Source organism: Cynocephalus volans, chromosome X (assembly GCF_027409185.1).
Source record: "Cynocephalus volans isolate mCynVol1 chromosome X, mCynVol1.pri, whole genome shotgun sequence".
Lineage (NCBI taxonomy): Eukaryota > Metazoa > Chordata > Mammalia > Dermoptera > Cynocephalidae > Cynocephalus > Cynocephalus volans.
Genome location: NC_084478.1, coordinates 148,219,434 through 148,291,522, shown reverse-complemented (window position 1 = coordinate 148,291,522; position 72,089 = coordinate 148,219,434). Strand labels below are relative to the sequence as shown.

Genomic DNA, 72,089 nt, shown 5'->3' with positions numbered 1-72,089 from the left:
AAGAATTTGAGGGGACACAAACTGAGACCACAGCAGGTACTTATTTTATAAAGAACTATAGTTTGTGCTAGAGGTAGAAAAATGGGTCAGTTATAGTCCAGGGGAGACTATTGAACTACACATAATTTACATTACTTTTAGCCTAAGTATTGAACCTTTTATTTTTTTTTAATTTTATTTTGTCGATATACATTGTGGCTGATTATTGCTCCCCATCACCAAAACCTCCCTCCCTTCTCCCTCCCCGCCTCCCCCCCAACAATGTCCTTTCTGTTTGCTTGTCGTATCAACTTCAAGTAATTGTGGTTGTTATATCTTCTTCCACCCCCCCGGTTTTGTGTGTGCGTGTGTTTGTGTGTGTGTGTGTGTTTGTGTGTGTGTGTGTGTTTGTGTGTGTGTGTGTGTGTGAAATTATATATTAATTTTTAGCTCCCACCAGTAAGTGAGAACATGTGGTATTTCTCTTTCTGTGCCTGACTTGTTTCACTTAATATAATTCTCTCAATGTCCATCCATGTTGTTGCAAATGGCAGTATTTCATTTGTTTTTATACCTGAGTAATATTCCATTGTGTAGATGTACCACATTTTCCGTATCCACTCATCTGATGATGGACATTTGGGCTGGTTCCAACTCTTGGCTCTTGTAAAGAGTGCTGCGATGAACATTGGGGAACAGGTATACCTTCGACTTGATGATTTCCATTCCTCTGGGTATATTCCCAACAGTGGGACAGCTGGGTCGTATGGTAGATCTATCTGCAATTGTTTGAGGAACCTCCATACCATTTTCCATAGAGGCTGCACCATTTTGCAGTCCCACCAACAATGTATGAAAGTTCCTTTTTCTCCGCAATCTCGCCAGCATTTATCGTTCACAGTCTTTTGGATTTTAGCCATCCTAACTGGGGTGAGATGGTATCTCAGTGTGGTTTTGATTTGCATTTCCCGGATGCTGAGTGATGTTGAGCATTTTTTCATATGTCTGTTGGCCATTTGTATATCTTCCAAAGAGAAATGCCTGCTTAGCTCTTTTGCCCATTTTTTAATTGGGTTGCTTGTTTTCTTCTTGTAAAGTTGTTTGAGTTCCTTATATATTCTGGATATTAATCCTTTGTCAGATGTATATTTTGCAAATATTTTCTCCCACTCTGTTGGTTGTCTTTTAACTCTGTTAATTGTTTCCTTTGCTGTGCAGAAGCTTTTTAGTTTGATATAATCCCATTTGTTTATTTTTCCTTTGGTTGCCCGTGCTTTTGGGGTCGTATTCATGAAGTCTGTGTCCAGTCCTAGTTCCTGAAGTGTTTCTCCTATGTTTTCTTTAAGAAGTTTTATTGTTTCAGGGTCTATATTTAAATCCTTAATCCATTTTGAGTTGATTTTAGTATACGGTGAGAGGTATGGATCTAGTTTCATTCTCCTGCATATGGATATGCAGTTATCCCAGCACCATTTGCTGAAGAGGCAGTCCCTTCCCAAGTGAATAGGCTTGGTGCCTTTGTCAAAGATCAGATGGCAGTAAGTGTGTGGGTTGATTTCTGGATTCTCTATTCTATTGCATTGGTCAGTGTGTCTGTTTTTATGCCAGTACCATACTGTTTTGGTTATTATAGCTTTGTAGTATAGCTTAAAGTCAGGTAGTGTTATGCCTCCAGCTTTATTTTTTTTTGCTCAGCATTGCTTTGGCTATGCGTGGTCTTTTATTGTTCCATATAAATGTCTGAATAGTTTTTTTCCATTTCTGAGAAAAATGTCTTTGGAATTTTGATGGGGATTGCATTGAATTTGTATATCACTTTGGGTAGTATGGACATTTTCACTATGTTGATTCTTCCAATCCAAGAGCATGGGATATCTTTCCATCTTCTTGTATCCTCTCTAATTTCTCTCAGCAGTGGTTTGTAGTTCTCATTATAGAGATTTTTCACCTCCTTGGTTAACTCAATTCCTAAGTATTTTATTTTTTTGGTGGCTATTGTAAATGGGCAGGCTTTCTTGATTTCTCGTTCTGCATGTTCACTATTGGAGAAAAGAAATGCTGCTGATTTTTGAGTGTTGATTTTATATCCTGCTACTGTGCTGAAATCATTTATCAATTCCAACAGTTTTTTTGTAGAGGTTTTAGGCTGTTCGATATATAGGATCATGTCATTTGCAAACAGGGACATTTTGACTTCATCTTTTCCAATCTGGATGCCCTTTATTTCCTTCTCTTCTGTGATTGCTCTGGCTAGTACTTCCAACACTATGTTGAATAGGAGAGGTGAGAGTGGGCATCCTTGTCTAGTTCCTGTTCTTAAAGGAAAAGCTTTCAGCTTTTCCCCATTCAGGATGATATTGGCAGTGGGTTTGGCATATATGGCTTTAATTATGTTGAGATACTTTCCCTCTATATTTAACTTATAGAGGGTCTTTGTCATGAATGAGTGCTGAACTTTATCAAATGCTTTTTCAGCATCTATAGATATGATCATATGGTCCTTGTGTTTGAGTTTATTAATATGGTGTATCACATTTATTGATTTGCATATGTTGAACCAACCTTGCATCCCTTGGATGAATCCCACTTGATCTTGATGAATAATTTTACGTATGTGTTGCTGTATTCTGTTTGCTAGTACTTCAGTGAGGATTTTTGCATCTATATTCATCAAGGATATTGGCCTGTAGTTTTCTTTTTTGGTTATATCTTTACCTGGTTTTGGTATCAGGATGATGTTTGTTTTACAGAATGAGTTTGGGAGATTTGTGTCCGTTTCAATCTTTTGTAATAGTTTGTAAAGAATCGGTGTCAATTCCTCTTTGAATGTTTGGTAAAATTCTGCTGTGAATCCATCTGGTCCTGGGCTTTTCTTTGTTGGGAGCCTTCTGATAACAGCTTCAATCTCCTTTATTGTTATTGGTCTGTTCAAATTTTCTACGTCTTCACGGTTCAGTTTTGGGAGCTTGTGTGTGTCCAGAAATTTATCCATTTCCTCCAGATTTTCAAATTTGTTGGCGTATAGTTGTATATAGTAGTCTCGAATGATTCCTTGTATTTCAGATGAATCAGTTGTAATATCGCCTTTTTCATTTCTAATTTTTGTTATTTGAGTCTTCTCTCTTCTTTTTTTTTGTTAGCCATGCTAATGGTTTGTCAATTTTATTTATCTTTTCAAAAAACCAACTTTTTGATTCGTTGATCTTTTGAATTGTTTTTTGGTTTTCAATTTCATTCAGTTCGGCTCTGATCTTAATGATTTCTTTCCGTCTGCTAACTTTAGGTTTGGATAGTTCTTGTTTTTCTAGTTCTTTAAGGTGAAGTGTTAGGTTGTTCAATTGCCATCTTTCTATTCTTTTGAAGTGAGCGTTTAATGCAATAAATTTTCCCCTCAATACTGCTTTTGCAGTATCCCACAGGTTTTGGTATGATGTATCATTGTTTTTATTAGTTTCAATAAGTTTTTTGATTTCCTGCTTGATTTCTTCTTGGACCCATATGTCATTAAGTAGAATGCTGTTTAATTTCCATGTGTTTGTATAGTTTCCTGAGTTTCGTTTGTTATTAATTTCTAGTTTTAATCCATTGTGGTCTGAGAAGATACATGGGATAATTCCAATTTTTTTGAATTTATTGAGACTTGATTTGTGACCTAATATGTGATCTATCCTGGAGAATGATCCATGTGCTGATGAGAAGAATGAATATTTTGAGGTTGTTGGGTGGAATGTTCTGTAGATATCTGCCAATTCCAATTGGTCTAGAGTCTTGTTTAGATCTTGTGTTTCTCTACTGATTCTTTGCCTAGATGATCTGTCTAATATTGACAGTGGGGTGTTCAGGTCCCCTGCTATTATGGTATTAGTGTCTATTTCCTTCTTTAGGTCTAATAGAGTTTGGTTTATAAATCTGGCTGCTCCAACATTGGGTGCAAACATATTTATGATTGTTATGTCTTCTTGATGGATCAGTCCTTTTATCATTAAGTAGTGTCCTTCTTTGTCTCTTTTTATGGTTTTTAGTTTAAAGTCTATTTTGTCAGATATAAGAATAGCTACTCCAGCTCGTTTTTCTTTTCTGTTTGCATGGTAAATCTTTTTCCATCCTTTCACTCTTAGTCTGTTTGAATCTTTATGGATGAGGTGGGTCTCTTGTAGGCAGCATATAGTTGGGTGCTGCTTTTTGATCCAGTCAGCCAGTCTGTGTGTTTTAATTGGGGAATTTAAGCCTTTTACATTAAGAGTTGCTATTGAAAGGTGTTGATTTATTCCTAGCATTTTATTGGTTGTTTGGTTGTCTTAGGTGTCTTTTGTTCCTTGCTTTCTGATTTGCTGTTTGGTTTCTGTGTTTGTTGGTGCTTTAGGTTGTAGATAGTGTTTTCATTTGCTTGTTTTCTCTTCATGAATGCCATTTTTATTATACTAGTGGGTATTGATTTTTCTTGGGTTTTTATGGCAGTGGTAGTTATTTTTCAGGAACCAAACCCAGTACTCCCTTGAGGATTTCTTTTAAGGGTGGTCATGTGGTAGTGAACTCCCGCAGTTTTTGTTTGTCTGAGAAGTATACTATTTGCCCCTCATTTCGGAAGGATAGCCTTGCAGGGTAGAGTATTCTTGGCTGGCAATCTTTGTCTTTTAGTATTTTGAAAATATCAACACATTCCTTTCTAGCTTTTAGGGTTTGTGATGAAAAGTCTGATGTTAACCTGATTGGGGCTCCCTTATAGGTGATTTGATGCTTCTCTCTTGCAGCTTTTAAGATTCTCTCTTTGTCTCTGAGTTTTGCCAATTTGACTATGACATGTCTTGGAGAAGGTCTTTTTGGGTTGAATACATTTGGAGATCGTTGAGCTTCCTCGATCTGAAGATCTGTGATTTTTCCTATGCCTGGGAAGTTTTCTGCCACTATTTTGTTGAATATGTTTTCAATGGAATCTCCATTTTCCTCCCCTTCTGGAATACCCATGACTCGGATGTTTGAGCGCTTAAGGTTCTCTGATATCTCTCTCAGATTTTCTTCAATGTCCTTGATTCTTTTTTCTTTCTTTTAGTCTGCTTGTGTTATTTCAAACAGCCCATCTTCAAGTTCAGAGGTTCTCTCTTCAACTTCGACAAGCCTGCTGGTTAAACTCTCCGTTGTGTTTTTTATTTCGCTGAATAACTTCTTCAGTTCAGCAAGTTCTGCTACATTTTTTTTCAGGACATTGATTTCCTTGTACATTTCCTCTTTCAGGTCCTGTATACTTTTCCTCATTTCATCATGATATCTAGCTGAGTTTTCTTGTATCTCATTCAGTTTCCTTAGAATTATCACTCGAAATTCCTTGTCAGTTATTTCAAGGGCTTCTTGTTCTATAGGATCTAGAGTTTGAGATTTATTAACTTTTGGTGGTGTACTTTCTTGATTTTTTGTATTTCTGGTATCTTTTTTTTTGGTGTTTATTCATTGTGGCAGGGGGTGTCACAGTCCACCGGTTTGAGACTAATGACTAACTAAGATGTTGCTGTGGTTGCCAATTTCGTATGGCTCCTTCCGTGACTGCTCAGTTGGCCTCTAGTGCCTTGTGTGTGTGGTTGCCTCGAGTCTTGGGATTATCTGGGGAGCCACCTTTCTGGTCAGCTTGGACTCTGCTGGGCTGGTGGATCACGTACCACAGGGTGTGTGATCTCTGTTGAGCTTTCACTTCCTGTGCAGGACTTCTCCCCGTTCCGTGTGCTCTGGCCCAGGCTGTTAGATCGTGCAGTGGCGACCCCACCGGGTGTGTGGTTTCTGTCGAGTCTCCGCCTCCCTGGGTGCACATCTCCCCACTCTGTGCACACTGTGCTGGGCTGGGGCGTGTCTTCTGCACCCTTCATCTATCAGCTGGGCCTTCAAGACCCTGCTCGGCACTGCCTCGCCCAGGAAGTCTACCAGCTTTCTGCTAGGCACAGACGACCGGTCTCTCTGGGTGCCTTTGTAGCACTATGTAGATCTTTCTTGGGTCTTGTTCACCTTTGTATCCCCCTGGTATAAACCGAGTCTAGCGCCCGCCTGCAGCCTGCTCTCCGGCAGGTTCAAGCAGACCTGGGAACTCTCCTACCACACTATTCCCAACCAGAAATTCATTAGGCTTTTTTCCAAACTGGTGGCCGCAGAGATGGTATCTGCCTCCCAGTAACAGGAAGTTTACCGGGGGCCGGAGTCCAGGGTGTGGTGGAGTGACAGTTGGCCCGCCCGTACTTCCTTGCCCTCCCGACACTGGCCAGAGATGCCCCCCGCCACCAGCCCCACCAGGAAACCGCGGAGGGAGTGGGAGGGGAGGCTGGCCTGCAGGCTCCGGAAAGCCCCGCGCCGGGCCAAGCAAGTGGGAAGGCTCAGTGTTGGAGGAGCCGGGCAGAGCTGCCTGCACCTGGGAAAATGGAGGCAGCACCAGGGCGGTGAGTGGCCTGGTGGTGCAGGTGGGAGCCGGGTGGGCATCCACCCCCGGAACAGAGCTGGACCAGGGGTCACTCACAGTGCTGTGCCAGGTCGGGTGCTCGCTCTCTGTCTCTGCTTTGTTGCCTTCCCCATTCTCGGCCGCTGCCGCTTCGGGCTGTTCAGTCGCGGCGTGGCTCGTTCGCTCCCAGGAATCTTCTTTAATGCCGGCCTGAAACCTAGAATCCTGAATAGGGCAGCGGGCCGCCTTCAGCGCAGCCCCAGCCTCCGGGATCCTTTCTGCATCCACAGCAGCCCTGGCGCCGTGTTCCCTGTTTAGAGACTCGCTTTTGCAGCTAAGAAACAGTTCTTTTCCTGCTCCACACTTCAAAGCTGTTGCCTGTAAGTGAGGCAGCCTCTCCTGCCAAGGGCAAAGTGGCGGTCATCCCCCATGACCGGCCAGCAGCTGCAGTCCTCCCTTAAGAGATGGTGAGAGGAAAGTCCACAAGTTTCCCGGCTGCCTGAGGCCCAGTGGCCGCCTTTCCACCTCAGCTACTCCGCGGCAGCCGCTGCAGCCACCGCCATCTTGAAAAAACCTATTGAACCTTTTTATAACTAATTTGGAAAGTCAGGCCAATATACAAATGCAAGAGTACTTCAGAAAATTCATGGAAGTATTTGTATTATCTTTTAATTCCATTTTTCCACGAACTTATCAAAGTACCCTTGTATTGCTTAGAACATTTGTGGTATTCAAGGTCTGGAATTGGCTTTTGAACCAATATATAGGCAGGACAAGAAAATTAGTTATTTTGTGGCAAGGTATTTGACATTTTTAAAGAAATGTGGTATTGCCACAATTGGTCACCCACATGTTAATTAAATGGGTTTTAAATGATATTTGGTTGATTCTAAAAATGAAATTCACTCTCAGAGGATGGAAATTGGACCTACTGTTGACATTCAAAAATCAAAAGTACTATAGTCATGGAGAGAAATACTCTAGACAAATTTTCCAAGTAATTTGAAAGTTAGGGGAGATATCTATGCTGTTTAACTTACAAAGCTGTAAAACTGTTAAGGCATCAACTTGCGTACAATATGCAATTTCTTACATATGCCTGTTTGTGGAAACACAGACAAAATGTAAATAAAATGAGTCCAAAAGTGGTAGGAAGAGGGATAGGTTTACAATTCAATTTTAAGTCTGAAGCACAAATGAGAATAAGACTTAGGAGCAAACAAGCAAACATTTAATGAGTGGCAGAATCAGGACAAGAAAACCCTTATCTGCTTGCGTTCTGTATAGAGTCTTTTCTACTATCTCATAAATCCTTAAGAAAATTTTTTTTTTCAATCGAATTTCATGAAGAATTTGGACAGTGAAAAGTTGGATTAAGTTACAAGAGTAAGACTCTACCCAGGTTATCCTCAGCTCCTTTCAGTAGGTGGGCCTGAGAATTTAGATTCCCCCCACCCCCATGTTTTCACTGGTCGTAATGACCAGTTCTAGACTTTTTTGCATTTGAAGAAAAAATTGCTTTTTCGATCTTAGTAGAGTCTTTAAAACAAATCTGGAAGAAACTTTATTTGGTAGCACTCCATATTATATTTATTACATTCACCCTAGGTCCTAAGATTTTATTCTTCTCCAATAGTTCAGATTAGTACACTTTTACTATACACTTCTAAGAATTTAGAGAGAGAGAACATTCTAACATGTGAGACTTTCTTTTGAGCATATCTTTCCGAGGAAGTGGTTGATATGGGCACTGATTTCAGAATCACACAGGTGCTACGTCTCTACATCTTTTAAACCTAAGTAAAACAAGTATGAATAGAAGGGTCATTTTCTTAGGAGTTCTGTTGACTTTTTTAAAAACTTTAAAAATTCCCCTTGTTATTTTCTGTTAGTGAGTCCAGGAAACCCCTGGAATTACTGTGTAGTTATTATAAGCCTTTGTCTCTGTATCACAATAATACTCTCTAGGGAAATAGTTCTCAACAGATGGCTCAGATTCTCCAAAAGGATTTGGTAATCTTGACATGACTCTTTCTGAAAGATTCTGAGATTTGGCAGTGACAAAGTAAACAGGATAAGTGGGGAACAAGAAATGAAAAATGGTCTGAAAAGTCTTAACATCCATTTTAAATAAAAGTTAGAGCACAATAAAAGTGCTATTGTGGCTTCCTTGCTATTTTGTTTCCATTTTTCTGTTAATTTATCCTGGAGATAATGGAGATGAACTGTGTATTAGTCCGTTTCTGTTGCTTGTAATGAAACACTTGAAACAGGGTGATTTATAAAGAAAAACGAAATTTATTGCTTACAGTTTCTGAGGCTGGCAATTCCAAAGTCCTTCTGGTGGTGGCGCCAGTGACCCAGGAGTCTCACGTGGCAAGATGGTGGAAGCAAAGAGAAAAAGAGAGAGAGAGAAAGACAGACTCTCTTCTTCCAAAGCCCTCAGAACCATGCCCCTGACCACCATTGTTAGTCCATTCACTACTGCACGATCCTACAATCCAGTCACCTCCCCGAAGCCACACCTTTCAGTTCTCATAGTAGGATTCCCCACCTTTTGAACAGTCACAGTGGGGGCTAAGTTTCTAATATATGAAACTTGGGGGATGCAATTCAGGCTTCAGTGAGTTTTGGGAGGACATAATTCAATCCACTATGACCTAGAAACCATTTTTCTATTTAATAACTTCTAGCTTCAATGTGTAAGACTGTGGGCAATTTTCTAAAAAATGATCATCATTATCCTGCATTTGGTCATTCCAGATGTTTCTCTCTCTTCCCAAGTTCCAAGTCACCCATACCAAATCTGAAGCTAAAGGACTTGAGAGAGAATGAAGGATTCAACTTCATAAGTCACTACAGTGAAAATGAACTTTGTTTAAGTGTATGTGTTCACAAAGTGCTGCCCTTGAATAGCTTGTACATTTACCTAATGGGGTTTCACATTACAATGGCTTCATAAATGTTGAATCGAATCTGTAGTCAGTAAGAAAAAGTGATCTGATGCTCAACCAGATGTTCCTGCCTGAATTGACAGACAAATAAAGGTCACCAATATTCTTTAAGTCAAATAAGAGGACTATTAATAGAAGGATTTTACTGATGGTAATTTAGCGGCATCTTGTGATCCTTCAACAAGGCTCAGTTTCAAGTTTCCAGTCCATGAAAAATAATATACTGTTTAACTTTACCTCTTCAGTACCCCCATCACCAATTCACCAGACATTATTGACAATCAATTTGTTATTAAGCGGATTTATTATGAGTTATTATGCTATATATTTTTTCATATAAGCCTTTTTCCTTCTCATCATACAGATCATAATCCTTTTGACCTTGCTGACTAAAGATCAGTCCAAACTGACCTATAGGAGATCTAAAAATCTTCTGTCTTCGTGCATTCAGGCTGCCATAGCAAAATACCATAAACTGGGTAACTCAAAAGAACAGAAATTTATTTCTCAAATTTCTGAAGACTGGGAAGTACAAGATCAAGGTGCTGGCAGATTCAGTATCTGGTGAGGTAATGCTTCCTAGTTCTTAGATGACTGTCTTTTCACTGTGTCCTCGTGTTGGGAGGGGCGAGGGTCATCTCTAAGGTCTCCTTTGTTTATAAAGGGCACTAACCCCATTCATGAAGACACTTCCTCGAGACCTAATCACCTCTTAAATCCCCCACCACGCAATACCCTCACATTGGACTTTCCCTTATGTTTTCTTCTAACAGTTTTATAGTTTTAGCTCTTATGCTTTGATCTTTCATCTATTTTGTGTTAATTTTTATATGGGTTAAAGTAAGGGTCCAACTTCGTTCTTTTGCATGTGGATACCCAGTTTTCCTGGCACTATTTATTGCAAAGACTATCCTTTCTCCCATTGCATGGTCTTGACACTCTTGTGGGATGTAATTTCACCGTAAGGGTTCATTTTTTGGCAGTTTATTCGATTCCGTTGGTCTAGATGTCTGTCTTGATGCCTGTACCAAGCTCTAAGGAATAAGCGCTTATGGAAATGAGTGAATAAATTAATAAATTACATAGAGAAGTGAAGTATTATAAGCAAAAGATAGCACAAAGAATGGAAAGGAGAATCAGACTTACCAGACTTCAGATGTTGAAATTATCAGGCGTAAAATATTTTAAAGGACTGGGGGTATCAAATGTGAAGAGTAAGAGACAGAGGTTTTAAATAGCCAAATATAGCTCTTAAAAATGAAAATAGTAATAAGTGAAATTAAAACTCAATGGACTAGCAGCAGCTTAGACCCAGCAGGAGAGAGAATCAGTGAACTAGACATTAGATGAAAAGTATGATATTTAGGTATGAACAATATGAATGAGGAGTTAAGAAATATGAAGAGTGAAGGTAGAGTTTTGAACATAGGTAATTAGAAGTTCTATATTAAGGAAATAGAACAATGCCACAACAATATTTAAAGATAAAGTTGATGAGAATTGCATATAACCATTGGTTCTATACCAGTCCTTACAACATCATGATAAAAATGGAAAACACCAGAGACAAAGAGAAGATGTTTAAAGCTGCTAGAGAAGAATACTATCCATAAATAAATGATATTTAGATTGAAGGTGATTTCTTAAGCAGAGCAGTGGATGGCAGTAGGTAGTGGAATAATTCCTTCAGACTGCTAAGAGAACATTGCAGTCAATCTAGAATTATAAACCCAGCAAAATTTAACATGACAAAGCATGTCTACTAAAAAAGTAAATTAAATTAGAAAAGATTTAGAGCATTTCTTTTAAAGTCAGGGACAAGCCTAAGACATCTGCCATTATCAGTTATACTTGACATTATACTAAGCACAAGAAATAAATGGTATAAGAACTAGAAAGGAAGAAACCAAACTGTGAAGTCATTATTATACTGCCCTTCATTATTCATGGCAGATATGGTTGTTTATGAAGACAAATTATTAGAATTTTTTCGTAAGAGCTTAACAAGGTTGCTGGGCAGTCAATATATAGAAATCAGTTTCACTGGAATTCAGTTTGCCTAGTGGTTGAGTTGCTCACTGTGGTGCCACACTGTCTGGTTTTGAATTCCACATTCAGCACTTGTCAGCTATGTGTCCTTGGGAGTATTATTTAACTTCCCTGCACTTCTGTTTTCTAATTGAAAATAAGCGTATCTCACAAGGATATTTTGAGCATTAAATGCATCAATATATATCTAAAGCACTTAGAAATGTGTCTGGTACCTTACATAAAACTGTTGTGTGAATGTGTTAACCGTTTTTATCATCAACATCAATTTAAAAAGATTCCATTTTAATGTAATAATTATGAAATACCTTAGAATAAATACTTTAAAAGATCTGTAAAATCCTCATGGAAAAAAATATGACTTGAAAAAGCAGAGAAATGTATCATGTTCACAGATAGGAAGACTAATATAACTGTGTTATTTTTCCCCAAATCGATCACTAATTTCAGTGAAATTTCAATTAAAACCAGAACAAGATTCCTTATTAGATGAGTGCAATATAAAAATGTATATGGAAGCATAAAAATGCTATGGAAGAACAAAGATTTTTTTTTTCTTTTCTTTTGGTTTTACCCAAACGTATATTGAGGTTTATTATAGTATGGGTGGTGGTGCGGGGATGCAGAAAGACACCAGTGAAACAGAGCAGAGAGCCCATGTATTTCATGCTGTATGAAAAATAGATTTATGTCAGAGATGGCATTACACATAAATAGGAACAGGAAATGTTAAAATAACAGCTAGTGCTGTTTTATATTTGTATGGAAAAACTGAGCCTTTGTTTCTTACCTTAGACAAAAAATGAATTTCAGGAAGAGTAAAGACTTAAAGGTGAAAGGCAAAACAATAAAAATATTAAAAGAGAATGTGTGGAATTATCTTTCTGGCAGGGAAAAGTATTTCTAAAAGTTGATCAAAAGCAAAAATGAAAGAAAATAGAAAGGAAAAAAATTATAATTTTGACTACATTGAAGTTAAAATTTCTGTTTAAAAATTGAAAAGACAGGTTCAAACGTGGAGGAAATTATTTGCAACAAGTATAATTGGTGAAGAGATAGTAATATTTCATATAAAGATTTCTTGCAGATACATAAACAACCTGATAGATAAGTGGGTAAAAAAAACTTGAATGGGCATTTTATAGATGTAAAAACACAGATGACCAGTAAATATACTCAGTACGTGGTCAGTCTCATCAAAAATTGGGGAAATGCAAACTAACTACAGTGAGATATCACTTGCATCTATCAGGTTGACAAAAAGTAAAGTCAGCTGACATCACATGGTGAGAATATGAAGCAACTGGAATTCATACACTGCTTGTGACAGTGTATAATAAAGATTCAGAAGTTAGAAAAACTTTAATTTTTGTGTAGTCTATGGGAGGAAGATGCTATAAAATTAAAAGGCAAAAATATTGCAATACACATCTGTAGATGGAGTCTTTACAAATCATTAACTGAAAGACCATCTTCCCTCCCTGAAGGAAAAAAAGTGGAGAAAAAGAGGAACAGGCGATTCACAGAAAAAAATAAAATAGCTCAACCTCACTGTTGATGAAAGAAGTGCAAGTTGGAACCACAGGTTCTATTTTTATTTATCAAGTTTGCAAAAGTTTCAAGTATTAAAAAATAAAATTTTTAAGAGAATATTTTTTTCTTATAAGTAAAAATTAATTAAAACAGTAATAAAGGCTAGATAAAGATGAGTTACTAAGAGACTAAGAAAGCACCACCTGAGTAGCAGCTGTAAAATCAGGATTATGAAGTCAGAGAAGTCTGGCAAAGAGTGTATTATTTCAAGAACAGTTTGCTGAAGAGAATCAAAAGTAGAGAGGCCAAGTAAGCTGTGGGCCAGAAATGTGCTTATGGGAGTAAGAGATTGATGCTGAAATCAGTGATGATTCTGAAGATTGCTGTTTCGGTAGAGTAATGTAGGTGGAAATCAAAGTAGTTTGAGGAGGGGGTCGGGGGTGAGCTAGACAAAGACCAATATGACCCCGGTAAGTTTTAAAATCAAGTTCAAGCCTGTTTAAATGCTGTTGGGTAGAAGTCAGAGAAGCAAAGTGGGCAAGGATGAAATTCACAATATGCTAGAGATGACTGAGACATGAAGTGTAAGAGAAGGCTCTGAAATGGAGATGATGAGACCTAGTTTATATTTAGTCCCACCTGTTTGATACGTAAGTTGCTTCATCTGTAACAGGGTCAGCAAACTTTTTCTATGAATAGCTGCGTAGTAAATATTTTAATCTTTGTGGGCCATAGGGCCTGTGCCACACTTAATCAACTATACTGTTTCTTTTTGTTTTGTTTTGTTGGTTGGTTAGCTGGCTAGTCAAAGGATCTCAACCCTTGACCTTGGTGTTATAACACCACGCTCCGACCAACTGAGCGAACCGGCCAGCCTCAGCTATGCTCTTCTAATAGGAAAAGTAGCCAAACGCAATAGGTAAATGAATGGGTGTGGCTGTGTTCCAGCAAAACTTACTATGGACACTGAAATTTAATTTTTTTATAATTATTTATGTGACATGAAAATTACTTGACTCTTTTCAATCATTTAAAAACGTAAAAAACATTCTTAGCTTGTAGACCCTACAAAAATAAGTAGTGGGCTGGATATGGCCCACAGGCTATAGTTTGCCAACTTCAGATGTATAAAATGAAAAGTCGGACAAAAGTATATTTTATCTCTACATTGTATAGTCTTAACTAAGGAATTCATCTTGACTTAATCTGACTAAGTATATATGTAGTTGATCATATATATGATTTATCTTTTTTTTTTTTTATTTTGTGCAGCTGGGTGGTACAGGGATCAAACCTTGCACCTTGGTGTGTTATCAGCACCATGTTCTAACCATCTGAGCCAACCAGCCAGCCACTTGATTTGATTTAACCTTATGCTTATCAGAAGTAATTCTGTGTCTCAACCATTTAGAACTCTGCAGAAGAACTCAGAATTTATGTGTTTGTGACTGAAATTCCAAGAATATTATTTATTCATCAGGAATTCTTTCCCAGGGAAATTACAGGGATGATTTTTGCCATGCCTGCATATCATCATTATAATACTTTAATATTTTAAAATCGAATTTTTTTACTAAAGTATATTTTGAGATGGAAAATCAGTATTTGTCACCAAAAAAAGGTAATTGTAAAAATAAGTGAAACAGAACAGTGCTATTTGCCAGAAGACCTTGAAGCTGATGCAATAATTTCTTTTTGTTAAAAAGGGATATTAACAAGGTTCTAGAGATGTTAAAGGTGAACTAGCAAGATGCCTTACGTGAAAGTTTGAAAGAGAACAGTAAAAAACCTTTCTCACTAATGCTTTGTTATGTCTACCTTGAGTTGCCTCATATTAAGAAACTTTTTCATGACTGATAGCATTTGAGTCTTATTAAGGGAAATCTAGGACTCTCTAAGTTGTTCACTTGAAACACCAAATTCTGTTATTAAAGACTCTTAGATAGTAATCAGGTAAAAGATTTTGCAGGCTTTTTGTTTGTTTGTTTGTTTTTGATTTTTAAGTAATCCCTAATCTGTAACCAGTGGTCTCAATTCAGTTAGTACTGAAGTTTCTAACTTTTAATAATAGTCTTAGGAAACCCAGTATAAATGTTCTCTTAAACAGACCTTGGGAGGATTAAGTCTTTACACTGGCTATTTGAAATAAGGGGTTTATTTCCTTTTCCACTAACTTGTCTTTGAAAGACGTATTACCCTTCCTAATGCACGCAGAGGAAATGCACTGTGGAGGAAAGTAGTGACTTGCCCAAGGTTCCATTGTTGGTTAATTTTAGAGCTAGAATTAGAACCAAAATCAGTTGGCTTGTAACCTATTGATCTTTACAATACTGTGCTTCTTGACACACTCTATAAAATTGGTTCCATAGCACAGGCTTCAGGATTACATTAACAGGTAATTGTTTGCGGTTGTTGTGTACCAGGTTATGCAACTATATGACATGTAGATATTATTATTACCCTCAGAGAAGTTAGTCATTTTACCCATATTAGCATTGTTAATTCATGGCAGAAGCTAAATTTGACCCATTATGACATATTGCCTTTCAAAGTAACATCCGTTTTTAATCGGTCTAGTATTAGGGTCTAGGCTTCCTTTTAGGAACTGAGACTCACTCTCATTGATTCTTAGATATTCCCAAGCCCAAAGAACCCAGTTTCCCTGTTAGATTTTAGCTCCTTTATATCTTTTGTTTCTTGTCTTCTGACCTGATGAGCACGTGCAGTACACTGTTAAAAGGAAAATGTAATAGAGGGTATCCTTATTTTATTCTTAATGTTAAGAGAGTACTTCTGACATTGACCAATTTGATGTAAATGTTCAGTTATGAGTGTTTCTGTCTATTCCCATTTGGTACGATGTTTTTTCATGTTTACATTTATTTGTACATATTTGTGGAGTACAGTGTGTTTCAATACATTCATATGCTGTACATTGATGCACTTAGGGTAGATAGCACAGTTTCATACCCATTAATCCACTACTTCCCTGCTCCCCGCCAACCCCCTAACCTCTGGTAACCATTATTGTGCTCTCTACTTCTATGAGAACCACTTTTTTTGTTGTTTTTCAGATTCCTCATATGAGTGATATCTTATGCAGTATTTTTCTTTCTGTGCCTGCCTTCACTTACCGTGATGATCTCCAGTTCCATCCATGTTGCTGCAAATGACAGGATTCCATTCTTTTTTTACAGTTAGGTAGTGTGATGCCTCCTACTTTGTTCCTTTGTCTAAGCTTGTGCTTAGTATACCACGTCTTTAGTAGTTCCATGCAGATTTTAAGTTTTTTTCTATTATTGTAAAGAATGCCATCAGTATTTTGATAGGGATTGCACTGAATGTGTAGACAGTGGGTAATTTGGACATGTTGATTATATTAATTCTTCCAAACGAACAGGGAATGTCTTTCCATTTATTTGTGTCATCTTCAATTCTTTCACCAAAGTTTTATAGTTTTCTTTGTAGAGGTCTTTCACCTCATTGGATAAATTTACCCCAAGGTATTTCTTTTTTTTATAGCTGTTGTGAATTGGATTAATTTCTTGCTTTCCTTAGATATATCATCATTGGCATATAGAAACACTATTGACTTTTGTGTGTTGATTTTGTATCTTGCTACTTTATTGAATTCACTAGTAATTTTTTGGTGGAATCTTTGGGATTTCTATGTATATGATTTTATCATCTATGAATAGCTATAATTTGACTTCCTCCTTTCCTACCTGGATGCCATTTATTTCTTGTTCTTGCCTTATTGCACTGGCTAGAACTTCCAGTACTATGTTGAATAACAGTGGGGAATGTGGGCATCCTTGTCTTGTTCCAAATCTTAGAGGAAAAGTCTTCAATTTGGGGCCATTCAATATGATATTAACTGTGGGTTTGTCATATATGGCTTTTATTGTGTTGAGGTACATTCTTTCCATACGTAATTTGTGGAGTGTTTTTGTTCTGAAGTGGAGTTGGAGTCTATCCAATGCTTTTTCTACATGTATTGAAATGATCATACAGTTTTTTTCTTCATTTTGTTGATGTGGTATTGATTTGTGTTTGTTGAACCATCCTTGCATCCTTGGGATGAATCCCACTTGATCACGATGAATGATCTTTTTAATGTGTTTTTCATTCACTAGAATTTTGTTGAGTATTTTTGCATCTATGTTCATTAGGTATATTGGTCTGTAGCTATCTTTTTTTGTTGTATCTTTTTCTGGTTTGGGCATAAAGGTAATTCTGGCCATGTAGAATGACTTTGGAAGTACTCCCTTATCTTCAGTTTTTCAAAAGAGTTTGAGAGCAATTGGTATTAGTTCTTCTTTAAATGTCTGGCAGAATTTGACAGTAAAGCCGTGTGGTCCCTGGGTTTTCTTTGTTGGGAGTATTTTTATTACTATTTCTGTCTCATTCATAATTGGTCTGTTTATGTTTTCAAATGCGTCATGATTCAACCTTGGTAAGTTGTGTGTGTCCAGGACTTTATCCATTTCTCTCAGGTTTTCCAGTTTGTTCACATATAGTTGTTTGTAATCATCTCTTAGGATCTTTGTATTTCTGTGGTATCAGTTGTAATGGTTTCTTTTTGATTTCTGGTTTTGTCTGTCTTCTCTTTTTCTTCATTATCCTAACTAAAGGTTTGTTGATTTTGTTTATCTTTCCAAAAATCAATTCTGTTTTTCTTTTTTGACTTCTGGCCAGTTCAACGATTTGAAACATTGACCTTGGTGTTATCAGCACAGTGCTCTACCAAGTGAGCTAACCAGCCAACTCCAAAAAACCAGTTCTTGCTAAGACCTTTTTAAAATTCAAGAATGAATTTTGAATTCAACTATAGATGCTTTTTCCTGATCTATTGAGATAATCACTTGATTTTTCTCCTTTAATCAAGTTAGGTAGTAAATGAAATGTACATATTTCCTATTGGACAGTCACTCTTGCATTTCCGAGGTGAACTCAGCATATTTGTGATATGTTATCTTTATTTTCTTTTAGAATCAATTTGTAGCTACCGATTTAGTGTCGTCTTAGTAATAATAGGATTATTCATACTTTTTATTTATTCTAAGTTATATTTTTCCAAGAATTTATTATTTTCTGTAAACTTTAAATATATAGGTATGAAATTCTTCACTTTCATAATACACACTCTTAAAACCTATATACATAGATGTTTTAATTATTGCAAAATCCTTCTGTTTTTGATTCGTTAGTTGTTTAGTTCATCGTTTCTTTTGAGTATCTGTTTAGGACCTCCTGGGTGCATTGCACTGTACATTAACAGTTCCTAAATTTTTTAGGAATTTTTTGGTCTACTCTCTATTGCTCACATAGAATAGCCTTGCCATGAATCCCTCGGATTCAAACTTTCTGATTTTATTTCTACATAGATATAAATAAACAATATATGTAAACATGTATGTAATGGCTGATAAGACAATTATAATATAAAACATGACACATTTTGCATATGTATGTAAAAGTAAATAATATAAATGTAATGGTTATGGGTATGTGATATGTGAGCATAAAGAAATGTATGAATTTGTTATCACTATAGCATGTGTGATTTGTTTGGGTTGAAGTTAAAGGCATATTATTCAATGTTGGAAAAGTAATTGAAAAATTACTGGGTGTGATTTATTTAATAGAGGATATTGAACAGCATTGTACCCTGAATATTCATCTTTCATCAATTTTTAACTTAGCTTTTTGTCGCAATGTAATGTCCTAAGCATTAAGGAAAGAAATCAGTGAATTTCAGAAGTCTTTCATGTATTAGTAAATCCTACTAGAGAAACATTTTGTAAGAAACCGTATAGCTAAAATCATCCAGCTTTCTTGACTATATAACTTAACTGTAGTGGAAAACAGTATTGAGGATTTCTCAGCACTTGTCTCTTAAGTAAATATATTCAACTGATTGTTCTATACATTTATGTGCTGTTGATGTAGATAAAGACAAATTGAAGAGTTTTTCTGTAATTTAAGTCATCCTAAATAAATTATTCTCCCTTCTCTCCCTTACTAAACTGCCAGGGAACATGGCAGTCTTGACAGCTATCTCTGGAGCTGGTATATCTTCAGGGTATTCTTTTTAGAAGGCAGCACCTCACTAGTGTCTGTCAATGTGGCTGGATGAGAGGACTGATTTTTCTTTTCTTCTTTCTAGAGGTCTCTGTCCATTCCCTGCTCTGATCCATGTTTGATTGGGAGATGCAAGAGCTCCTTTCATAAAGGGCAGAGGAGGAGTGGGGATTGGGAGGGAATCCTTTATTGAACCTCCTATAGAATCTTATCCTTTATGATCTTTCTGTAGAATTTTGGCATCTCTTAATTTGGATTGTGACCTAATGCTTGAACTAAGCAGTTGATACGTATCAGGAGGCCCATGAACCATATTATGAAATGGTATGAAAAATGCCTCCTTATATCGATTTCTCTGCATGAGCTCCATAGCTTTCCTTTGATATCCACTTTGAGTTCTATTGGAGAGGCTAAGAGTCAGTGTTTGTATGTGTATGGGGAGAGGTAAGTTGCAGGTTGGGGAGAGAGAAAATGGAGGAAGGGAGAACAAGGATGGGGAGTAATATCTTTGTTAATACTAGGATAAAAGTATATGATGTTGTCTTAGGCATTTCTAGAATGATTCTATAGAACAATAGGCAATGAGCTGCAGTTGACCATCAACTGTAGGGTAGTCAGGCAATAGTTGGTTTATAGCTTTCATAAATTTCTCCTAATGCCAGAGATTCTGATTTAAAGAGAATATCATTCTAGTCACAGAAAAATACATGAAAAATACTTTTAAAAACAGAGTATTTGCAAAAAATTTACCAAATGTTTATAAAAATTGCTATTTCTCAAAGTATTTAAGCTTTTCAGGGACACAGAGGCTTTTGTTACCCAATTACAATTACAGCTTGAGTAATGAACTAATCTGAAAAACAGAAATCCAAAATGGTCCAAATTTTGAAACTTTTTGAACACCAACATGCTGCACAAAGGAAATGTTCACTGGAGCATTTTGGATTTTCGGACTGGGGATGCTGAACTGGTAAGTATAATGCAAATATTCCAAAATCTGAAAGAATTCAAAATCTAAAACACTGTGGTCCCAAGCATTTTGGAAAGGGGATATTCAACCTTTACATAACGTACAAGGAAAACGTCTGTTAGAAACTAAAAAGTAAATACTTCTAATATTGTATAAAAACCAAAGTGAATTCGTTTTCTTTTTTGGATAACCTGGCAAGTTGAGATTGAAAACTGTTGACAGTATGACCAAGTATATGTCTTAATTCAATTCCGTTTCAGAACTTTCAAACAATTTTATTACCAACGTCTTTAATGTATTTACCGAACTTTTGCTCAATAACTCTGCGTTGATTTTAGGCCACCAACAAAATGGAAATGAAAGAGATTGCCAAACACAAGACACTGTGGAAAATGAGCTCAACCAGTGAACCTTTATTTTTTACTGGTGTAGAAGTCAATCATTTGAAGAAATTCACCATTCCCAAGATCAGGAGGACAGCTGGAAAAGGTAATGTTTCTATAGAAGATGGGATTTTTTCATAGCTAGTACTGTATTTCTCTGGTTTTTACTTTATGTTCATCTTCTGTTTTGACTCTATAATATATAAAATTATGTTAAGTCTGGTCTTTGATTCCTTAAACTCACATGTTCTTCTGGATCTTCACAAAATGTGATAGGTACATGTCTACTATTTCTTCCACTAAGTAAATCTAAAAACCCTGGACATTACACATGAAACAAATATAAGCAGACTTTCCTTGGTGGAAGGAAGATAACAGACCGGCCAGGGACCATGACATAGCAGTAAGTTCCCTGTGTTTACTTTTTGTTTCTTACATAACTCAGATTGGATACCCACAACCCAGAAATGTCAACTGACACAGACCCCCATCCCCCACAAAATCCCCAACAAAAGCCTGTTCTCTCTTGCCGAAGGACTGAGAAAGGAGCAGCCTAGAAAGATAGAAATGTATTTTACATTAAACACCCTACTCCTGCATAACACCATGAGGCAGGGGACCATTGCCCTTGCACTTTTGTCAGCAAAGGCTAAGTGGAGAGCAGAGACTTGCACCTGTGCCTCTCCCCTTTCCCACTGGGGTGGTGTCAGAGGAGGCCAAGTGAAGAACCTGGACTCTGACCCATACCCAGCAGGAGCAAAGTATTCCTCTTTCTCCCTGTGGTGCCAGTGGTGATCAAGTAAGGAGCCAAGACTTTTACTACCACAGAGCAGTAACGTGTTCCCCTCTTTGCCATCCCAGCTTCCTGCAGTGCCAGTGGATTTCCACCTCTGCTCTTTACTGTGAATTGACCCTTCCCACTATGGTTAAAGTCAGTGCACACGAAGTGGAGAGCCTTAGCTTCTACCAAACTCATCAAAAACAAATTACCTGTCCCCTACCACAATATCAGTGGAGGCTTAGTTGAGAGTTTGGACTTCCATCCCTTTTCAGGGGTGACAAGTTACAACCCCCAAGGGTGTCAATGGAGGCCCTGTGGAGAGCCAGGACTTCAACCCTGCCTAGTGGTAGTGTCCTTCCTTCCCAGACAGCAGTTTTCCCTGCCAGCATGGTATTAGTAAAGGCTTGCTAAAATGCAAGATTATATACAATCCAGTCTCATAACAATATCCTGAATGGATAGGATAGAATAAAAACTACTCATCTTACCACCACCGAGGAAAATCTCAACCTGAATGGGAAATGATATTCAACAGATGCCAACATAGAGATGACACAGGTGTTAGAATTATTTGACAAGGCTTTTAAAGTAGCTGTCATAAATATGTCTGAACAAGCAATTAAAGACACTTAAAATAAACAAAAACATAGAAGATTTAGACCTGAAAAATACAATAATCCAAATAAAAATTCAGTGAGGCAAAAACTGATAGAACTACAAAAAGGAGTAGATGAATCCACTGTTACAGTTGGAGACTGCAACAACCCTTTGCTAGAAATGGACATATCCAGCAGACAGAAAATCAGTTAGGGCATAGTTGAACTCATCACCGCCATCAATCAACTGGATATAACGAACATCTGTAGACTATGCCATCTAACAATTAGCATAGTACACATTTTTCTCAAGATCACATGAAACATGCACCAAGATAGATCACATCTGGTCCATAAAACACACATTAAGAAATTTGAAATAATAGAATTCATACAATGTCTGCTCTCAAGTCACAATGGAATTGAGCTAGAAATCAATAACAGAGAGATAGCTGGAAAATCTAAACTATTTGGAGATTAAAGAACACACTTCTTGTATAACACATAAATCAAAGTAGAAATCTCAAGATAAATTTAATAGTACCATGAACCGAATGAAAATGAAAACACAAAATTTGTGGGATCCAGCAAAGAAGTGCTAGGAGGAAGTTTACAGCACTGAAATAAGAAAAGATCTAAAATTAATAATTTAAGTTTCCATCTTAGGAAATTAGAAAAAGAAGAGCAAATTAAATCCCAAGCAATCAGAAAAAGAGAAATAATATAAATTTGGGCATAAATCAATTAAATTGAAAACAAGAAATTAATAGAAAAAATCAACAAAACCAAAATCTGACTTTTTTTGTAAAGATCAATAAAATTGACAAGCTTTTAGCCAGGATGACTAAGATAAAACAGGAGACAAATTACTAACGTTAGAAATGAAAAGAAGGGACATCACTACAGATCCCATGGACATTCAAAGTCTAAGGAATACTATGGACAACCTTATGCCTACAAATTTGATCACCTGGATGAAATGCACAAATTCCTTGAAAGACACAATGGACCAAAAGTCCCACAAGAAGAAATAAACAATCTCAATTTGCCTGTATCAGAGAAATTGAATCAATAATTAATAACCTTCCAAAATAGAAACCACCAGACCCCTTATTGATTTGGTGAATGCTACCAAACATCTAAGAAAGTATACCAGTTCTCTACAATCTGTTTCAGAAGGTAGAAGCAGAGGCAGTACTTCATAATTCATTCTAAGCCACTGTTACCCTAATACCAAAAAAGGCAGACATTAGGAGAAAATAAACTACAGATCAGTATCTTTCATAAACATAGATGCAGACATCTTCAATAAAATATTAGCAAATCAAATCCAACAATGTGTAAAAAGAATTTTACACACTGCTACTATACTAGACCATTTGTGTTGCTTATATCAGAATGTCTGGAACTAGGTAATTTATAACGAAATGAAATGTATTTATTACAGTTTGGAGGCTGGAAAGTCCAAGGTCCAGGGAACGCATCTGATGAGGTTGTTTTTTTTTTTGGTGGGGACTGTCCAATTCAATGCAGAGTATCACATGGTGAGAACAGGCTGAGTAAGAGAGAGCTAATCTCCTCACTCGTTCTCCTTTTAAAGCCATCAGAACCATGCTCGTTGCTCCATGAATGGATTGGCCCATTTGCAAGGGAATAGTCCTTTCAAACTAATCCTTTCTTCAAGGCCTCAACTTTCAAATACCATAATCAGATTTCCCACCCTCTTAACACTATCACAAAGGGGGTTTATGTTTCCAATACATTAACTTTTGTGGGGCACACTTAACCCAAAGCAACAATCAAGTGGTATTTATCCCAGGTATGTAGGGCTGCCTCAACATTTGAAAATCAATTAATGTAATCTATCATATCAACAGACTAAGGAAGAAAAATTATATTATCATGTCAATGGATGTAGAAAAAAACATTTGACAAAATCCAGCACCCGTTCATGATAAAAACTCTCAGTACACTAGGAATAGAGTGGAATCTCCTCAACTTCATAAAAAATATGTACGAAAAGCCCACAGCTAACTTCATACTTAACAGTGAGAAACTCAAAGATGGCACTAAGATCAAGGCAAGGATGTTCCCTCTCACCACTCCTTTTCAAAATCATACTGCAAGTCCTAGTTAATGCTGTAAGACAAGGAAGCAAAAAGTATACAGATGGGGAAGGAGGAAATAAAACTGTCCTTGTTCATAGATAACATGATTGTCTACGTGGAAAATCCAAAAGAATTGACCAAAAAAATCTCCTGGAGCTCATAAGTGATTATGGCAGTTGCAGGATACAAGGTTAATACACAGAAGTCAGTTGTTGTTCTATATACCAGCAATGAACAAGTAGAATTTGAAAGTAAAAGCACAATACCATTTCCATTAGCACCAAAAAATGAAATACTGATGTTCAAATATAACAAAATACGTGTTATATCTATATGAGGAAATCTATAGAACTCTGATGAAAGAAATCAAAGAAAATCCAAATGGAGAGAGGTTCCATGTTCATGAACAGGAAGACCCAATATTGTCAAGATGTCCGTTTTTCTCTAGTTGATTTATAGATTCATTGAAATCCCACTCAGAATCCTAGTAAGTTATTTTGTGGACATCAACAAACTGATCCTAAAAGCTTGCTATTCTTTTTCTGGTTTCTTAAAGTGGAAGGTTAGATTACTGACCTGAAACAATTCTACTTTGCTAATGTAAGCTTTTAGTGCTATAAATTGCCTTTTTGACAATGCATTAACTGTATTCCTCACATTTTGATGCATTGCACTTTCATTTTTATTCAGTTCATGTATTTATTTCCTTTGAAATCCCATGAATATTTAAAAATAATTGTCCCTATTTGAAGTAAGCATGATGGTCTGCATAGAAGATGCGAAGGAGTCTACAAAAAAAGAAAGTAAAACCCATAACTAGTAAGTTCAGCAAGGTCGTTGGAATACAAGATTAAAATACAGAAAATCAATTTTATTTCTGTATACTAGCAAGGAACACGTGGGAATCCAAATGAAAAAAATAATAGCTCAAAAAATGAAATAGGAGGGTATAAATTTAAGAACACCTACAGGATTTTATGTGTTAAACTACAAAACGCTGATGGAAAACAATCAAAGAAAATCTAAATAAATGTACTGTGTTCGTGGATTAGAAGACTCAACATAATAAAGATGTCAGTTCGTCATAAATTCATCAGTAGGTTCATTGCAGTTTCTATCAAAATTCCAGCAAGACGTTTTGTAAATAGATAAGCTTATTCTGCCATTTACACGGGAAGGCAAAGAGAATAGTATAGCTTAAAACAATTCTGAAATTTAAAAAAGTGTGTGGAATTAGTCTACCCAGTATTAAGCCTTAATATATAGCTACAATAATTAGACACTTTGTTATTGACAAATAGATTACTGGAACAAGATAGAAATTTCCAGAAATCAATCCCTGCCAATATGTTCAATTGATAGGCTTTCGATTGATTTTTAACAAAGGTACATTCAGTGGAGGAAAGGTAGTCTTCATCAGATGTTGCTAGGGTAACATAGACATTCATAGACAAAAACATGAACTTTATCCTAACCTCACACAAAACATAATTCAGAGTGAATCCCGGATTTTAATGTAAAATGTAGGGCTGGCCAGCTAGCTCACTCAGTTAAATTGGGTGCTGGGTCATAGGTTCGGCCACCCATATTGGCCAGCCACCAAAAAATAAATAAATGTAAAGTGTGAAGCTATAAAACCTTCAGAAGAAAACATGGGAAAACATCTTCAGGATCTGAAGCCACATGAAGAGTTCTTAGACATGACACCACAAGCTCAATCCATGAAAGAGAAAATTCAATAATTTGGGCTTCATCAAAATTAGGAATTGTTGCTCTGTGAAAGACCCTGTTAGGAAGATGAAAAGATAAGTTCAGAATGGGAGAAGACATTTGCAAGTCATATATCTGACCGAGGATTCATCTAGAACATATAAAGCACTTTTATTAGTAAAAAAGAAGAGACAATCAAGTTAGAAAACAGGAAAAAAACATGCACAGAATTTTCACCAGGAAGAATATATGGATGGCAGATAAACACATAAAAAGATGTTCAGCATTATAGCCATTAGGGAAATGCATATGAAAACCACAATGAGATATAAGCACATACCTTTTAGAACAATGGTAAAGGAAAAGAATAACAATGCCAAATGCTCATGAGGATGTGGAGTAACCACATCACTCGTATATTGACAGTGGGAATGTGAGATAGCACAGCTACTCTGGAAAACAGTTTGGCAGCTTCTGACTGAACTGTTAAAAACGGAACATGCAAATGCATATGACCCAGCAGTGGTACTCTTGGGCATTCATCCTTGGGAAATGAAAGTGTATGTCCACACAAAAGTCAGTACGTGAATATTCGTGCAACTGTATCAGTCAGCAGCTTACAAAGATGTTCTGGTACTTGTGCAAATTGAAATAACCAGATAGTTTTCTAGTATGTAGGTTGTCTTAACTTTGCTTGGGAAACGCAATAAATACTCATGCACTAACAGTAGGTACCAGGTTTGTGTAATGATGCACATAGAGTCTGTGTACATCTTAAGTTGAAAATGAGTTGCCTGCGTTCTAGAACTATATTATGTCTATACATGTCAAATTTTAAGAATTCCAATAGGTATGTGGAGAAAAACCAGATTCATCTTTTCGTTTTTATCAAGTGTAGGAGGTCCATATTACAGTTGTCGAACCTTTTATTGTTATTATTTTTGGCAGGATGGAAGTTTATTTCTCTAGAAATGGAGGGAGTTGGGGCCAGGCAGGGCAATGTCCTTGAGCTTCTGGTCCAGTGTCTTGAGGTCATCCAGGAAGTGGGTCATAGGAAAGATGTGCAAGGAGCCAATAAGCACCTCCCACTTGCCCTCAGTGTCCTTTTTCACCTTGTAGGACGCCGAATCTCTGACATGGCCGTGCTGCAAACAATGTACATGATGAGCCATGGCCCGGCCCAAGCATCTACACCTGCCTTGTTCTTGTGCCAGTGGCCAAAGCAGGCACTGACAATGGCCTGGGAGATGGGCGTGGGGGCAATGTCAGCTACAAAAGGGCCACAGCTTTCGTTCCAGCCAGTCTTCCATGGCATCCTCCGTCACGTCCTTGACGACCCGAATCCACGGGACATCTGATAAGTGGACTCCATGCACTCCATCCACTCCAGCTGGCTGGAGGTTCCCGAATCCCCAGGGTTGTTAATGGTGCCTCCCAGCTGCTCCGGGTTCCAGATGAGGCTGCTGTGAGCCTGCATACTGGCATGCTGGATCAGCTTGGCCATGTTCTTCTTGCTCACACCAGTGGGAAGAAGGATATAGAGCAACAGGACCCGGACCTTGTCGTAGGCTGGCGCTGTTATGTCAAGCAGCACCAGCAAAATCATCTTCATGGTGTCCTTGACCTTCTTGCCCTCTGTGTTGGATCCCATGGCCAAGGTCTTGCTCCATACTGCACAGTTTCTCCACTGAACCCTCGAAACACTTCATGCATTCATGCACTAAATTCGGGTATGTAGCATACTTGTTCAGCTCCTTCTGGTGCTGCAGCATCTCTTTCAGAATGTGGGACAGGTCTTTGATGTTGGCATTGTCAGTGGTCAGCCTCTTGCCCTCACAGAATGTCTTCAGAAGGTCTGTGACCCTCTTGGTCATGTCCACAATGTGCAGGTGCCATAGCTTCACTCATAGATCATCATTATCATCCAGCAGCACTGCCTTCTCCCATACCATGCTCAGCCTGGTGGTTATAGCTGTACGTGTCCTGCTTAATGTCCAGCAGATCATAGGCCATGGCCTGGAATGTCAGTTAATGCAGCAATGGTGACATGGGGTCAGCTGCCCAGTCCGTGATTAGCACCTGCAAGTGGATTTTCTCAGGGCCATTGCCCAGACTGGGAGTGTCTCCATTGAAGGCGTTCAGCTTGGCCAGGACAGCATGAGCCAGCTGGGCCATGGGCTTCAGGCCCTTGCAGTAGTGGATGACAGGGTACTCCTGCAGCCTGGTGCACAGTGTAGCAGTCTGCTGGACCAGCATCTCAAGCTGCTGTGCATGTTCCCATGCCCAGAGAGTAGAGGTTGTAGGTGCTATGTGGGCATCCCGGGGAGAACACCTTGACCTCATAGGGGACTAAGGCCAGGTGGATCTCCTTCAACATCTTCACTGCCTTTGCAAATGACAGCAGCCCAGCTTACTAAACGGTGTTTCTGGGCAGTTGTCAGTGAAGACAACATGTGCTACTTTTGTAGGTGAAGATCGGGGTCCCACAGAAGTCTGTGATCAGGGCCTGAACAGACTTCTCTGTGGGGCTCAGCAAATAAATGGCCTCCAAACAGGAGATGAGTTCTCGCTGTTTATTGATATCTTCAACAATGGTGATGCCCTTGGCTGGGATGTCTGACATTTTGCAGCAGGATAACTGGATGCTCATGCTCAGATGATATATGATAAGCACCTTCCATTCTTCGTCCTTTTTCATGCTCTGAATGACTCCACTCAGAATTCCCACCCCAGCACCACCCCGAGGGCACCATCTTCCCCCTTGTTGTAGAACCTTAGATATAAATTGTTGCCTTCGGTTAATGAAAATTCCAGGTACTTGGTTATTTTATGTCTTATATCAGATATGCAGTTGTCATTGTACTGATGAGCAGTAATGTTGTTTTAAATACAAATAACTACATTCTCTTTTCTTTATCTTTAGTTTACTTGTCACTTTGTTGCTCCAATACTAGAGAGTACAGGTTCATACATGACACTCTTAACCAGTGCAGGCTTGATGTAAGCCGTGATCTACAGTTGTCATGGCAGTTTGGGAATACAAATCTGGTTCACAATGAGGACCTGGAAAAAAATTTTATTACTAAGAGGTAAGTTATTATGACTTAGATAAGTTCGAGATTTTGTTTTGTTTGTTTTTAATATGGAGTCTTATGCTAATTGATTTCTACCATTTGAGATTTACTAAGGATTACTGAGAAAATAAGTACAGATCATTATTTTGTTACCTTCTCTTAGCCTTTGGTAATATTGAAAGGGTAAGTTTGAGGTCTGATTACTTAGTAAGTTTTACACATTAATGTAGTTAGATTTCAGACATCTCCTTCTAATTTTCTAATCTTGATAAATTTTCCAGAAGCATGGATAAGCATATTTTTATTAAGCTGCCATTTTGAAGATACCATGAACCTCCTGTGTAATACAAAAGAGCAGTTAAGATAATCAGAAAGTATTTTTTTTTCTCTTGACACAACCCATTGGAAACTTAGTTGAAGTTTTAATTTGTGGGGGATAGAGTCGGGCTGTTTCCACCTGATCCACTAGAACCATCTGTCTGGGCTGACACCACTGGTTCTGAGGCTCAGTTTTTTAAAGTGTCCCTTCAGCCTTTTGGGAAGGCAGAACACATGATTGTTATTTTGATAAGAAAGAATAAGATCATATGCAAAGTTCTCATTGTAAACATTTTGTATGTATAAGTATTGATGTGGTGTGAGCATAGGTTATTTTAGCATTTTCATTTTCTGAACTCACCTCCTTACCATATTGCCCTCTTTAACTTAAAACCTAACTATGGCTTGGTAGATTCATTTTGGAATGTTTTGGTTTCTTTTTTGCTGTTGTTTTAGAATCCCATTCCTCTTGACTCAAACATGCTGCCCCACTTGACGTCACTTTGGAGATTTGGAATTGGTGGGAATGACAGAATAAGTTGTGGTATATTCTTTTCAATCTAAAAACCACAGCTTTGAGTGAGGATTGAATGGACTGCATATGTCCTGCCGCTTCCAGATACAAAGAACAGATTGACCAAAAAATGAATTCCTGGTATTGTTTCTTGCTTCTGGTTCTTTTAGACATTTAAAATTTTGTCCTTTCAACCAGTTATTTCTCCCTGTTAGTGTTAGAGAAAAGTTAGAACAACTACCCAATGATACAGGACATATTAGAACTTTCTAAATGACCAACAAGTATAGGATTTATTGTTTTCTTTGGTATTTGCCCAATTAGACAAAAACTCATTTGTTTCCCATAGTACTTTATACTCATTTTTATAAGACGTACCACAATATATTGGTTTGCGTCTTGTTCCCGCAATATATTGTGATTTTTATTTTTTTGTGTGTCCATAAATGTGAGTCTGGCAACAAATTGGGTGCTTAAATGTCAAATTAAGTTAAACTTTTATGTCATTTTAAAAAATCAGTGATGCTAAGAAGTACCCTTAAGGAACATTAAGGCACAGGCAGAAATGAAGAATAAAAATAAACAGAGTGGTTAGCAGAAGAGAATAATAAAATGGGGATATGAAGAGAGAAAGTATTGATAACGTTGATGCCTCTGGTTTTTATTTTCATCACTCCCCTTAGAGGAAGTAAGTTTATAAATCTGCAGTATCAGGAAAAGCAGGTGGCTCCAAAAAGATACCAGTCTCCACTTCTTATCTACTTCTTGTCTACTTCTTAAGTGTAAAATCAGCAAAAACAAATAATCTAAACATCTATGTATTTGATCATTCATTAAACATTTGAGTGCCTACTGTGTCAGATATTACATTTGATACTCTCAGGAAAAAATGAATCAAGTTTTCTCCTCGGCCGTAAAAGGTTCACATTCTATTAGGGAAGACACATAGCTAAATATAATATAATGTTATAATAAAGATACAGGTGTACAGATGAGGGATTGATTATTCTTCCTGAGAGATGTTTCACAGAGTTAAGAAACTTGAGCTGGTCTTAAGAGGAATTAAATGTAGTTTCTCTCTTACCCATTAAGTCTATTGCCCTAAGTGTATCAGTTTGGCCATTTTGGATTTTGTTTTAAGATAACTTTTAAACATTTCAAATTTATGTGAAAGATTATCATTTTAAACACTGTCAGTACCCAGTCAATGCTGTGATTGAATTTGTACTTAATGTCTCAATTTATATTCCACCGCAGATGTGTAGTCTGAACTCTCCATGGTTAATTTCATCCACTTTATCAATGATTACTTCCAAGGGTGTGTTGAACCAAACCAGTTTGGACCAGGGACACACTGAGGAAACATTGGCTTGGGGTCTCTGGGAAAGAGAGACCAATCTGATGTGAACAAGGAAGCATGTTCTTCCGGCTACTGGTAGCAGCATTCCTGGGATAATAATGAGATTAGTGTTAGGGTGACTCTAACGCTAAGGACGGAAGAGCAAAGAGATGAGAAAAACCTGGATCCCCTGAGTCACGGAATCAGTCAATCCTGATAAATGTTGCCTGGTTTCTGAACTTCTTGTTATGAGAAGTTAACTTATTTTTAAGCCAGTTTGAATGGGTTTCTGTACTTGAAGTCATGGTATTCCAACTGGAACTGAATTTGGTACTGGTAAAGGGATACTTAACACGTAAGAGATTCTAAAATTAAGGACTTAATTCAGGTGAAGAAGGCAATCAGGACCCCCACTATTCCCATATTGGAGGTTGGTGATACTTTCTACCTTGGGGCAAAGACAGAGTATTTCATGTGCCTGTAGATTTGAGGGAAATTGTCCGAAAAAACAAAGATATTAGAGCGCCTTGACCATTTCCTGGTTAGACCCAAGAAAGATCATTTGTTAAAAACCGTAGAAAATGCAGATTTGAGTTTTTAAAAAAAGAGGTTCTTTCTGTTTGTGGCCTAGCTTCACACAGTTCAGCTTTGTAAGATTAGCTTGAAGTAGAGAATTCCTCTTTTACGTAGTGCGAATATGGATTTATAAGGAACGAGATTTAATAGGAGATAAGTATGTGTGGCAAAGCACTAATCTGTTGCCTTAAATCTTTCCCAAATACCTCCTTTTCAATATTTTCTACCTGGTCAATTGAACTATTAAAAAATAAATACATATTTTAAATGCCATCTGGGAGGAAGAAACGGATAGTTTCAAATTGAAACCCAGTAATTAAAGGCCGTTGTAGATTCTGGGACTTGTGTGATGAGAAGATCTCAGAGGCTTGTTGCCAGGAGATAGAAATTCTTAGTCTCAGCCATTGTCTAAACAAGATCTCTTGCTATGGTTAATCGCCTTTTGAATTTTGAGAGTAAGGAATCCCAGCTACTACTTTTTGCATAGTTATACTTTGTGCTAAGGACCAGTTAAGAGTGACCATTTGTTGTGTCATTCTTCTCTTTTCTGAATTTCATTGTGGTCATCCTGTTTTTTCCACCCTAGTGTATTTTGGGTGTAGATAAATTAACTGTTTTAGCCATATGTTCCCTAAATGGATGTTGATTATAGGGATCTATATCGAGATCTGTTAGAAATGAAGGCACATTACTCACATCATGGACTTGGAGTTTGATGTAGTAATTACATGAGACTTTGGGTTGTTCCCTTCTTGGGAGTTGGGATTGAAAGTGCTTTGCGTGGGCATGAGCATTTTTAAAAGGTTTAATGTATTAGAAGAAGGGTGTATATAAAGGGTAGCCAAATGAGTAGACCATAATAGACTGCAGTTTTTTCCTAACAGTTCTAGATCATCTGACATAATTAGTTTAAGCCATTCTTTGCCCCATTCCCCTTGCTTTATTGGGTTCCTGATGCAGAAGCCTAGTCAATATAGTTCCATCGAAGACAGCATGAGTCTTACTTGGAATCCTGGAAAGTGAAGTCTCTGTCTCTCCTGGTGGCTATGAGCAAGAAAGCCAGAAAGCCTAGTTGCAGCCCTCTTACGAGTATGAGGGGAACCAAACATGGATAAAGACAAAACTGTAGACAGTATAGTGGAGATTCAGGAATAAAAATGTGTTACTATTATCGTTGAAGGACTGAGTAAGTTTGGAATCTGCCTGTGGTAAGCAGCATAATGCTCCCCCGAAGATACCCAAGTCCTAATCCCCAGAATCTATGAATGTTGGTTTACATGGTAAAAAGAGCTTGCAGATATGACTGAGATCACAGACCTTGAGATGGGTGATTATTCTGGGTATCTGGGTGGACCCAGTTTAACCACATAAACTTTCATAAATAGAAGAGGGAGGCAGAAGAGTGGATCAGAGAGAGGAGATGAAAGAAAGAGATTTGAGAGGAACTCAAACTGCCTTTGCAGATGGAAGAAGGGGATTATGAGTGAAGGGATGTGAGTAAATTCTAGAAGCTGAGAGGACCCTCAGCTAACAGCCAGCAAGGAAATGGACCTCAGTCTTACAACTGGTAATAGTTAAATTCTGCCAACGAGGAAAGGGATCCTCCCCTAAGACCTCAAAGGGGAACACAGTCCAGATGACACCTTGAGTTTAGCCCCATGAGACCCGTGTTAGACTTAATACCTGCATGACTGTAAGATAATAAGTATACACTTTTTAATCCACTAAGTTTGTGGTCATTTTTTACAGCAGCAATCGAAAACTAACACACTGCCTCATCTCTGGACTTGTGTGAGTTTGTTGAATCCCAGTTTCTCTTAGTTGTCTATTTTTCGTTTCTTATATTGCACTTTGGGCCAGCTAGTCAATGAGTGCTTACCACTAGCAATCTGCTGGGTTTGAAAACTACTAAGTTCCCTTTCAAGCTCTCCAAAGAATTAGCCTCATTTTCTTTAACTATGTTCTAAAAAACATACTTACTTGAAAACTTTCATTCTTTCCTTTAGTCACCCGCAGTAGCTAAATACCTTGTGTGTACTTTTGTTTCCAGTTAAACTTGGAGATGGAATCCTTCCATGCTTCTCAGTGTTTCATTTACTCAGCAACAAATTATTGATTACCTACTCTATGCAGGTTATCTAGGAATCTATTCTGGAAGATGTAATTAACTATGACATAAGCATTTCATCTGAGTCACTTACAACTTCACTCTGTCATAGTTGGTTTCATTAGGGAGACATCATAGTAGTGCAGAGTTAATTAAAATTTCAAGTTCTTCAGAGAGAGATACAAGATTCCAAATCTGTTTCTACCTTTGCTCCTTAATTGTGCTATATTAACTTCTATAATTTTCTATCAATATAAGTTTTCTTATCTAAGTCTTTTACATTTATTTACTTAATATTTAATAAAATAGTAATTTAAAAAATAGCCTTCTGCTATATGAGGACACAATGAGAAGGTGCTATGAGGAACAGACACTCAAGAAACGATGCCTTGATTTTGGACTTCCAGCCACCAAAAGAGTGAGAAATAGGTTTCTGTTATTTGTAAGATAAAAAAATAATAATAACAATAATAATGAGGACAAAAATGACAAACCCACAAATAAGAATACAACTACAGATTTTAATATTTGGTTCCTGGGTTCATTTTGAGCTTTCTGTTCCAGAGCTTAAACAATGTGTAAGGTTCAAGTTTGGACAGATTTTGACACCTATTCTTCATTATGTTTTACATCAAAAGATGGGAAAACATTTCTCAAAAATTATTATTAACTCTTATGTTTTTAAAAATATTCAAGCTAATATGAATATCCTTTTTAGCATGGAATGTGATGCTTATTAGTGTCTTTTGGTAATAGAGCACCTTGCAAATGCTAGATCTTTATATTATCTGATTACATGTTGTTATACACACAAAAGGCTATTCAGGTTCATTTTACCTACAGCCTCTGAAATGGAAATCTTGAGACTCAGAGCTTCTCTCATTTAACATTGTGACATAGATCCTGGTGTCTGATGAATGTTGCAAAGCCAAACTTCTACACAACTTTTTAGAGCCAGAAATAGATCTAAAAGCTAATTTTAATTGGTCGTTTTTATTATCTAAATCATATTTAGGCCTGAGTTTTTTATCAGTATTATTACCAATACAAAACTCAAGGGAATATTTTCTACTTTAATCTACAGTGGTTTTTGTAGCCCTGAGTCAGACTTTTATTAAGTTATATATTTTTTTCATTGCATGGAATCCCTTTGGATGATATAGTATTTAGCCAGCAAAGTAACTAGGTATAAAACAAAGAATGTGGCACAAAATGTTAGTGGTGCCACTGTTGAAAAACCCTGCTGTCTAGGACTTAATGTTATACATCTTAATTTATCACAATGTATTTTCAAAAAATGTTATGTTTATGTGCAGTGTAAGAACCTTACAACAGCAGTATACTTCGATGTCTTCCCTCTTTCCTGTCTTTTGTGCTATTGTTGTTAGTGTCCCTAAATGGGAATTCCTTGTAGGCATTGCTCAGAAAGTTAATGATTTTCCAAATCCCAATAAAAACAAATTGAGAAATCAGAAAAATGGGGGAAAGCATTATAATTCTCCTGTGAGAAGTAAACCTTAACAGTCAACATCGAGCTCTTAGTGGTTCACAGAATATACTGACGTCAAGATGAAAGCAAGAGCAGGAAATACGGACATGTGCATTTAAAAGATAAGATTGACATTTCCAGGAACTAGGAGAAAAGTGGTCGTGATCTAATCAGTCAGTTTGGCCTGTAGCTGTTGCCATGTGTTTTGTGATCCTGACTACTGTTAATGATGTCATTCTTGCAAAAAAATAAATGTTAATATGCTTATGTTCACAGTATACCTTATACAAATTCTGTGAGTTGTGTTCTAAGAAATAAATGTTAGAAGCATGTGGTTTTCAAGAACAGTTTCCTTTTGTGGTATAGATATTCCTTTGCTAGGTTCTGTAGGTTCCCCATTGCGGACAATCATTTGGAATCACATTTCTGTCCTAGTGTCTGAACCTCTCTGTTGTACTACCTGGTGTGGCACTTGCTGCTGCTGCTTCTACTCCTGAGCAAGCCATGTAGAACACGCTATCTAATCTGCCAGTTTGGGGAAGGGGGGTATATGTTTTGTATGTTGAAATGGGTCTTGTTATGGAAGTAGTAGAATCAGAAGTATCTGTACTTCAGACTACAATCTTTTCTGAGGATGAGTCATAATTTTCTTACTACTAAGATAGCTTGTTCGTTTCAGCTGTTATCTAGATCTCTGAAGAATGGAGAATATCCTGATAAATGACCGTGTATGTATGTATTTGGATCAATGTAGATATAGAGATAGAGATATAATTTATAAAATTGATGTTCTTCCCTCCATAACACAATTAGCAAGAACTTGAGCTCTGAAACGTGACAGACGAGAGTTGGCACGTGTAATTCATTCCAACTCTGTCACCTTGCTACTTTGGCAGAGTTTAATTTTCTGAACTCATTTTTTTATTTTCAAAATGCGTTGAACAAGTACAATAATAATAATAACAACAACTTCTCGGGGGAAATGAGAAGGAAAGGACAAAATGCATGAAAAGCTTCAGATTTTGTACTGGATACCTTAGCAGCATTCAAGAAATGTTAGCTCTTAGTATCACTGGCCTGTGCAACATGTGGTTCATAAATCCTGAATAAGTAATCTTGAATTCATTCCTCAGCCTAACTTATCATCATAGGGTAGTGACACCTCTGAATATCGAATATCATCAACATGTTTCTTACTCTCTAACTATGGTAATCTGAAATATTTATCTTCTTGAAAATTGTGTCGATATTGTTATTTAAATTTACACATTATTTGTTTTGCTTTAGATCAGAGATGCGTGAGAGTGGAAGATGTGGCCAAGAACTTGAAGAGCATTTCTGCTTTTTAGCACTTCTCACAGTGATGTGGCAGAGATATATCAGAATGGGATAAGCACCAAAGCATCTTCATTGAAGATATTAGGAAATCCTCTTCTTGGAATTTATATATTTAGACATGTTGATGTTGCCTTGAATTATGCTCATCACTGTCGAAATACCACTGTAGAAAGTATTGTCATTTTTAAGGTAAGTAGCGTACAACAATTACTAAATATATGTACTGTTTTCTTTAAATTGACCTAAATATATTTTTCTCTCAATGTAAATTAGTGTTTTAAAATCGCATTACATAAAATAAATTGCAATAATAATATTTATTATTTTTGTCATCATTATCACTCATAATTTTCCCCTATTTCTGACTCATGGTAGGAAGAGCAGAACTTCAGGTAAGCAAAAGCAGCTTTCATCATCTTTGTCTTCCCAGTGTATAATATCTTTTTCTGTCTTGATTGACCCTCTTTTCTTTCTCTTTTCTGTTCATGCCATAAATAATACCATAGTGTTTTAAGTGTCCTCCTCTGAAACATTGTATCACAATAACAGTGGCTTAAGTTAAAGTTGTGAAACTCTTACAGTTTATTTTAGTTAAAAGTATTATACCAATGTTAATTTCTTAATTTATATAACTGTGCCACGTTTATGTAGGATGTTAACTTTAGGAAAAGCTGAATACAGGGTATATGAGACCTCGGAACTATTTTTTTGTAGGCGTGTATCAAACCATTATTTACTATAGAAGAAAATAGCTCTTATGTAAATGTCCAACAATAGTGCATAGTGAATTTATCATATGTCCTCTCTCTGGAATATGATGCATCTGTTGAAGTTAGGTTTACAGAGAGTTTTTAAAGACATGGGAAAACGTTTATGCAATCATGTTAAATTTTTCAAAAAATTAAGTTAAAAAATACTATATAAAGAGCTGGCCGGTTAACTCACTTGGTCAGAGCATGCTGCTGATATCAAGGTCCGGGATTTGATCCTTGTACCAGCCAGCAAAAATAGTAACATATATGTGATATCGTCAAAATGATTAAGGAACAACTAGAAAGAAATGCTCTCAGTGGTTATCAGAGATAATCTTTGAATCGTGACAATATGGAGTGTTTTCTGTTCTTTCTAGTTTTTCAAATTAATATTTTCCAAATATCTCATAGTAAGTGTGTATTTCTTTGAAATATTTTTATTATGATAAAATGCACATGACAAAATCTACTATCTTACCAGGGTTTAAGTGTACAGTTCATTGGATTGAGTACATTTATATTGTTGTGCAGTCATCAACACCATGCATCTCTAGAACTCTTTTCATCTTGCAAACTGAAACTCTATATGCATTAAACAATAACCACCCTTCTCTCCAGGCCCTGGAAGCCACCATCCTACTTCCTGTCTGTATGATTTTGACTACTCTAAGTACCTCATATAAGTGAAATCATACAGTATTTGTCTTTTTGTAACTTGCTTATTTAACTTAGCATAATTCGGTATTCATCCATGTTGTAGAATTTCCTCCTTGAGGCTGAATATTATTCCATTGAACGTGCATACCACATTTTGCTTATCCCTTTATCTGTCAATGGATACTAGGGTGGCTTCCACGTTTTGACCATTGCAAATAATGCTGCTTTGAATATGGGTATACCAAGACTACCATATATCTCTGGGAGACCCTGCATTTAATTCTTTTTAATATACCCAGAAGAGGAATTGCTGGATCATAGGGTAGTTCTATTTTAAAACTTTTAAGGAACTGCCATATATGTTTTTCCACAGCGCCATACCATTTTACATCCCCACCAAGTGTGCGCAGAGGTTTTAATTTCTCCACATCTTTACCAACGCTTGTTTTTATTGTTTTTGTAATGCTGGCCTCTCAGAATCAGTTAGAGAGTACTCCCCACTCTTAAATTTTGGGGAAAAAGTTTGAGAAGAATTATTGTTCTTTTAATGTTTGGTAGAATTCTCCAGTGAAGATACTAGTTCAAGGGCTTTTCTTTGTCAGGAGATTTTTGATTAGTGACTCAGTATCCTTACTAGTTATAGGTCTATTCACATTTACTATTTCTTCGTGGTTCAGTCTTGGTAGGTTTTGTGTTTCTAGGAATTTCTCCATTTCATGTAGGTTATCCAATTGTTTGGTATACAGTTGCTCCTAGTACTCTCTTGCAATCCTTTTGATTTCTGTAGACTCAGTGGTAAAATACTCACTTTCATTTATTTTCTAAGTTGAATCGTCAGTCATTTTCTTAGTCCATTAGCTAAAGGTTTGTCAATTTCGTTGGTCTTTTTGAAGAACCAACTTTTCAGTTTTGTTGATTTTTTCCCCCATTTTCTATTTTGTTTATCTCTGATCTGATGTTTACTATTTCCTTCCTTCTGCTAAATTTGGGTTAAAGTTTATTCTTCTAGTTTCTTGAATTGTAAAGTTAGGTTGTTGATTTGAGATCTTCATTGTTTTTAATGTAAGCATTTATGGATACAAATTTCACCAATAGCACTGCTTTTACTGTGCCCCATAAGCTATGACATTTTTTTATTCATCTCTAAGTATTTTTTAAATTTCCCTTGTGAGTTCTTCTTTTATCAATTGGTTGCTTAAGAGTGTACTGTTTAATTTCCAAAGATTTGTGAATTTTCCAGTTTTCCTTCTGTTATTGATCTCTGTCTTCATCGCATTGTGGTCAGAGAATATAATATATATGTTATCTATCTTTTTAAATCTGTTGAGACTCAGTTGGTGGCCAAACTGGTCTATTCTGGAAAATGTCCTATGTGCACTTGAGAAGAATGTGTATGCTGTTGTTAGGTAGAGTGTTGTATATATGTCTGTTAGATCTAGTTGGTTTATTGTATTGTTCAAGTCTTCTCTTTCCATAGTGATCTTCTGTCTGGTTGTTCTATCCATTATTGATAATGGGGTAATTGAAATCTCTAATTGTTACTGTAGAACTGTTTCTCCCTTCAATTCTATCAATATTTTGCTTTATATATCTTGATCATCTGTTATGAGGTGTGTAAAGGTTTATAGTTGTTATATCTTCTTGCATGTTAAACTTTTATTAATGCATAATGTCCTTCTTCGCTCTTGTTACCATTTTTGATTTAAAGTCTGTTTTGTCTGTGACTAGTATAGCCAACCTTGCTCTCTTTCAGTTACTATTTTACATCCTTTCACTTAAAGCCTCTTTGTGTCTTTGGATCTAAAGTGAGTCTCTTACCATGTTTTATTACTCATTCTGCCAATCTCTGTCTTTTGATTGGAGAGTTTAATCCATTTCCATTTAAAGTAATTACTATTATGGAAGGACTTCTATCTTTTTGCTACTTGTTTTCAATATACTTTATAGCATTTTATCTCTCATTTCCAGTAATGCATCTTCTTTTGTGTTTAATTTTTTTGTAGTGAAGGATTTAAATTCCCTTCTCATTTCCTTTTGTTTATATTCTTCAGCTAATTTCTTTGTGGTTACCATGGGGATTACATTTAACATCCTAAGGCTGTAACACTCAAATTTGAGTTTATACTGTCTTAACTTCAACAACATATAAAAACTCTACCCCTTTAACAGCTCTGCCCCCACTTTTAGTTGTTGATGTCACAAAATTACTTCATTACACATTGTGTCCAGAACCATATACTAATGATTTTTTTAATGTGTCAGTCTCTTAAATCACATAGAAAACAAAATATTAAGTTACAAACCAAAATTACAATATTAGCTTTTAGACTAATATTTTTTTTTTAATGTATCGGTCTCCTATATCTTGTAGAAACAAGTAGAGTTACACAGCATTGTTACAATAATACAATTTTTATTACTGCCCATATATTTACCTTTACTGAAATTTTTATTTCCTCATAGAATTTCGAGTTACTGTCTAGTGTCCTTTCATTGCAACTGCAGGACACTCTGTGGGAGTGTAGTATATTGGTAACAAACTTTCTTACAGGACACGTGTAGTGATAACAACCTCCCTAAGCTTTTGTTTATCTGGTAATGTTGTAATTTCTCCTTCACTTTTGAAGGATAGCTTTGCCAGACATAGGATTCTTGGTTGACATTTTTTTTTTTTAATTTTAGCATTTTGAATATATCATCTCACTACCTTCTGGACTCCAAAGTTTCTGATGAGAAATTTGCTCATAATCTTATTGAGGCTCCCTTGTATGTGACAAGTTGCTTCTTTAATGCTTACAAAATTTTCTCTCTTGGCTTTTGACAGTTTGATTATAATGTGTCTGACTATGAGTCTCTTTGCATTCATCCTGCTTGAAGTTCACTAAGCTTCTTCGATGTTTGTATCTTTCATCAAATTTGGAAAGTTTTCAACCATTAATTCTTTAAACATTCTCTCGCCTTTTCTCTCCCATTCTTCTTCTTGGACTCCCACAACACGTACGTTGGTCCCCTTGATGTTGCCTCACAAGTCTCTTAGGTTCTGTTCACTTTTTTCCAATATTTTTCTTTCTATTCAAAGACTCAGTATTTCCATTTTCCAGTCTTCACTGATTCTTCCGCCTGCTCAAATCTGTCTTTGAATCCCTCTAGTGTGTCTTTCATTTTGGTTATTGGACTTTTCAGCTACAGGATTTCTTTCTGGTTTCTTTTTAGGTGTTCTGTCTCTTTATTAATATTTCCGTTTTTTTTTCATACATTGTTTTCTTGACTTTCTTCATATCTTTAGTTCTTTGAGCATCTTCAAGACAGTTCTTTTAAAGTGTTTATCTAGGAGATCCATCAGTAGGTCTTTTTAGGGACAGTTTCTGTTTGTTTATTTTTTTCCTTTGAATGGAACATAATTCTGCCAGTGCAATTATTATCTACATGGGGAGACAGATTTCTGGAGCTTTCTACTCCACCATCTTCCCAGAATCAACTTCTGAACTACTTTTGCAACCTTTCCGAAAATCTAAAACTATTCAAAATTGAAAAAAATAAATCTCATAGTAGAATTTCAAGTTTCAAAAGACACATTTACTTAAGATTTACTCTTTAGTTAATTGTAGCTTTGCCAGGAAAACTAAAATCACAGTAGTTTGACAGGATTCTTACTTATGTAAGGACAATTTAGGATGATGTGTTTGAGTTTACTTCCACATAAAATCAATGATCCATATGACATAATTCTTTTTTTTTAACCTCAGATATTTTCAAATTCATGGCTTCTGACTCTCCATGGAATTCAACTTGAGTTTTTTACCCTAGGAGCCTCTGTCTGGAAACAGATTTAGCTTTAGGGCTGGAGTGAGACTGTTGCAGTGGGTTACTGTGAACTCTCAGGGAGAAGCAGGAAACACCGAGGCTTAAAACAGGAAACAGTGTTTATTGATATGCTGGCATTGGCCCCGCAGACTGTTTGTTGTCCAGTGGCTGAGCCCCAAATGCAGTCTGGTTGTTATTTTTATAGCATAACATTTCTGGGTTTTTGCAGCAGGGCAAGAGGAGTGATCTTATGATCTTATGTGGCTATGACTCTTTCTCAGGGTGGAAAATTACAGCAAGGAAGAAGCAGAATAGAAAATATTGTTACAGCAGTGTGTGACAACTGCAGTGTGAAACAAGACAGAGCTGCAGCACCAGCTGGGTCTATATATATCTGGGTGGGGGTCTTGATTATAACATTGCAGGGCACAGGATGGGTGCCTAACAGCCACAGACAGGTGGCACACAGCCAGGTCAGTACGAGTGCCTCAAGACCTCCACGTGCAGGCTGTAGGGTGGGGAGAGTGTGAAGTGAGCCCCCCAGGTCTGCATCCCAGGGTCCCAGCTCTTCACTTCTAGCCTGCTTCTGTCCGAAGAGGAACATGCCTCAGTGGTCAGTGGTAGACCAAAGTATAAACAGGTTGCTCTTCTAAAATATATATATATATTTTTTTTTCAATTTCATTAAGCATAATTTATTTTTATATTGAAAAGTAATAGATACTGATCTAAGAAAATTTGAAAAACACTAAAATACTCTGAAAAGCTCATTAATAGCCACAGTAGGTTTTTTGGTTTGTTTTTTGATAGTCTTTTACTCATGTATACAGATATGAATGTGTAATTGTTAAAATTAAAGTTTGTTCTCGCTTTATATACTATGTAACTTGCTTTTCTCACTGATTATAAAGTGAAGATGTTTTTATAGCATTAAATAAATGTTCTTCTGCAGAATCCTTTGAATGGCTGCATAGTATTCCACTATAAATCTGTACCATAAATTTGCCTATAAATTTGGTAATGTGGATTATAAGTTATTTAGTTTTGGATTTGTTTTGTTTTTGCACTCTTAAATACTGCTTCGATCCTCCTTGTAGGTATGTTTTTACACACATGCATGATTATTTGCTAAGAATTAATTGGTTTATTCAGAGGTGTTAAATTAGGAGTCAAAGCTATGTACATTTTTACAGCTTTTGATATGTAAAAGGCGAAAGATTTATACGTTTTGAAGAGAAACAAAGAGTACAGCTTTTGATATGTAATGCCTAGTTGTATTGAGAAAGTTTGTACTAATTCACATTTCCATCCACAGTGTATGAAAATGACTGTTATCTCACACCCTCATTGTGTACATTACACTTTTTAAATAATCTTCTCCAGTCTAATATGTGATCATTTGTTTCTCCTCATTGGCTCAATTTTCTTCTTTATTATGGTTTCCCGAGGTTAAACTTCATTGTAGATACTTGTTGACTACTTATATTTAGTGAATTGCCTATTAATAGCCTTTGCCAGTTACTCGTTTTTTTTTTTCTTTTTTTTTTTCGTGATTGATTCCGTGAGTATTATCAATTGAGTAAAGAGTATCTTGAGAGTTAGGCTTTTTCCCTGTATAATGTTTAATCACTTCATGTTATCTTTTTAGTGAACTTTTATTTTTGAATAATTTTAGATTTACATAAAAGTTACCATGCTCTAGTACGAGAGTTCATGTACACAATTTACCCAACTTTTTCTAATGTTAACATTTTCATAACTGTGGCATGTTTGTCAAAACTGAGAAAGTAACATTGGTACAACTCTTAACTAAACTATGGATTTCATTTAGCTTTTGCATGTTTTTCTACTCATATTTCTTTTAGTTCCAGGATCTAATCCAGGATACCAGATTACACTTAGTATTGTTTTGATTTTTGAAAGAATGTATTAACTTATTTAAAATAATAGTGATAGAATTGCTGACTTTATATAAAATGTGTACCTTTCATGATATTCATTGCACTTTCTTGTATCGCATCTTTTGTCAATTCTATTCATAGTTTTGTTTTTTGTGATTTTATGCTCATTTGCTTTTGATGTACAGAAGTTTTAGCATATTATATAGTGAAATCTATATGTTTTGGTTTCATGATTCTTGGCACATATTCTGAGAAAAGACTCCTCACTTTGAGATTAGATAAATATTTGCTTGTGTTTCCTTCTCTAATATTTCAATGTGTTTTGAATACTTAAGTATTTAACTTGCATGAAATTTATTTTGGTTTATAGATTAAGTAAAAAATTTATTTTTTTTATTTGTTCCATACTGTTTACTGAACAATCTTTTCTTGCTTCACTTATTTCAGATGGTGCCTTTAATAATACACTATATGTTTAGTATATGTGTGGGCTTCTGGGCTTTTTGCGTGTGTTCTGTTTTTTGTTTGTTTTTTCCTTTGCCTATTCTTGTGGTAATACGATCCTTTTGAAAATGTTTTAATATCTGGAATTGTGAATCACCTGTCCTGTTCCATCATTCTGTTTCTGACCGATTTTTTTTTAAATTGGGGGGCTGTTCTTGTTTGTTTAATCTTTCAGGTAAATTTTTAGATTGAAACTTATTTCTAAAAGTAGATTTTCTGCAAATTTTATTGGAATTAGTCTTAGAGTTTAATTTGAGGGGGAATTGGCATAATTACCGTGTTAAGTCAGCCCTTTCATCTGGGACATGGGTTATCTTTCCATTCATATTTCTACTTCTTTAAAAAACGGTGTGAGCCTTACTCCTGTTTGAAGTTTGAGTGCTTAAAAGTGTTTTGGTGTATTCTTATGGACTTTTTTTTTTTCTTTTCTTTTTTAGGTTCTCTTTGGAAGAGTTAAGAAAATTCAGCCTTCCATGGATAAAAACAAAGTTTCTTTGGATCCTTCTCCTAATTTTGACTGCCACATGTCAAGAAGTATACCTTCTCTGAAAGATACCATTCAGCTACAAGCCTATGGTTCAGTGGTATGTCAACATTATGGTAGATTTGATTACTTGAAAATCAACCATTCTATGATTAGGGTGTGGTATTTATAACACCGTTTTCAAGAGTTCAGATCCCCATACCTGTCAGCTGCCAGAAGAAAAAATTGATGTGTAAGTGAGGTGATGGGTATATTAATTAATTTCATTTAATCCTTCCACATTGTATGTATACATGAGAACAGCACATTGTATCCCACAAATATACACAATTACTATTTATCAATTAAAAATATTAATGTTTAAAAATCAGGCTATTTTGAAACAATATTGATCCTTTGTACTTTGCAAAAAGAGAAAAATAGAAAAGATTACGTTAAGTGAAATAGTAATCTTTTATCATATTCTGCTTAGACAGTTTGTGGAACTTTAATTTTCTATACAGGATAGATTATACATAAATATATTATATATAATCATATATTTGATAAAAAGATAAATCTTCTATATAGAAGTATATACATGATCCCACATGTAAAATGTATTAAGCTATTGTTGTTTTTCTAATTATTTTGCTGCCAAATAAAATAATAATATAATGGCTCAGAGCATATGCAAAATATTTGAACTTTTAATGGAAAAATACTCTTTCTTTTAAAACAGATTGTGTCTGCTTCTGCTGACATTGGTAGCCTATGAATTAAAAAACACGTAGTGGGGAAAAAAAGGAACTTTATAAATCTTCAAAAAAGCTAGGGTTGTAGATGACAGGGGGAGGATGTATGTAGAAGTAGATAAATAAATAAATAACACGTAGTTATATAGACTTTTAAAAAATATGATCTTGCTCAAGTCTGACTGCCAAGATTAATCAGCATAAACTTATTATTTTTCTTCTTATTTGTCTTTCAGGTATACTTCTATGAATACAACATCTTTTCAAAACCAGTAGATAAACCGAGACAGTGTCTTCCATATGCAGTTGTAACAGTAAAATTGATTGGTCAAAAAGTGTGTAATGGGCGTTTTATGACATCGTTGAGAATTCCTTCAACAGGATTTCCTAAGAGGGCTGGTAAGATATGTATATTATTCTACATCACTAGCATTTGTGCTGATATTGAAATTTCTGAATATTATTTCTAACACACAGTGCATTTCTAAGAAAAATCGTTGTGCTTTACCTATTTTCCATTCTGTATAACTAGAATCATACGGCAGGTGTTTTTGTGACTTCTTTTGCTTATGTTCATGTGACTCTTCATGTTGATATGTAGAACTGTGGTTTATTTATTTTCATAGATAGATAGCTACATGAAGGGAGGGAAGAATAGTCCACTGTGTGATTATACACTATTCTCCTGGGGATATTTGGGCAATTTTTAGTTTTCTTTTCATTCCAAATATTGCTATTTTAAACATTGACATAAATGTCTTGGTGCATATGTGCAAGAGTTTTTCTAAAGAGTTTATATGTAGACCAGGAATGTGCAACTTAAACCCAAAGGTGATGGATGTCAAATGGTTTTCCAAAGTGGTTGCATTGAGTTGCATAATCACTCTATGTCCTTTACAACATATAGTATACTTTTTTAAACATTTTTATTTCTGCCAGTTTAATGAGTGTGATATGTTATCTTAATGTGGTTTTAATTTGCATTTCCCTAATTTTTTTTTTTTTTTTTTTTTTTGTCTTTTTTCGTGACCGGCACACAGCCAGTGAGTGCACCGGCCAGTCCTATATAGGATCTGAACCCACGGCGGGAGCGTCGCCGCGCTCCCAGCGCCGCACTCTCCCGAGTGCGCCACGGGCTCGGCCCTGCATTTCCCTAATTTTTAATGAAGTTGAGGATCTTTGTATCCTCAACAATACTTAGTGCTGTCAGACTTTTTAGTCAGTATTGTTTGATGAACAGGCATTCTTCTTATAAGTGCTATTACATGTGTGTTGTTTAAGAATGCTTTCCCCAGGACACGAAGATATTTCCCCATGTTATCTTTGAAAAATATTATAGTTCTGTTGTCCCGTTTTTGTCTTATCTACTTGGAAATGACTTCGGTTTATAACATAAGCTCCCAACTTATTTTATTTTACATATGCATACCTAGTTGTCTCAGTACAATTTATTGGAGATTCCATTTTTTCCACTGATCTGCAGCACCACCTTTGTGATATATCAGTTGGCCACAGGTGCTGCAAAGATCTCTTACTGGTCTCTCTATTCCATTCCATTTGTCTCTTTGCCTATCCTTTTGCTATCTGCACCTTGCCTTAATTACTGTAACCATTAAAAATGCTAATACCTACATATCTGGTCCTCCATCTTTATTCAAAGAATTTTTTGCCATTCATATAAATTTTAGAATCAGCTTAATAATGTCTGTCACCAAATATATTAGAATTTTGATTGGGATTGATTGAATCTAGAGATTAATTTGTGGGAAATTAACATCTTTCTTATATTGAGTCTTCTGTTAACATTGTATTTATCTTCATTTCAGTTATCCCTAATGTATTTCAGTTTTATAATTTTCTCTATAAGTTCTTACATGTCTTGTTTTATGTATTTTTAAAGATTTGGTATTTTACACAATTTTTAAAATGTCTCTTTTAAGTTTTGTTTTCTTTTTATTGTTGGCTATATCAATTTTATTTAAAAGTGTACAACTTAATGATTTTTAGTACATTCACAAAAACATGTGCAACCATCACCACAGTCCGTTTCAGAACTCTGAAGAGTTTTAAAGACTTTGAAAGCTGTCGCATCCCTTTCCTCTCACGCTCCACCCACCATCCCAAGCCCTAAGCAACCAACCAATGATCTATTTATTTGCCTATTTTGGGCATTTCATAAAGGTTGAATCATAGATAATTGTTGTCCTTTTGTGGCTGGTGTCTTTCACTTAATGTTTTCAAAGTTCATTCATGTGGAAGCATGTATCAGGACTTCATTTCTTTTTATGGAGTGATATTCCATTGTATAGATACACTACACTGTGTTTATCCATTTATCAGGTGATGGACATTTGGGTTGTTTTCACCTTTTGGCAATTACGAAAATTCTGCTTTGAATGTTTGTGTACAAGTTTTCAAATGGACATTTGTTACCATTTCTCTTGGTATAATATACCAGGGAGTGGAATTGCTGGGTCCTATGTTAACTCTGTGTTAACCGGTGAACAACTGCCAGACTGTTTTCCGAAGTTGCTGTACCACTTGCATTCACACCCACAGCGTCTGAGGGTGAGGATGTCTCCCCAGGCTGTCAACACTTAATTATTATCCAACTTTTTTGTTAAACCCATCCTAGTGGGTGTGAAGTGTCGCTCTCAGCCTACGTTTTGCACTTCTTTTGTTATATTTATTCCTAAGTATTTTCCTTTTTGTGTGCTTTTGTGTACTGTTCATTGCAAGTGTATAGAAATACAATTGATTTGGGGATATTGATCTTATATCCTGCAACTTGCTCTGAATGTATTATTCGTTCTGAAAGTTTTGTAGTGGATTCCTTGGTATCTTCTATATACAAGATTATGTCATCTGCAAATGCAGATACTTTTACTTTTTCCTTTCGATCTTTTCATTTTAATTATTTATTTCTTTTCTGCCTAATTGCCCTGGCTGGTACCTCAAGTAGAATGTGTGAGAGAAGTGGTGAACAGAGACATCTCTGTGTCTTGTTCCCAAACTTAGGGAGAAAGCATCCACTGTTTCACCAATAAATATGATGTCAGTTGTGGGGCTTTTGTAGAAGCCCTTTATCATGTTGAGGAGATTCTATTCCTAGTTTATTGAGTGATTTTACCATCAAAGGATATTGGATTTTGTCAGAAGCTTTTTCTGCAGCTATTGAGATGATCATCTGGTGGGTTTTGGTTTTTATTTTATTACATTAATTAATTTTCAGATGTTAAGCAAATGTTACATTCCTGGGGTAAATCTCATTTGACCATAGTATATGCTTCATTTAAAAGGTTGCCAGAATCAGCGTGCTGCTATTTTGTTGAGAATTTTTGTGTCCATATTCATAAGAGATACTTATCTCTACATTTCTTGTGATATCTTTTTCTGATTTTAGTGTCGGGGTAATATTGGTCTCAGAACAAGTTGGGAAATGTTCTCTCCTCTACTATTTTTTTGTGGAGTTCGTGAAGAATTGGTATTAATTCTTCTTTAAACATTTGGTAGACTTCACTAGTGAAGCCAGCTGGGCTTGGGTTTTTCTGTTCAGGTAGTATTTTGATTAATAATTCAATTTCCTTTTTTAAAAAAATTTAAAAAAAACAATTTTATTTATATCGGCATCAAGAAGAAAGAAATATTCAAAAAAATACTGAACAAAATAATTGAGAATTTTACACTAAATTTTTTTCAATATAATAGAGCTATTCAATGTAATTTTTAAAAGATTAACTGAAAACAATTAGATTAATGTCCAATATTAGGCTTGTGCTGTTCAGATTTTTTTTGGCCGAAAGACAAGTCTTAATACACTTAAAATGACTAAGAGCATAGAAAATACGTTTTCTGACCGAAATAACAGAAGGAAATTTGGAAAATTCACGACTGTGTGGAAACTAAACAACACTCTCCCTAAATAAGCAATGGATAAAAAGAAAAATCACAGAGAAATTAGAGAGTACTTTGAGATAAATATCATAGCATACCATATCAAAATTTAAAGGATGCAGGGCTCATGCAGTGCTAGAGGAAAATTTATACTTGTAAACACCTATATTAAAAATAAGAAAAAGCTCAGATCAGTAATGGAAACTTCCACCTTAAGAAAATAGGAAAAGAAGAGCAAACTAAATCAAAAGCAAATATAAGTTGGAAATAACAAAGATTATAACAGAAATATACGAAATAGGAAATTAAAAAACGATAGAGAAAATCAACAAAACCAAAAGTTGACTGTTTAAAAAGATCAACAACGTTTGCAAACTTTTATCTAGACTGACTAAGAAAAAAATAGAGAAGAATGAAATTGCTAAAATCAGAAATTAAAGCAGGGACATGGTCGAGCAGTTTCTACTTCTGTTACTTTGGAGCGGACTTTGAGAAGAGAAACGTCCTCTTCTTTTTCCAGTCTCTACTGGTGACTCTTCTTGTGTCAATGCAGACTCTTCTTGTGTCATTGCAGTCTGACGGGCCACCCGCACAGTTGGCTATGGTGTCGAGCTACTTTTGCAGCAGTTGTGACTGTGGCACTGGCTGTGGCAGGCCACCCATGTGAAAAGGGTGTTTTCAGTGTGTTCCTTGCCTGCTTACAAGTGGAGAGGGCTGCCCTCAGCTCCTGCCTAGGACCCCGGGCATACTTCGTTTCCTGCCTGCTTTCTGACTGCTAATTCAGTTTCTCCCCTGATTTTGGGTCTATACAGATCTTCTGTTTCTTCTTGCATTGGTTTCAGTAGTCTCTGTCTTTGTAGGAATTTCGCCATTTCATTTTACTTTCATAATTTATTGTCATACAGTGTTTATAGATTTCCTTTATAGTCTTTTTTTTTTTTTTATTTCTGTAAGGTCATTAGTAATGTGCTCTCTTTCATTTCCTAGTCTATTATTTTGAGTCTTCCCTTTTTTCTTTGGGTAAAAGTTTGTCGATTTTGTTAATTTTTTTTCAAAGACCCAGCGTTTGGTTTCATTTTTTTCCTGATTCTTCTATATTTCATTGATTTCCTCTTTAAATTTTTATTTCTTTTTTTCTGTTTGCTTTTAGATTTAGTTTGCATTTTTTTTTTCTGGTGTCTTAAGGTGGAAGGATTAGGTTCTTAATTTGAGATCTTTACTTAATATTATAGTCTCCAGTCACATCCATGTTACTGCAAATGATAGGATTTCTTTTTTATATAGCTAAATAGTATTCCATTGTGCATATATACCACAGTTTTTTAATCTATTCACCCACTGGTGGGCATTTAGGTAGATTCCATCTTTTGGCTATTGGGTACAGTGTCACAGTGAACATGGGAATGCAGGTGTCTCTTTGATATATTGATTTAGTTTCCTTTGGGCATATACCCTGTAGTGGGATTGCTGGGTCATAAGAGTAGTTCGACTTTCAATTCTCTGAAGAACCTGCATACTATTTGCCACTGTGACTGTACCAGTTAAACACATTCCCACCACCAATGTAGGAGAGCTCCCTTTTCTCCACATCCTTACCAGTACTTGTTATTTTCTTTCTTTTTGATAATAGCCATTCTAACTAGAGTAAGATGAACTCTCACTGTGGTTTTAATTTGCATTTCCCTGATGGTTAGTGATGTCGAGCATGTTTTCATGTCTATTGGCCATTTGCTTGTCCTCTTTTGAGAAATGTCTGTTCAGGTCCTTTGCCCAATTTGAAATTGTGCATTTTTGCTGTTCAGTTGGTTGAGTTCCTCATATATTCTGGATATTATCCCTTTGTCTGATACGTAGATTGCAAATACTTTCTCCCATTCTCTAGGTTGCCTCTCCACTTTGTTGACTTTGTTCTTTGCATTTTGGCCTATTAAAATATTTAATTTATATGTAATCAACATCATCTTTTCCTTTTGTGTTTTCAGTTGGGCTAAAAAGTAATTTCCTACTCCAAGATTATAAAAACGTTCATGTTTTCTTCTAGTCCTTTGACGATTATTTTTTTCAATGAATTGCATTTTGGTATGAGGAGGTGTAGGGATCTACCTTTCCATTTATCTTTCCATTATACTCTCACTCTTAAGAACTACCTTTCATTATCAGTGGTCATATTTTCACTCTAGCTTACTGTAATTAACAAGATACAATCACAAATGATTATAAAATTTAGAGATTTTACATTTGAAAAATAATATTGTGGTGCTTCTTGGTGATATGATTATGACTTCATATATCTTATAAACAATTTTTCATCATTAATTTCTGTTTTAATAAAAGAATTTTTATGGTGTTACTTAGCTGTGAATGTTTTCTGAACATTTTAAGAGAAATTATTTACTTGTTAAATATGCATTTTTATAAGTTCCTTTACTATTACCTGAGTTTCCTTATGAAATTTTAGGAATACATTTCTATAAGTTATGAAGGAAAATATGCTTTCATTTTCCAGGTTTTTATGTACTTAAACCATTATCGGGAATACGTATTTCACAATTGAGGGGGTGGGGTAGTGATTTGCTTTGCTTCCTGGAAAGGATTTTGTGGAATTATTTTGGTTTTTCCCCCCTACTTCTCCACCTCATTCTCCTTTCCTTTCCTTTTTTGTTTTCCTGTGATAGAAGGGGGGAAAGCAAGGTAACAGTAAATGGAGGTAATTTTGCCTAGATGTTGTTGAATGTTGGAAATTAATATAAGAAAGGCTTAGTCTGTGAGAAAAAGTTCTTATTCCTATTTAATTTTTGTATTTCTTGTCAGAATTCAGTTTTCTCATAGCAAATACTATTTTTTAGAAACTTTTCTAGACTAGGACAGAGTTTCATGCCACATCATTTGTACAGTATTGGTTTCTTACTCATTCTCTTCTCTTTTTGCTTTTTCTGTTGAGAAAGCATTTTAACATTAAGTTATTAAACTTTCAATTAAAATCAATCATAACGCAGTTTGCTTGTATTAATAGAGTTTTCTATAGAAACAATTTTTGTTACTTTTTTTTTACTATCTTATTATTTCCACAGAAAGAATATGTTCACTGAATAACTGTACAATAGCCAAAAGAATTGGAAAGGAGAAGATGGTACAGTCGTCTTTGAGCATTTCAGGAAACCTATAAATCCATTTGTTCAGGAAAATTTTTCATACAAGGCACTAAGTGCAGAGAATAATACTTCCAACTCCAATACTTCTAATTCCTATGGAAATGTGCAAAATGGAAACATTCCTAGACTTGAAACATGCAGTGGACAGACAAAGCACAATTTAGCAGAAATTAGAGACACTTCTCAAGCACATGATTCGGGTCTTTCATTTATGCCCAGTAATACCAAAGAAAGTGTTAATGATGACAGTTTGTTAAACTTGACATATCTGAAAAATGTTTTAAGTGATCTTTCTGCTGCTATTCCCTTTTACAACAATAGTGTCTCAAGCACAGTTATTACTTCAAAACTTATCAAAGACCCAAGACTGATTAGGAGAGGAAAAGCCATGGAAAAGCAGAATAATACCACAGGTTTATATGAGATTTTGCCATTTGAGAAAAGTTCAGGTTATGTTAATTCAGAAATAAACCTGTCATCCATGCCAACTACTTCTTCCTCTTCACCTGAAGTGGTTCCTGATAATCAGGCTATTCTTACTAATTGTTTGGATGTCCCTCGCTTCAAAATGTCTTTTGATGATTCACAATCTCAGGCCCACAGCATAGACTCTATGGACTACGATTGTACATCTTCCAATAAAATGACGTTAACAGGACAATGTAAGGACCAAGACAATTTTTCCTTGCCAATTCCTTTGTCAAATGTAGTTTCAGAAGTTGAGAGCCAAAAACACAGTGAGGAAAAAGCCCAGAGAGGCCAAAAGAGAAGCAACATCCCACTTGTAATTAAACAAAGCAGTGAGACACGTAACTCTTATGGATCAGTGAATACTTGTACAAAAGAATACAGTAGTCACACCTCTCAGAAATTACAGTCTTCTAATTTAAAAACTGTGTATCAAACTGGTCACCAAATGTCTGCAGTTTTTCCACTCCAAAAGAAAGAACACATAGATGAGTACATTCAAAATATTGGAAAGATGAGAAACTTCACTGACCCAGAAAACAATTCCCAATACAAAAAGAAGCAAACTTTATGGAAAGAAACTGAAAATTATTTTACTAATGAAACAAAAGTCAGTCCACTAGATAATTATATTTCATTGCACCAAGAATACAAAAAAGGTGAGAATCTTAATTCTTTGGGGAAAAACTCTGATAAAACATTAAATACTCGAGATTTTGGAATACCAGAATCTTTCACATCTGCCACAAAGGATAAGGATGAACTAGATCATCTAGCATTGGAATTACAAAATAATCTTACTCCAAGTATGGAGAACCTTTCACAAAAGCATGCTCAACACTCTTTGCAGTGTGAAGATAACTTTCATACAGGTTTTGCTATTGCTCAAAAGCTAGTGGAACTGAAGTTGGAAAAAACAAATCAGAATTATGTTAGCATCATGAGTGATGCTTTCCACGAAGCAAAAGACATTCCCCAGGCCAAAGAACTGCTCACTGATACAGTTATTTCATCTCATGACAATTCGAACTGCAGCATAACTAGAGAACATGTGTGTGTCCATAGGAAAAATGAAAATGAGCCAGTGCCATCGGAGAACAATCACCGAGACTGCCGAGGAATTCCTCACACTGAAGATGAAGGTCAAGATGACAGTCTGTTCTGTAATACACACATGAACAGTGATATATGCCTGAATATTAATTTCAGAGAACAAGGAGATAAGGATAAAGAAAACCACAAGGAGGCTAAAGAGGAAAATGGTGCTTTGTCTTCCGAAAACAACGGAGAATTCATATACGGAGACGAGAAGCAGGATTTTCATACAAATAAAAATTTCACCAGTGTAGATGAAAGAAAGAGGAAAAACTACAGCAATGTAGGAATTCTGAGTTCTGAAGAATTTTCTACTACGTTTAACTCGATGTGGGGAGAAAAATACGTATTAACAGAAACTTCATTATTAGAGAGTGAAGATAGTGGTGTAAAACAAAAAGATACTCAAAATACTGGAGGAGGTGTAGAGCATGTGGCTTCCACAACATTTCCCCATATTGCAGGTTCATCGGTGTGTTTAGCTTCAAATGATGCAGTACAGATAACTGGTACTACTATACCTGCATTAAGCACGAATCATGAAGATCACCAAAGATACCACTTAAAAGAAACTTGTTCTTCTGAGAGTCCAGATTTTGATTTGTTAGCAAAACATAGGGCTTCTGATTGTGAAATTAATATGGATAAAAATAAATTACAGGACTCTTTTCATCTATCAATAAATGAGAAATCAGTCCTTCAGAATTTGGAATTGGAAAATGAGATTGAAGTAGGATCAGAACAATGTGATGATGCTTTTCTATTTCAACAAGATGCACATGGCCATGGGAATGTACTTTATGAGGTATCTGGGGCCTCATATGAGGCTCTAAAGTCTCGTATAGATTGGGAAGATCTATTAGGAAGCAATTGTGGAGAGAAGGAAGTTTCGGATAACCCCAAAAGAAGGAAGAATAGTGATCAACATTCCTGTAAGGAAAGTAATTTTTATTCATCCACACAAAAAAACAAAACAGAGCTCCTCAACCCAATTTTACTCCCAGATCTACCAGTGATAATGACTAATATATTCCAGCCACGATTCTGCCCCACTGCTGACTCCCTCAAGTTGAAAGATAATTCTGGCAAATGTGTAACTGAAGCCCTAGAACCAGAAATAAATAAGAAAGAGGGGAAAGCTCCAGGATTTGAAATTTATTCCCAGCCTTCTGGTGAAAATTCAGGCTATCCATATGAAGATAAGTTTGGTAATAAAAGGCAAGAATCAGTACTAGTGAGTAAATCTGAATACTCCCATTCCTTTGACTTGAGTCATAATACACGTGTGAATCATATGTCTGAAAAAGAAAACAGTGAATTGTTGTTTACTAAACCTTCTAATGTCACAACAATAAATGAAGAAAGCAGATGTTTCTCTTTGAAACCAAAAACTGACTGTAATGATACTAGAAGTAAAAATGATGTGGAATCAAGAATTAGCAAAAGAAAGCTATGTACAACATTTGAAGATCAAAACATATCAGATAAAGGTTTAAGACAATATCAAATTTGTGAGAAGAAGAGGAGGCTAACCAGGCAAGACTCATTTGCGTGTTTTGCTTCATTGTCCCAAGGACAAAATAAAACATTTTCACGGTCAGAGAAGCACATTAGGAATGTCCTGGATATTCTAAATAACGAAGCATCTTCATGCAAAAGCAAACGTATTTCCAAAAATCTTGAGAGAGCTGTCGTTCACTTAAAAAAGGCTCATAGAATACTTCACACCTCTTTGCAGCTTATAGCTAAAGTGGGAGAAAAAAGAAAGGGCACATTACCAAGATCACATGCAAAAATATGCAATAATTTCTGGGAAACTCATGAACTTCAAGGTTATAGTCCTGTGTATGAAAGAAAATATTCCAGTAGGCACGTTTTGTCAAAAAGAAAACATGACAATCAGGAAGAGAAAAGAGCTTTAAGATTTGATTTTCGTAAGTCATTAACCCCTGTAGCAAAGCACAAATCTTATAAAACAAATGGAGAGAGAATCACAATGTGCCTTTCCAAGAAGAGTGTAGCCAGCAGTGTGCCCAGAAGTTACACCACTATTCACGTGAGAGAATTTTGTGATCAAGAACAGTGTCCTGAATCACAGTTGCCCTTATCCTCCGCATCCCAAAGTACAAGTCAGTCAGCTTATAATAACAGTATGGAAAATCCAAGATCATCAGAACTTCAGCCCTTTTCCAGAAAAACTGGTTGTCTGTTTTCCTCAGACCACCCAGATGAGAAACGAACTGTAAAAGAAAACCAAATTGATATGAAGGATTCATCTAACATTAGTAAATATGAAAAGCTTGAGAGCCATTTGGCATATAATAATGGTAAGGATTCTACAAAAGAAAACAATTCTGAGGCTCATGAACTAATAAATCAAAGTAATCCAGTATCTTTAAGTTGTGTAAAAGAAAAGAATGTAAGTAACATCACAGACAGAAACTGTGATGCAACTTGTCCAGCTCACCCAAAGGTGAAACCTGGCACATCTATTTCAGTCTTAGAATCAAATGTGAAGCACTTTTTCAATGTTGATGTCTATAAACGAGATAACCTTATTTCATCTGGTTATAAAAGAAAACTGCAAGTAAGATTTCCTATAGAAAAGTGGACAGCTTCTACTGAGATCTCCAAACCAAGCATTATTTCAGGAAACATCCTTATGGGCACATCACACCTAAATTTGATAGCAAGCAAAAATTACAGTATTCCTCAATTGTTATCAGCCCCTCCAATGACAGATAGTGAGAGAGAATCTTCGAAATTCTATTGGGATAAACAGAGAAATTTTGCTTTACATTGTTGTGCAACATCTACTGCTGTATCACATCCGCAGGGATGTAGTGGGAAAGAGTTACTAAAGACAGAAGAATGCTCTTCAAGTAATTGCTTCCACGTAGATGGGAATGAAACAAATGTTAATGAGAATTCTGAGTTGGGTCTGACATCAGTAACTGAAGAGAGTAAAAGATTTGGGAAAAGTAGAATGAAGAAACTATCTCCCAATGATAATTCTCTGCTCTTAGGAGATAATATAAAGGATTCTTTAGAAAAATGCATTGCAAAGAAAGACATTCAGGACAGAAAAATGTGGAAAGTTAAACAAGCAGAAAAAACAAAAGATTCAGTTTACAAAAAAAGCATGACTGGAGGATCAGCTACTGAGACTGAGTACAAAAATCAAAAGAATAAGATCTTCGAGGAGGAATCCTCCCACTTAAATGAGAAAACAATTAAAAGTAACTTTACTGATTTTCATTTAAGCATTAAGAATACTACCCCTGAGGCAGTCTCTTTGAATCACACAGTTTCTAATCAGTTTAACAAAAGAGAGGAGAGGGAAGTTAAAGTCGGTGATGACTCTCAGTCTAACTCAACATTACATTTAGAAATAGCCTGTATTTCCAAACCAGTCATTCTAGGAATTAATTGTATGCCTATTTTACATGCTCACTCCGAAACTTCTAAAGTCACTCCTTTTCAAAAGAAACATATATCACATATAAATGAATTAAAAGAAGGACATTGCTCAGCTAATTTTATGACTCTTATAGCTAAGCTATCTCAAATTTTTCAGAGGGCAGATGAAGCTTCTTCTTTGCAGATTCTACGGGAAGAAACTAAAGTTTGTCAAAATATTCTCCCTTTATTTGTTGAAGCTTTTGAAAGGAAACAAGAATGTTCACTTGAACAAATCCTAATTTCAAGAGAACTGTTGGTAGAACAAAACTTGTGGAATAATTGCAAATACAAGTTAAAACCGTGTGCTGTGGACACTTTAGTAGAACTTCAAATGATGATGGAGACTATTCAATTCATTGAAAACAAAAAAAGCCTCTTAGGAGGTGAACCAACATTCCGAAGCTTGCTTTGGTATGATGAGACATTGTACAGTGAGCTGCTTGGCAGACCACGTGGATGTCAACAGCAGTCCAGTTTCTATCCTGCTCTTCAAGGAAGGTTAAAATATAATGCATTCTGTGAGTTGCAGAATTATCGTGATCAATTAATTGAATTGTTTGAAGACACAAAAAGGAAAAATAATTCATACTATGCATTCTTATAATACAAACGACAGATTAATGAATGTGAAGCCGTAATGAAACATTGTTCTGATTGCTTTGACTTTTCTCTTTCTGTTCCATTTACCTGTGGCGTTAACTTTGGAAATAGTTTAAGAGACCTAGAAACCTTAAGAAAAAGTACTTTAAAGCTTATCAGTGTATATAGGGAATCTCCTAAAGCTCATTCATATCCAGGAAAACAAGACCATCTGTGGGTTATCATAGAAATTATCTCCTCAAAAGTTAATTTTATCAAGAGAAACGAGGCAGTGAGTATTAAAATATCTCTTTATGGTATGGAACATATCTGTTTTGATGCTGCAAAAAATCTTGCTTGGAAAAAGAGAAGACAATCTTTCAGCAAAGAATTCTCAAGGAAAAAGAAGAATGAAGTGCTACTCAAAATGATTCAATGCGCTTTTTCTCAGTTGCAGAAGATATATGATACTCTGGCTAAAGATCTGAATGATGAACCAATTTCCAGTATTGGGCTTGAGGAAGATGCTCTGATTGCTTCCAGAAAGTCAGATAGTCTAATAAACAAAGCAACGATTAGCATAGAAAACTGTAGGTTTAGCGGTACTTTGCTTTCATACCCAGATATTTGTTTTATTAGCGAAATATTAGATCAAGCTGAACTTGCAGACATTAAGAAACTACAGGAGCTCACTTTGAGATGTACAGATCACTTAGAAATTTTTAAAAAATACTTTCAGGTGCTGCAAGAAGATAACATAGATAATGTTTTTATAACAGAAGACAATGTTTTGGATATGGTGAAAAAACACAAGCAAGGGGCTATAATGTTAAAATCTGCAGCCATTGAAACATACATTGAAATTGTCATGGTTTCAGAAACAGTTCACTTTCTTAAAAATGTAATGGCAAAGAAACTAGACAAACAGAGGTTTCGAGGTATGCTTTGGTTTGATTTGTCACTTCTTCCTGAGCTAATTCACTGCCAAGAAAAAATGGCTGCTTTTTCATTTCTTAAAGATAACTCAACAGATTGCACTTGGAAAGAGATAGAGACTGCTATTGCTGAACTTAAGGAAGATCTGGCTATTATCTACAAAGATAGTGAAGCTGTTAATTGCTCATATGCTCTTCATTTGCTCTCAAGAGAACTTGAGGAACTTTCAGAAATAAAAAAAACTTCTAAAGAAGTCAAAGTATTCCTTTTCCACATATATTGACTTTGTGCCATTTACAGCATCCATAAATTATGGAAGCACTGTGACAGAGTTAGAATACAACTATTGTCAGTTTTCTACACTGCTCGAAAATGTAATGGCTGCCCCTCGCAAAGATTTAGGAAAAATGGCCCATATTGTGAAAGTCATGAAAACAATCGAAATTATGAAGATTACATGTGCTAAAAATTCTAAATTAACCATTTTCTTTATCTTATGTCAAATGCAATGGAACAGAAGGAAGACTTTACAACTGAAGAGAAAAGAAAAGATGAATATTCATGTTATAAAACGTGGAGAAAATGTCAATAAATTTGTTACTTCTGTGAAGGCACCCTCAGTTTCAGAGTGCATAATGAAAAACGTTTCAAATTCCTCTAAAAAACGACCTATCACTGTAGACAAATGTGAAAACTATCAGGAACAAGAGAAAAATACTATTTCCACTTGTAAAAAGCCAAAGGTATGACTGTTTTAAAATGAAACCTGTTAAGTATTTTTTTGAGAACAAATCTACTCTTTAAGCAAACAAGTAGTTCGCAAATTTATAAAAGTAGAGAATGCTTTAAATAAGGCCTTGCAAAATGAATTTACTAACTAAAGTATTGGATATTTTTTAAATATAAAAATTATTGTATTTAGAAAACATTTCTTGGAAGCACATGAATTTTAATAGCTTCTTAAGGGAACTCCAGTATTACGAATACTATGAATGTGAGTTAAATGAGTGACCAAGTGCTTACTGAGTAGCATCTGTATAACATGTCCAATGTTGTTAAAATTAAAAACTGGCTAGAGAAGCCTGTCTATTTGACTATTATCATCCAGATGGGAAATAGGATAGATATTTTTAAATAGATGATTATCAAGGAGTTAGAAGAATTCCTGTTTAAGCACATTTTAATACACTTTATTTAGCATTTATTATGTTCCTGGCACTGTTCTAAGAATTGTATAAATATTAACTCATTTTTCTTCACAAAAACCTTATGATGTACGCTACGCACTATTATTATCTTATTTAAAAGTGAGGAACTGAGGCATAGAAAGATGAAATAACTCTCCCAAGATCACAGAGTTAGAAAATAGGAGAGCCCAGATCTAAAACCAGGCAGTGAAGTCCCAGAGCCCATACTAACAGTTGCCCTTGCTCTACACTCAGAGGCTTCTCTCGCAACCTTTCAAGAATTTCTTAGTTCAGAAGTACAGAAACAGAGCCCTATATGCAAAATGAAAAGTAGGATTTTTTCCTCTGCTTGCTCTGATTGTATTTGTTAAACTGGTTCTAAAGAATATGAATCTAATCACCGTCGATCACACTACATTTATAAGAAAACACCTAGTAAACAACTGGCATATAGACATACTTCAAAAACACAAGAAAACGGTGTGTACTCCCCATCAAGAGTAAAGTGAGGGTGGTTCTCAAAAAAGTGTAGGTATTGAGAAGAAAAGCAAAAAAAAAAAAAAAAAAGAAAGCTTGGATTGATAGAGAAGTTTTATTTATTGTATGGAAGAACACAGACCAAAGCTTTCCATTAAGGAAAAAAATGTTACCAAATGAAAGTAAAAATGAAGAGGGTATTTAAGTTATGGGAAATAATGTGAGCAAAGACACAGGACACAATGCTTATTGACATCATTCGAGAAATGAGTTTAGAATTGGAACAATTTAATAGAGTGGGCAAGAGTACACTAAGGATGGAGAAAGAGGAGGTTTCACATTAGCCTTAAGTATAGGCCTAAGGAGTTTGAACTTCACTCTGTATATTTGAAGTCTAATGCCATGTGAAATGTGTTTTCTCGGTGGTTTAAAGGGTAAGGAGATTCGGAGTATAGTTAGAAGTAGTAAGTCAGCCATGGCTTACAGAATAAAAAAGAAAATTCATATTTGACAGACATTGCTTAAAGAATTGATGGGGCTTAGTGACTGGTTTACTAAAAAGTATACAAAAAAGGGAGCAGTCATAAATAGACTCCACTCAGTTTTAAGATGTGAGGATAAGAAGAATGTTGCAAATTTCTTTAAAAAAAAGAAAGTCGTTCCAAACATGTGCAAAATATGGGAAGTCCAGCTGAGTCACTGTTTTGGGGGGGGTTGGAGGGATCATTAATGAGTTTAATCTTAGATGATGGCAGAAAAAACAATTGCAAATATCTGATGTTAAAATAATAAATATGTTATAGTTTGTCATCACCAATGTAGATTTTCTTTGTATCTTTTAAACATAGGTTGACATGAAAAACATCACAAAAATCAACAGAGAAAAGGCAACATTCAAGCACCTAAGGTAGGAGTTGGCATCAGCCATATCAGAAGAAAATCTAAAAAATATTGGGCAAATTTTAAGGAACAAGAATAAAATAATTATTTATATAATTATATAGGATCATACATGTAACTTAGGGAATACGAGGAAGCTAAGGAAGGAGAGGAAATTTGTTTCAGGTTATACGATGCCTTTCTTAGGCCTAAGGAGTTTGAACTTCATTCCGTAAGTAATGAAAGGTAACGTCATGGAAGATGTGTTTTTTCAGTGATTTAAAGGATAAGAAGATTCTGAGTACATTTAGAAGTAAGTTAGCCGAGGCTTAGGAAAAGGGTGGATTGTTTTACAGAATAGGGAAAGTTTGTATTTGACAGACATTGTTTAAAGAACTGATGGGGCTTAGGAACCGGTTTATCTTAAAAGGAAATATGAGGACGTATGATCAGATTACCTTTTTTTAAAATTTGTGTATATGACACATCAGCCAAATTTCAAAATTACGTAAAGAGATATGAATTGCCAGCGTACGTAACTAACTGGGAACATTAAAATGAATAGTGTGTGTGTGTGTGTGTGTCATGGACACACACACACACACATATTATAAATATAGTACTATTTTATAAAATGATGTTTTAAGACCATAAAATTTCAAAGGCTAGTTCTTTAAAGTGAATAAATTATTTTTATGAAAAACTCACTGCATTTAGTTATGTGCTTCTCATTTTGACATGAAGTGACACCACTGGACTTGATGAACATCTCTGGTTTTATTCAACTCTGAGATTTTGAATTTGTGACTGGCTTCATTTTTTTCCATTTTGTGAAGGATAATGAGTAATATAAAAAAGGAGAAATAAGCAACCTCATTTCTGTGTTACTTGGTTTTGCTTCTTTAAATAAAACATTTCATTTACTGCATTTCTAGAATTTTTTTCCTAGCATGTATGACTCTCTAAATAGTTGTATAGTGACATAAAAACAAATAGGCTATTAGAGGGATAACATAAACTAGTTTTGTAATCATCTTAGCTTTGTTAACTAAGTATAAGTGGTATTCGCTTCTCAAAGAATCAAGCTGTGACTCACATAGCAGAAAAAATGAATTCTAATAAAAGATTAATATAGGGTGCTAGTATCATGGAAATGACTATCTTCTAAGGAAATACACAAAGGGACAGATAGTCCAGGCAACTACCAATATATAAAGTCAAGACATCGCCGAAGCATCCCTGGAAATGTGATAAAGTCAAATTATACGTTCGGGGAACTCAAAGTATTATATGGAGTTGGATGATGTTTTAGATGATTATTGAAATACCTTTGGAGGAGGCTGGATTCAGTAAACTATGAGACTTCTAGTTTCCTGAGGTGGATATACAAATTCCAGGCCAAAGATGAAATTCTCTCAACTATAAAGAAGTAGCACTTTTTCCCCCTTTTCAACATACTCTTTCCCACATATAATTCAAAGACTTTTATAGAGCACCAAAAAATATAATTATCTTGGGGACCTGTATTAACTCTCTGGCTCTAGACATTGCCGTAATGGATGCTTCTCTCAGCCTGCTCGAGACTGTCTAAATTTAGTTAAGAATGTCAAGGATATTAAATTGGCAAGAAATTTTGGAGATCTGCTTTGCCCGTTCTCAAAGATGGACCAGCAAAAAAAAAAAAAATTAGTTTGTTGTAACGGGGAAAAGATCATTTGGATGGGTGTGGAGGAGGTGTGCACAGCTGGTGGTTTCACAAGTTCTATATAGCTAGTTGAAAGTAATGAACATTGTGAACGGGTTGGAGACATATGACTTAGCAACTACACTGAACAACTGAATAATGATAGTTTCCTACTTTTAAAAGCCTCTATCAGGAAATATCCAAAGCACAAAATAGTTTATTACAATATTGGAAATATATTTGAAATGTGGAGTATGCCATCTTCAGCAGGAAAAAGTATCTAAATTCAAACCAAGGGAGTGAAACTGGTAAAATATGTTACTCGTATACTGCCAATAGAATGAGAAAATATAAATTGTGAGAACTGTTCTCCTGAATAATAATTTCAAATGTGTTTCTTTTAAAATTTTGTGACTCTGTATATTTAAAGTTGTTGTATGTATGTGTTACACTTCATAGGAATACAGGATCTCGTCCCCAAAGTGGAGATGAAATAGGATCAGGTTCATCTGACAAGCTGAAAAGAAACCATGCATCTCCAAAAAAGACTGAAATGCAAAGATCACTACCTGGCTCACTTTTACCTTTAAAGAACCTGAAAGACACTTGCACATCAAAGTCAGAAAACAAAATAGATACAACTGATATTTTGTCTGATACTTCAGAAAACTTCACCGGACAACAGGGAAACTTAAATAGCATGAAGAAAAGAAATGTGAATTCTAGTGCTGCTGAAACAGAATGTGATAAAGACTGTAGTTCCTTTGCGATTTGTGACCAGAAAGGTGTAGATGACACCTTTTCCAAAGACCATGAAGCACTTTACATAAATTTCCTAAAAATTCCCCAGATCCTGGACAGAAATCTTATCTTTCAAACATAAAACCAGGAACCAATATTTCTCTTGAGCTTAGTGCATCAGTGTGTTCAAAGCCTATTTTCTGTTCTGTGAGGGATGTCCATACCAATCTAGAAATGAATGGCACAGTCCTTGAACTTCAAGATAACGAAACAGTAAATTCATCTATTAAAAATTCCACATTCATCAATTCTCCAGAACCCATAGTTATCCAAAATAAAATTCCTGTGCTGCAAATAAATAAAGCACAGCTTGCAAAAACTGAGTCTGAGGAAAAACATAAGAAGGATGCATTGGATTCCAGTACTATATCTTTTGGAGCATCTGGAAGCACAACACTTAATGTGAATCAAACAGCACAGTACTCTTTTTCTGAACAGCAGGATCATGAAACTTCCAAATTTCTAACTCAGAATGCTGCCACATATTGGAATGACCAGGCACAGTCTGCATGCACCCCAATATATAATTCTTTTGAGCATTCATTTGGAACTTCATATCCATACTATGCTTGGTGTGTTTATCATTACAGCAACAGCAGCAGCAATGCCATAACCCGGACATGCCAAGGGATGACATTGCATGAAATGCAGCCACCTTCTGGGATGCTGACTACAGTTGCAAGTACTGTCCAGAACACACCTTCCAATCTTCCACACACTCAGTGTTTTGGTTACACTTCTGGGGAGCCACAAGCAAATGACTTTGTGCCAGTGAATGGGTATTTTCAGTCTCAGATCCCTATTTCTTATAATTATCAGCAGCCAATTTTTTCACATTATGAATCTCCTGAATCATTACTGCAAGCTACATACTCTTACCCTCCTAATCCAGGTGTGTTGCCAGAAGTTCCTCAAATGTATGGTGAGTTTCACAAGTTTTAATGCTTGCTTCACTGAGTCTTTACATTTAAATTTGTACATTTATATAAATGGAAATCACAGTAAGTGAATTACTTGTAATATAAGTGATATATGACAGTCATTTTTCTGTGCAGATTTGTAGAATTGTTCATATATCAAGTAGAGTTGAATTGTGTTGTCAGGTGGAAATCTAGTCAGAAATTAAATTAAAAGAACTCTGACATCACTAATATGTCCTTCAGTAAAATCCAACTTTAATGAATAGTGAAGTAAATTATAGCAATCCAGTGAAAAGTGATGCAACTATTAAAGGGTTTATAAAAGTTTTTAATGGCATGATAGTTTTTAAAACTATAAATTTACCTACGTAAAGACATGCATAGAAATACTGAAATGAAATACACCAACATTTTAACTTGTCTACCTCCAGGTCATAAAATTTGGGGTATGTAGCGTGTTTCTCTAGATTTCCTACTGTGAAACATACATTATTTAGATAATTGGAGGAAGAGTAAAAAACGAAGGTGGAAAATGAAACTTGAATCATATAAAGCAACCTTTCTCTTTCACTATTCTAATAGGATAACTTGGTGTAAGTGAATGGAGTTAATTGAAATGTAGTGGCAGAAGAACTTGGTAGTTTACCTCAGAACTTGAAAATTTTTCTCCTTTAAACACAATTCTATTTGTAAAATATCATGATTAAAATATAGGTTTTTCATTAAATTGAAATGTACATTTACTAGAGTTAAAGCAAAATTGAAAAACAAATGTTAATTCTGCACTTAATTGAAACCATAGTTATACATTAACACCCAAATGTTCCACCATTGGAGAGAAAATGTACATTAAATAAAGTTAGTCATCTCTTAATATCTTAAACAGAAATGCAAGAGAATTTTGTTTAAAATATTGTTCCAAACCTGGACAATCTTAGAAATTAATACGTAGAAAAAATTAAGAGGCCATTTGTCTGAGTTGGACAGGCAGCAGCCTACTGACATAGTTCAGTTTCTTTTTTTTTTTTTTTAATTCATTTTATTTATTGAATCAAAATAGATTATACATATTTTGGGGGTTCAACATTGAGATATGTTGATCAAATCAATATTACTAGCATATATATTGTTACAAATCGTAATTATTCTTTATGCTCCTTGTCCAATCTCTCCCCGCCCCCACTCCCTCCCCCTCCCCCCTCTAATTACCCAAGATTTTTATTCTCCTTCTGAAAGAATAATGTTTACTCTCTTAATTTGTTGCCTAGATGATCTGTCCAATGCTGAGAGGTGTGATCAGATCCCTCAATATTATCATAGAGCAGATGCTTCTTCTGTCTCTCTGAAGTGGGCTTTGTGGAGAGAGACATCCTCTTCTCTTTATCTCTGCTGGTGACTCTCCTTGTGTCAAAGCTCTCTAGTGGTTGGCAGACCATCTGCATGGTGGTTGTGGCATCTAGCCACTTTTGAGGCAGCCATGGTTTTTCGGTGGCTGTGGTGGGCCACCCATATGGAGGTGATGTTTTTGGCATGTTCCTTGGTGCTGGTGGTGTGCCTGGTTGTGGGGTGTGTCTGGTCCCCTTCTTCATGCACCAGGTCCCTGGGCAGGCCCTGAGGCACTGGCGCGGTGTGCCTGGATGTGGGAGTGTGCTCTGGTCCCTGGCTCCAAGCCTCCAGTTCCCAGGCAGGCCCCAAGGTGCTGGTGGTGTGCCTGGGCTAGAACTAATTTTTTGTCCTTTGCTTACTTCTAAAACGGCAGAACTTCCTGTGGGAACCAGTACTTGAGCTGTGTGGTTGAGCAAATTCCTGCTTTGCTGCTGTTTCCCTAGGGAAGGCTTTTTGTGCAGCTCAGGGTTTAATGGTTGACCTTATAGGTACTTCTGGCTCTCCAGAGACCTGGTGGATCAGTGTTGTGTAGAAACTCTGATCTGGGCCTGAGTTTTTTCATCAAACTGCACCCCTTGCAATTCCGTATTCCCAACCAGTCCTCTCTGAGTGGTCTTGCACTGATTGGGGGGCAGATCGTCTGCGCTTGCTGTGTCCCAGTGTTCTTCAGTTGGGCCCTTCTCCCCCACTGCCTATGCTCCAAACACTTCCCGTGGGATGGACCCTGCGCCAGTCCCTTGAGATGACTCAGTGGCCTCTGAATGGCTTCATTTATTCAGTTGTTCTGTATCCTCACACCTGCGTGGGTCCACGGGAGCCCTATTAGTGGTCTTGCAGTCCTGGGAGCCACCACGGCCCTCTTCTTGCCTGCTGCCTCCGGGTAACTCCATCTGAAGGGCACAGCTGCTGCTTCTGCCGGCTCCTGCTCCATGCACTCAGCAGTTACAGCATTAAAGTGGCCGTGGCCTGAAACACTCAGAGCAGTTCTTTCTTTCTCTCATCATGGTTCCTCCCACCTTCATGAACTCCGTGGGTCTCTCCTCCTCTTCCCCTGTGCTCCAGCAGCCTCAGCTTGGGTTGATGTTGCATTTTGATAGTTATAACTTGGTTGATTTGTGGGAGAGAGAGACGCTGGGGACCGTCTATTCCTCCATCTTGACCGGAACTCCCCATTGTTCAGTTTCTAAGACATCTGAACATGTCAGCACCTCTACATTGGAGTTACCACTGATTCACTATAACCTATTGGATAAAATTCAAATATTTTAGCTTGCAATGTGGAGCCCCTCACCATCCTGTACATCCATCCTCATCTCCCCCCACTTTCACCTACTTATTCTGTCATATGACAATCCCCCTGGTACTTCTCTAGTACTTTTTGCATGCTTTTCTCACATGATAAGGCATGTAAGTATTAGGTTAGGTGTTGTAATAATCTGTGTATCTTTCCATTCCCTCCCTGCCCCACCAAATGAATTTAAAGGGGACTAGAAATGTTTTTATCTTGGAATCTGAGAAAAGCTATAAAGTAGGGGAGAAAGAAGAGAGGGAGAAAGAATGAGAGCTCTTCAAAAAGTTCATGGAAAGACACATTATCTTTTAGTTGTATTTTTCCATGAACTTTTTGAAATGCCCACATATGACCTTGCTTTTTCCTTTCTGATTAATTTGATATTATCGCTGATGCTGTAATAATGAACTCCAAGCATTGTAGATGCGGCAAACCTGTGAATTAAAGTAGACACTTTAATTTCTGAAATAGGAAATCTTGATTGTAATTGTTTCATAAAGGTTCTTATAGTATGGGATTTCTTGTGTTCTTAATAGTTAAGCTGTTTTTGATGTTCAAAAAGATAGCTCTAGAATCAAGTTCAGCTATGACTCAAAAATCTTCATTGTTTCCTCCTTGAATAATATTAGACCAATGAAAATGAAAAAGAAAGTTATTTACAAGGGTACTTTAAAAAGGTCATGGAAAAATAGAATTAAAAGATAATACTAATCTTTCCATGAATTTTTTGAAGTACCCCTGTACTTACTATACTATCTAAAAGTCGCTCTAAAAAAAGATCAGGAGGCACTTGCAATGTTATAAACACATCTTTTAGTCTTCATGAGTGCAAAGGATCCATAGAGATCACCTCTGGCACAGGCACTGCATCTTTTAAAAGACGTGAAAATCGTTTTGACCTATTTATCAGTGTTTTGCTCATGATGCTTGTATTCACCACCAGAAGATGAAACTAAAGGAAAGTGCTTACGTGAGCCCTGTGTGCATGTTACATTCTTTATTACATTTAATTCTCACAGGATACCTGAGAGAGATGTAGAGATACGGTTCTTTTACAGAGTAGGAAAGTACCCCTCGGAGAGCCTTAAAAAACTGTCTTCAGATCCTAAGGCTAATAAAGGACAGATGTGCAATTTGAACTCTGAGTTCATTGGCTCTAACTTGAACTCTGGTTCTTTCCACTGTTCTCTCCACTATTAACCACGAATCTACATCATTTAACTTACCTAAATCTTTGTGTGTTTTTTTTTCTCCAGCTCCATGGCAGCAAGAAGCCTTTCAGCCATGGCATTGAAAATAGTCTTCTGTGTACTGAAGTAAAGGAGATTTAACAAGTTTGTCCAACTATATTTTACTTAAATATATTTTAATTTTAACATTTAATATTTTTAAATGCATGTAAGTGTGATAGTAAATAAAAATCATATAGTCATTTATAAAAGATATAAATGCAACAGTTTATCACAAAAGGTGACAGGAAATCCATTTCGAACATCTGAAATACCAAAAGTATTTCCATGCATCTGTAAGGGGAGTTAATACAACATTGAATACGATAAAGGTTAAGCACTAGTGGTAAAATCTTTAAAACTAGATTTGTGTTTCTGATGCTTTTTAATATTGTTTATGGCATTGTGACATTTGATTGAGATGAAAGCAGGAATTTTTTTTGGGGGGGGGGGGATTGGTTATCTGACCAGTAATTTCATAATTCTTGACACTTTATTCATATAATTTACAATTCTACTATGTCTGGTGTGGTGAATTCTTTGATTTCAATGTTTTTTACTTGTTAAATATTTTTAATAGAACAATCGGTTTGCATATATTGAGCGTTTCCTTGAGGAGAGGGTTTTTTAAAAAAATTTTATATTGGAAGCCGTTTTAGATCATTATACTGGAATTAAAGCACTTTTAAAGACTTTTTCCACAATAGCCAGAGTCCTTTCTACAAGATTGTTTCTTTCGTATTTGTATTTCACAATTTAAATGGTTCTTCTAATGATTTTGTATCAAATAATGTGGAATAACATCTATGCTCAAGCAGTTTAGACTGATTGCAGTAATTTAAATAATGCAGCACTAGTACAAGTATTTTCATGCTCTGGTTATATATATTTTTTTCTTTTTGGACATGCCACAAAAGTAAAAAATCTCTTAGTAATAATCCTTGTAGGACAACAGGATGCAGTATGTAACTACACACTTGAGAAGCAAGATTAGATATTTTTCCCCATATAGTTTTATTTGAAAATAGTCTGTCAGAATTAGAACACCTGAACAATTATGAAAGCAGTGATATTAACTGTTACTCAAAAAAGGAACATCAGCCATTCTATTTATATTTGCCTCAGCCATTTGATTTATATCATGTAAAATATTTCTATTAGGTAAACCGAAAGTTAAATATTCTTGGTGGGGACACTCTTTAAACAACTTTCAGATTCTGTTGATGTTGTTTTTGTGATATTTTTGTTTCATGGGTTTTAATTTATTTTAAAAAAGAAAAAAGTCTTATTTTTAATAAAGTTTTTATAGTTCAGTTACATTTTTAAAAATCTGTGTTTTGACAGAACCTGAAACAGTGGAGTATTTTTTTTCCCTCAATATGTGTTTTGATTCTTGAAATAAAAATAGAACAAATTGAAGTTGAGCAAACATTATAAGCAAAAAACCTAGTGAGTAAATATTATTGTTTGGGAACTTAAAGAAGAATTATCCAAATAAACTGGATTCCTTCTCATTTCAAATATTTTTTCTTTTGTGTTTCTTGGATAATGTGCATCAATGTGGGTGGCTCTTGGTTTACACATACCCACTTTATGAAAAAAATAGCCCACAAAGAACTGATTTCGTTAATGTCTTAGTCCATTTTGTGTTGCTGTTACAGACTGGGTATGATTTGGCTCACAGTTCTGGAGGCTGAGAAATCCAAGACTGAGGAGTCACACTGGTGAGGGCATTCTTGCTCAGTCATGTCTTGGTGGAAGGCATTGCACGGTGAGAGTCTGTGCAAGAGAGCAGGAGATCAAACTCATCCTTTCTAAGGACACCACTCCCAAAATAACCAATGCACTCCCAAGATAATGGCATTGATCCGTTTGTGAAGGCAGAGCCCTCATGAATTGATTACCTCTTAAAGATCTCACCTCTCAATACTGTTGCTTTGGGGATTAAGTTTTCAACACATGAACTTTACGGGACACATTCAAACCATAGCAATTAGACAACTAAAGAAACTGAACACCTTTTCCACTCCAGCTGCTTTTGCCTTTACCTTGATCCTTCCTTTCCCCTCACTCTTACAAACTTTGTTACTGCCTGGAGTTTCATATGACAAACCATAGTTTCTGCCCTCGTGTACCTCTCATTCCAGTCCAGAGAGATAAGTAATAAATGTAAATAAGTTAATTTCATATCATGAGAAGCAATACATTTTTAAAAAGAAGAACTAAAAATGAAATAGAGAACAACTGGATGATACATAAGCTGAGATGTTCAGGAAATGCCTCTTTGAGGAGGTAAACCTCAATGAATCCAGCTAAGAATAAGGTTATGCCCCATTTTCCCAAAGAGAAGATTCCTCCATAACAGTATTTTGGTAAACACGCAAACATTTAGGGACATAGATGAAATATCTAAATGTCAATAATATGTGATTTTAATTTTTATAGACATAGTTATCAATTCATATGATATTGATAATGCTTGAATAGCATGGTAAACCCCCATTTATCTGTGCAGTTTTAAAAGTAGGATTGTGGAAGAAGAAAATTACATTATTGATTCCTATAAGACCAACATTTTAAAAATTATGTCTGATTAAATCATAGAAAAATCATGTTTCATTTTAGGCTGTTACCAGAAACATAACATGTCCAAATAATTTAATCAGAAAAGAGAGCTATGATGGGACTAGCACTAAACAACAATATCCTAGGAGTCTGACAGGACTTTTTAATGTTTTTCCTTTAAGCATCTAACTTACAACATGGGAGTAGTATACACAAGAAGTCCCATAATCAGCTACTTAAAGTGATAGCACGAGATACAAATGAAATGCAATTTGTAATTCTTGGCACAAATCTTAAATCATGAAGAGATGATTACCGTGCCTAAGTTTGCTGAGAGTGGCACTGGTGTATTAAAATGCCACGTTTGTTCGCCCCTCCAGTGCTTGATGTAATAAAACATAATCTACTAGATTTTAAAGTGTTACCATTGTTCAACTTGTTACGGCAGCAGTGAGTTACTGAGTGAAGTAAATATGTACTTTCTAACCTTAAATCTAATCTCTAAACTTAAATGTAATTGGGCATGCATGTCTCCCTAACCTTAAATCTAATGTGCATGCATGTCTTCCTAAACTTAGAGCTACTCATATATGCATGTCTTTATTTTAGACTGAAGCAGATTGTTCAACAGTTCCAAGTTCACAATTAATTTCATTGATGATTTAAGGTGATTTAAGAGGTGAGGGCTTAGTTATCGAGGGAAAGGGTTCCTGATATCAAGGGACAGGATTCCTGGTGATGATGAGGGATGAATTCAGCCAGATTTCCCCTCTCCGTCTGACGTTATCATTTCCTCCTTTCTTCCATGGGATAACACATCACAAAGGCTGTTGCCAGATGCCAAAGCCCTGCTCTTGGACTTCCCACCCCCCAGAACGGTGAGAAATAGATGTATTTTCTTTATAAATTACCCAGGTTAGGGTACCAGGTT

The 72,089-nt window shown here is 36.0% G+C and overlaps 2 pseudogenes; one reads left to right on the top strand and one right to left on the bottom strand.

The window, feature by feature from the left end:
* The first annotated feature begins 20,334 nt into the window (after positions 1–20,334).
* LOC134366591 (testis-expressed protein 15-like) lies at positions 20,335–68,658 on the top strand (annotated as a pseudogene).
* LOC134367089 (syntaxin-binding protein 2-like) lies at positions 26,528–28,420 on the bottom strand (annotated as a pseudogene).
* Positions 68,659–72,089: the final 3,431 nt, after the last annotated feature.